The sequence below is a fragment of the Silurus meridionalis genome, chromosome 9 (genome assembly GCF_014805685.1).
Source record: "Silurus meridionalis isolate SWU-2019-XX chromosome 9, ASM1480568v1, whole genome shotgun sequence".
Taxonomy (NCBI): Eukaryota; Metazoa; Chordata; class Actinopteri; order Siluriformes; family Siluridae; genus Silurus; species Silurus meridionalis.
In genome coordinates, this window is record NC_060892.1 from 24,035,076 (window position 1) to 24,096,023 (window position 60,948).

Below are 60,948 nucleotides of genomic sequence, written 5' to 3' on the forward strand. Positions count from 1 at the left end.
GAAAATTATGAAGATTATTAAAGATGGATGAAAATAAAGCAAGTGAGAATCACGTCCACTGAAAGCAAGAACAAAAAGAAAGAAATATGAGATAGAGATATGCTGGACAGAGGACATGAGTTCCTTTAAAAAGTGAACAAAAAAAGTGTACCAGTGGACAAGACAAACTACAATTAAAGGAAGAAAAGTAAAAGGATGCACTTTTCGGAAAAAAAGGGGGAAATTGGGAGAAGATCTCTTTCATTCATTACAAGAATATACATGAAGAATCAACGAAAGCAAAATCAAAGAATGATGACGAATATGAAAAAAAGGGTGGAAAGAAAGAGAGAAGTCTACCACAATAGGACATAAAGACCCAAACCCAATACAAAGATCCATACTTTCAGTCCCTACCCCAGTGACCTGATGTGTTCCCAGGAATGGTCGCTGGGGTGAAAATATGGATGAAACAGACGAATTAAGCCTCTTCTGAGACAATGTTCTGCGATCAACTATCAACAATCCCATTCATGGACATACCAGGCCTGTGAGGCCAACTCCTATGCACATGCGGAGGAACTCAGAAATGGATCACTATCTTGGAACTGGTTGACCCAGCACAAATCATTAGATTGGCTGTGCGGAATAAATATGACAACAGTCCCAGGCCATGGAAAAAGAGAATACCATGCCCAATCAAGGTGGATCCAGGAAGATGGTGAAGAAATACCCCAGTTCAGTGACCTGATGTGTTCCCAGGAATAGTAGGTGGGGTGAAAATATGGATGAAACAGACGAATTAAGCCTCTTCTGAGACAATGTTCTGCGATCAACTATCAACAATCCCATTCATGGACATAACAGGCCTGTGAGGCCAACTCCTATGCACATGCGGAGGAACTCAGAAATGGAGCACTATCTTGGAACTGGTTGACCCAGCACAAATCAGAAGATTGGCTGTGCGGACTACATACGACAACAGTCCCAGGTTATGGAAAAACAGAATACCATGCCCAATCAAAGTGGATCCAGACGCCACGTCGATGTCAGCAATCTTGAGGACAACAAGCCCCAGCAAATTGAAAAATGTTGAGAGAAAAGGAAAAAAAAGTTAATAGCAAGAAAGAGAACAACAAAGCGACATAAATGTGACCCATCCCATCGAAGTTCGAAGCAGAGGCAGTACCTAGTGATGGAAGTGAGCAATGGGAGGAGCGAGAAAGAAAGAAAACAGAGAAATACATGAAGGACTTCAAAAAACAGCACATCCACAGCATTTCTCCCAAAAAAACTGAGAGGAAGTTGAAGTACAAGAAGGAAGGAAGAAGGCATAGGCCGAGCAAAGACACAGAGAGACATACAGTGGAACTAAAAAGACCAAAGTGAACATGATGAAGAAAATTATAAAGATTATTGAAGATGGATGAAAAGAAATCAAGTGAGAATCATGTCCACTGAAAGTAAAAACAAAAAGAAAGAAATAAGAGATAGAGATATGCTGGACAGAGGACATGAGTTCCTTTAAAAGTGAACAAACAAAGTGTACCAGTGGACAAGACAAACTACAATTAAAGAAAGAAAAGTAAAAGGATGCACTTTTCGGGAAAAAAAAGGGGGAAATTGGGAGAAGATCTCTTTCATTCATTTATGAGAAGAATAAACATGAAGAATCAACGAAAGCAAAATCAAAGAATGATGACGAATATGAAAAAAAGGGTGGAAAGAAAGAGAAGTCTACCACAATAGGACATAAAGACCCAAACCCAATACAACGATCCATACTTTCAGTCCCTACCCCAGTGACCTGATGTGTTCCCAGGAATGGTCGCTGGGGTGAAAATATGGATGAAACAGACGAATTAAGCCTCTTCTGAGACAATGTTCTGCGATCAACTATCAACAACTCCATTCATGGACATACCAGGCCTGTGAGGCCAACTCCTATGCACATGCGGAGGAACTCAGAAATGGATCACTATCTTGGAACTGGTTGACCCAGCACAAATCATTAGATTGGCTGTGCGGAATAAATATGACAACAGTCCCAGGCCATGGAAAAAGAGAATACCATGCCCAATCAAGGTGGATCCAGGAAGATGGTGAAGAAATACCCCAGTTCAGTGACCTGATGTGTTCCCAGGAATAGTAGGTGGGGTGAAAATATGGATGAAACAGACGAATTAAGCCTCTTCTGAGACAATGTTCTGCGATCAACTATCAACAATCCCATTCATGGACATAACAGGCCTGTGAGGCCAACTCCTATGCACATGCGGAGGAACTCAGAAATGGAGCACTATCTTGGAACTGGTTGACCCAGCACAAATCAGAAGATTGGCTGTGCGGACTACATACGACAACAGTCCCAGGTTATGGAAAAACAGAATACCATGCCCAATCAAAGTGGATCCAGACACCACGTCGATGTCAGCAATCTTGAGGACAACAAGCCCCAGCAAATTGAAAAATGTTGAGAGAAAAGGAAAAAAAAGTTAATAGCAAGAAAGAGAACAACAAAGCGACATAAATGTGACCCATCCCATCAAGTTCAAGCAGAGGCAGTACCTAGTGATGGAAGTGAGCAATGTGAGGAGCGAGAAAGAAAGAAAACAGAGAAATACATGAAGGACTTCAAAAAACAGCACATCCACAGCATTTCTCCCAAAAAAACTGAGAGGAAGTTGAAGTACAAGAAGGAAGGAAGAAGGCATAGGCCGAGCAAAGACACAGAGAGACATACAGTGGAACTAAAAAGACCAAAGTGAACATGATGAAGAAAATTATAAAGATTATTGAAGATGGATGAAAAGAAATCAAGTGAGAATCACGTCCACTGAAAGTAAAAACAAAAAGAAAGAAATATGAGATAGAGATATGCTGGACAGAGGACATGAGTTCCTTTAAAAGTGAACAAAAAAAGTGTACCAGTGGACAAGACAAACTACAATTAAAGAAAGAAAAGTAAAAGGATGCACTTTTCGGGAAAAAAAAGGGGGAAATTGGGAGAAGATCTCTTTCATTCATTTATGAGAAGAATAAACATGAAGAATCAACGAAAGCAAAATCAAAGAATGATGACGAATATGAAAAAAAAAGGGTGGAAAGAAAGAGAGAAGTCTACCACAATAGGACATAAAGACCCAAACCCAATACAACGATCCATACTTTCAGTCCCTACCCCAGTGACCTGATGTGTTCCCAGGAATGGTCGCTGGGGTGAAAATATGGATGAAACAGACGAATTAAGCCTCTTCTGAGACAATGTTCTGCGATCAACTATCAACAACTCCATTCATGGACATACCAGGCCTGTGAGGCCAACTCCTATGCACATGCGGAGGAACTCAGAAATGGATCACTATCTTGGAACTGGTTGACCCAGCACAAATCATTAGATTGGCTGTGCGGAATAAATATGACAACAGTCCCAGGCCATGGAAAAAGAGAATACCATGCCCAATCAAGGTGGATCCAGGAAGATGGTGAAGAAATACCCCAGTTCAGTGACCTGATGTGTTCCCAGGAATAGTAGGTGGGGTGAAAATATGGATGAAACAGACGAATTAAGCCTCTTCTGAGACAATGTTCTGCGATCAACTATCAACAATCCCATTCATGGACATAACAGGCCTGTGAGGCCAACTCCTATGCACATGCGGAGGAACTCAGAAATGGAGCACTATCTTGGAACTGGTTGACCCAGCACAAATCAGAAGATTGGCTGTGCGGACTACATACGACAACAGTCCCAGGTTATGGAAAAACAGAATACCATGCCCAATCAAAGTGGATCCAGACACCACGTCGATGTCAGCAATCTTGAGGACAACAAGCCCCAGCAAATTGAAAATGTTGAGAGAAAAGGAAAAAAAAGTTAATAGCAAGAAAGAGAACAACAAAGCGACATAAATGTGACCCATCCCATCGAAGTTCGAAGCAGAGGCAGTACCTAGTGATGGAAGTGAGCAATGTGAGGAGCGAGAAAGAAAGAAAACAGAGAAATACATGAAGGACTTCAAAAAACAGCACATCCACAGCATTTCTCCCAAAAAAACTGAGAGGAAGTTGAAGTACAAGAAGGAAGGAAGAAGGCATAGGCCGAGCAAAGACACAGAGAGACATACAGTGGAACTAAAAAGACCAAAGTGAACATGATGAAGAAAATTATAAAGATTATTGAAGATGGATGAAAAGAAATCAAGTGAGAATCACGTCCACTGAAAGTAAAAACAAAAAGAAAGAAATATGAGATAGAGATATGCTGGACAGAGGACATGAGTTCCTTTAAAAGTGAACAAAAAAAGTGTACCAGTGGACAAGACAAACTACAATTAAAGAAAGAAAAGTAAAAGGATGCACTTTTCGGGAAAAAAAAGGGGGAAATTGGGAGAAGATCTCTTTCATTCATTTATGAGAAGAATAAACATGAAGAATCAACGAAAGCAAAATCAAAGAATGATGACGAATATGAAAAAAAAAGGGTGGAAAGAAAGAGAGAAGTCTACCACAATAGGACATAAAGACCCAAACCCAATACAACGATCCATACTTTCAGTCCCTACCCCAGTGACCTGATGTGTTCCCAGGAATGGTCGCTGGGGTGAAAATATGGATGAAACAGACGAATTAAGCCTCTTCTGAGACAATGTTCTGCGATCAACTATCAACAACTCCATTCATGGACATACCAGGCCTGTGAGGCCAACTCCTATGCACATGTGGAGGAACTCAGAAATGGATCACTATCTTGGAACTGGTTGACCCAGCACAAATCATTAGATTGGCTGTGCAGAATAAATATGACAACAGTCCCAGGCCATGGAAAAAGAGAATACCATGCCCAATCAAGGTGGATCCAGGAATATAATGAAGGAATACCCCAGTTCAGTGACCTGATGTGTTCCCAGGAATAGTAGGTGGGGTGAAAATATGGATGAAACAGATGAAATGAGCCTCTTCCGAGACAATGTTTTGCGATCGACTATCAACAATCCCATTCATGGACATAACAGGCCTGTGAGGCCAACTCCCATGCACATGTGGAGGAACTCAGAAATGGATCACTATCTTGGAACTGGTTGACCCAGCACAAATCAGAAGATTGGCTGTGCGGACTAAATATGACAACAGTCCCAGGTCATGGAAAAACAGAATACCATGCCGAATCAAGGTGGATCCAGGAAGATGGTGAAGGAATACCCCAGTTCATTCTAAATCTGCAAGATGCCTGGAGAAGAGGAGATGGAAGCTCCAGGGGATGAAAACAGCTGATAGCTGCATCTTTTTCTGATGGACCCAAAAGTCACAATCTCCAGCATTCTTCTGTAAAGCAATGAAAACAGTAAGCTTCTCTCAGCAAGAAAAACACAATCTTGGCTCAAAGGTTCACAGTGGGCCTACAAGATCATGAGTCACACTTCCAGAACTGTTAGAACATCATTGTGTAATGCTTGAATAAGAAGATGGACAGAACATATTAGACTGGCTGGATGGATACTGGCTGGAAATTAAGGAGAAAAGTGCGTCAGGATTGTGGGAAAACTCTTAATAGGAAACTCTGGTTAGAGCACATGTGCCCAGACTGTCGAGAAACAAGTGATCCCTGGCATTTTGCTATAAAATATGATGAAGGCGGAAGAAATGAAGAGTATGAAACGCTCTTGGAAGAACATCTAAATGGACATTGAAAAGATAGCAAAACATTGGACATAATATTGCAACAACAAGAAAATACTGTAGAGCTGCCTGACAAATACAAGAACTGTATCAACGGGAAAAAGGCTGTTCCATATGTTACCCTAATGATTGAGCGTAATTTTAAATCATAAGGTTTAGGGCTAATGGTCAGTAAAGTAGATCAGGGAAGTAAATGAAGGCCTACAAATAAGCCGTACACTCACTTGTCACTCGAATAGGAAGCTTTTAGGAAAGCAATTGAATATAATGATTAGTAAGCACACATACAGGTTATAGTATAGTTAGATTGAAGGATCAGTTGATCAAGAACCAGAGAGACTTTTAAAAGTAGTAACAGAACAATTAAAGATAAATCACCCAACATCTAGTAGACTAGTGAAAGCAGCAGGATTAGTAAAAGTTCTATATAAATATAAATTCTCCCTATAAATAGTGATGGAAGGAAAATCCCGTATCTACGCTTCTTTTCTAATATGAAAATACCAAGTTTTCTAAAAACCTAAAAAAAAAATAATATGAAAAGGTATAGAATAATAAGAATATCAGCAATAACAGCCGGAAACAATCAGTAATGATTTCTGTTTGCATTTACATTTTCATTTACATATCATGGACAATACACCTACTCTAGATTCTAGATTATTACAAAGATATTTTAAAAGCCTATCATTATTCAAGCAAGTACTGGAGCGGGACTTTTTACAAATTTTAATAATTGCTAATGTATATTGACATTCAACTAATTTATTTTGTGTTAGAAACAATAAAACAGAATGAGCATAATGTGGGTAAAAAGAAGCTACAATGCTGTAAACTAAAAGTAGAATACCTAGGAAGAGGCACAAAGCCATAAAATATTGTTAGCCCTTGTGGATACTATTCAGAAAGCATCAAAACCATAAGCTTTAAAACAAATGCTGTCATTCCTTGGCATAGCAGGTCAGTAGACCATGGATATGTGACTTTGCATAAAAAGCACATGATAAAACCACAATTCAAGTGTTACACTGACTAATTTTATATAGTAATTACAGATAGTATAGAGAAATAAGATTATCCACTGAACACCAAACGCTGAACGCAATTTCCAAGCTGGATGCACTGCTTCGCCAAAACCCACCATTAGTGGTGGCACTGAACTTTTCGTACACTTTCTTACCTTTTATTACCTATGTTAGAACTTTTCTTTGTAAACTATATGTTTTTGGTTTGTTTTATGTTTTTTGATACTGTTAACTCTCCATTGTTTTAATATCTATGGAAAATCTTAAGGTGACCTGGTGTTCACGATCACTGTCGCGCACAAAGCGGGCAGAGTGGAAATTTTCCTCACAATTGGTCAAAGAGGTTTTCCGCCCACTCCTGGTACACCTATTTTTTGAGAACGAGACATGCTTTGCAGTCAAAGTTAGATCAAACGAAATATGATGGGAGGGGGAGTATGTTGAGATTCTAGAAAGCAGTTTGATTTGATAAAAGTAATTGGGGGAAAAAGAAAAAGGCAGGTTATATTTTAAGGGGGGAGTATGTTGAGAAATGTAGCTAGTTCAGTTTATAATATAAAATAATAATAACAGCAATAATAGTAGAACAAAGTCAGGTTCAATAGGGTTGTTAAATGCAGGTGCACCATGCAATGTGCAAAATTCTCTCAGAAGTCATGTATGGAGCTGCCTATGTGGATAAACACCTCGGCTATGTGGGGAAAACAAAGAGACCGCATAACATCTTGACTCATCTTGCTTGCATAATAGGGTGGATAAAGTTCACCCATGTAATTTAGCTTAGGTCAGCTTCAGCTATCAGTAGTAAAATCTAGAATATATAATATTCTGAAGCAATATGCTTCAGATAACATAGAACATCGCTTATATTAGTTTAATTTTGTGGAGTTAAAATATTAATAATAAAATAAACACAGTACTTTGAGGTGGGGTTTCATGGGGTAAAAGTGTATATCTGGTCTAGAGGGTTTCTGGTGGGTTAATAATTACAATAGTCTGCTATAACTATAAAATGTTAGCATCTTCAATAGTGGGTGATGTTTGTCGACATATTCCTAAATGTAAACAAAAACAATTTTATGCAACACCTTAATATTATGTAGGTAATATTGTGGCCTTATAACCCCATAAACTGCACTGATTGGCATAATACTGTACTAATGGAGCTAGAGACATTACATTTATTTGGTGGTAAATATATATTTTGTAATTTTACAGTTCACTTGTTGGCTTTCATTAAACAGTGAAATAAATGGTCTCATAATTTCATACACATTTATTTATTTTTAAAAAATCAGATTATAAAGAAATTTAAAATAGCACATTTTTAAAGAGTAAATTAAACTAAGAAAAAATAAATATATACACTATGAACAGATTAACAACAATAAAAATATCAGGCTGCGTTTTGTAAAGATGAGCCCGGTTCCTCGCGTGTATTTATATGTTGCTCTGACTCCTGTATTGAGGAGCAGAAGGTTGCTGTACAATGTTGGGTGGACGTCTTCTGAGAGGTCCAAGAACAGCATGGTGTACAGCTGCTTGGCCAGCGCTTTATATAAAGACCTGGGCAAAGGATAAAAAAGATTTTTGGACCGTTAGAAATGATACGAGACACGATCATCGAGAGTTGGCAATGGGGGTGTACGATGTATATTGTCTACGAAAATATCGTAATTGTTTAGGTGCATTTAGAATGATCACAAAATTCAAGATATGGGGGTGGAAAATGTGTACATGTCACACGAAATGTGCTCCAAAGATCAGCATGATTACAAAGATGACGTTGATTTTATTTAACAATTTAAAAAACAGGAAGTCAATATTAAAAGCCTTATGTTTTAGACACCGCATTGCCCGTTTTTTGCTTGATTTCGCCTCCTCAAACAAATCCAGACCTGGAATTCACAAATCAAATTCCATACTTTTCCAAAATGCGTAGGAACCCTTTTTATCATTATCGATAAAATCCCCCCAAAAATATTGAGATGTCATTTGCGTATTTGCCAATAACCGATCAACCAATTTTATCCAGTATCTTTTTTTTTTTTTTTTTATGGATACTGGATAAAAAACAATACGAAAAAAAAAAACCTCTATTTAAAAATGTTCTGAACTTAAAAAAAAAAAAAACAGTACTCAATCATGAAAGTGTTAAATGAAATAAATATGAACATATTAACTATATTAATAAATATTAAAGAAAATCAAAGGCATGCATTCAAACTGAAACAAAAATTAACACTCCAAATAAATTAAAAACAGGAAAAAAACAAACAAAAAAAATATTCAACTAACAGCATGTGTCATCAGTGATTCGCCTCTAAAGGTCGCTCTTGTAAATGTATAATGACACCTTCTTCAGCCACCAGGAAAAACTATCGGTATGGAGTTTTGCTGATAGCACAAAGTGCGTAGTACATTTTTCTTACACTTCAAATAGGAAACACAAACTTGTACCAACAAGACGATGCCCATGGGTACAAAGTCAGTACTAACACTCTTGTCTAGTAAATCTAGTAAAACATACAAATTTGTCCTAGAATTGTTTGTGTTTGGTAATTAATTAAAATGAGTCATTAGATACAGATATTTTCAATATTATGCACCCCTTAATAAAAAATAAAAAAAACGTTACATTTTTACCTTGATAACCATGTCGAGTTTGACCACAAACGTGTCTTCGAAGCGCCACTTCCTGGAAGCTACGTAGTCGTGGTGTTTAAAGTTGATAAGAACTTTACTCAGCGCATCATCTAGAGAGGCGGTTCTATAGCTGTTATCTTCATTTACAAACGTCTGGATTTCCGCCAGCTTTTGCTTCGAAAGTTTCACCTCGGCATCGTAGTGTATTTCGGCAGTCACGGCGTTGGGCTGGAAGGTCACACAAATAGAAAATGAGCAGCACGGAAATGTAAGCAGGAAGGCACACGTGGCTCATGATCACGTACCAAGGAAAGTTTCAAAATTTCCTTTAAAATATTAAAAGACTTATGTTTTAGACACCGCATTGCCTGTTTTTGCTTGATTTCGCCTCCTCAAAAAAATCCAGACATGGAATTCACAAATCAAATTCCATACGTTTTATCATTATCGATAAAATCCCCCAAAAATATCAAGATATCATTTTTGGTCAATATCGCACACCCCTAGTTGGGATTTGCTCAGTCCTGATCTCAGTACAACTGAAAATAAAAGGTTTTACAGCCATTTTCCACTGAAAACCCGAAACCATTCAAAATGACATGCCACGATGGCGAGCGCGAATACAAGAAGCACAGGAAAATGAAGTGTAACAGGCAGGGGTTTCAGTGAGGCTTTTAGAAACTTGCTAATGCCTTCTCCCAAGTGCTTCAGAGGGTCCGTAATTAAGATGGACATGGTCATATTGACAACCTGTAAAGACACGAAACAAGTCAGGCAGGCTGAGGTACAATTTTTTCATTAGATGAAAAGCATAGCAGTGAACAAGTAGGAACCTTGGTTGGAGGCACGAGTAGGATCGGATTTACATACATGGTCTCATAGTATTGTTTACAGGGGTCGACCTGAACAGTCCAAGTTGTCCAAATCCACTCTGAAACCATAGAAATTAAATGTTTAGACACGGTTGCAAAAATCTTTATTTGTCCATAATCCCTGGTAAAGATCACTGTGGCAACAGGCTAAGAAGGTCTCCTACTCCAGCCACTAGGTGGTGTAATGGTAAACAAAATTCTCGCTCTGTATTTACCTCGGTGAAAGTCACGGTTCATTTCGGTCCAATGGTACAGTTAGAGGGAATAAATGCAAACCATAAAATTGTTTGTAAGTTTTTGTTAAAGTGTTTTTTTTTATTATTAACCTTAATAAATCATTTAATTATTAACATTTGTGAAAAAAATTAAAAATTTTTTTATAAAATGCCTGCTTAGTTAAAAATGTTTTTGTATAATATAGAATGAATCGTTACACTTTTTTTATTATATTGATTACATTTATTAAATAAATAAAAAAAAAATTTAATAGTTTACATTTGTTAGCCCCTATTTGGGTAATACAGAAACGTGTACAAGTGTGTGTTTTATACATTTAATATTTAATTTTCCTTAGCCTTCTAAGAAAATAGAGACGCTGCTGGGCTTTCTTGGTGATCGAGCTGGTGTTGAGTGACCAGGTGAAGTTCTCCACCAGATGTACACCAAGAAATTTGGTGCTCTTGACGATCTCCACAGAGGATCTATCGATGATCAGTGGGGAATGGCCGCTTTGTGTTCTCCTGAAGTCAACAACGATCTCTTTGGTTTTGTCAACATTCAGAGATGGGTTGTTGGCTCCATGCTGTTCCTGATCAGGAATGAATGAGGCCTCCCAGTCAGGAAGTCCAGGTGCTGAGGGATGATTGTGTGGAATGCTGAACTGAAGTCTATTACCAGCATTCATCTGTAAGTGTCCTTATTGTCGAGGTGGATGAGAGCCTGATGGAGTGTCGTGAAGATGGCATCGTCTATGGAATGGTTAACGTCCGTGGAACATCATTTAAGAAATACACAAGATATTTATTTATTAATTCAGGAATTTATTCCTTCTCTCCATCCTTCATTTATTTATTCTTTTCACGGAATTGTCAGGATTTTTTCCTTTTAAAAAAAATTCTTGAAGCTGTACATAAAAGAATCCATATCGCTAGACTGTCGTTAAAAAACAGGTGTTTGCAGTGTAGACACTGTGATTTTAAATGTTAAAGAGCGAACTCCGTACGTAAAACAAGGGTTGCACTCCTACCAGGCACTGACAGCTCTTCTTCTACAGGATCCTTTCATGTTTTAAAGCCAAACATGAGATAATAATCTCTCCCACAGGTCCTGGGTTTGCCCCGTGGTGTCTCAATCCAATGCCTGTGCAGCTAAATACAGAGTCTATCAAAAAGCCAGTGTCTCCACTCAAATCCGACATACATGTATATGAATGGAAATTTCCAGGACCTCACCTTTGATATTGTCCATCCAGTCAAGTTTCTTCACTCCGGTGCATTTATTATTGAGGTTCTCCATCTTTGCAAGGTTGGCCTGCTGTTCAGCATAGGCAATCTAGAGAAGGTTGAATGTTTCAATCACACTTTGGATTCAATATTCAACTATTACACCATAATTATGCTATTTAGCCACTATGGAAATATTCAGGATATGGTTTTATAAGAGCAATACCATACCAAACAATTACAATGCATGTTATTTTGTGTAGTTTGCAATAAACTGTATTTCCTATCGACCTTTCAACCTTACCATGTAGAGATAATACCAGTTCCACAACAGACTGATGGAGAAGCATCTGACAAACAGTCGCTTAAACCGGAGAAACCAGGACACCACCGACCACATCTCAGTGCAAATTATTGCCACGATGATCAAGAAAACGCCCAAGACCTGTAATAAAAATCTAAATTGTGAGAATTATTATATATATTATTAAATATATATTATATTTCAAAGGTAAAAACAGACATTAAAATCCCATACATGCAGCAAATTTGAGGTCCAATCACGAGCCAAGATGTACGTGACCGTGATCTCCATTTAGAAAGACATTTTACTAAACAAGAGTGGCCTTTTGGGTGATACTCAAACGTTCTACTCTTATTATTTATATATAATATACTCGGGGTTAGCTTAGTGGTTATGGTTCAATGTTACTGGTCGGGGGTTTAAGCCCCGGCATCGCCACGCTGCTACGCAAAATGCGTAGAAACCCTTTTTATCATTATCGATAAAATCCACCAAAAAAATATCAAGATATCATTTTTGGTCAAAATCGCACACCCCTAGTTGGGATTTGCTCAGTCTTGATCTCAGTACAACTGAAAATAAAAGGTTTTACAGCCATTTTCCACTGAAAACCCGAAACCATTCAAAATGACATGCCACGATGGCGAGCGCGAATACAGGAAGCATAGGAAAATGAAGTGTAACAGGCAGGGGTTTCAGTGAGGCCTTTAGAAACTTGCTAATGCCTTCTCCCAAGTGCTTCAGAGGGTCCGTAATTAAGATGGACATGGTCATATTGACAACCTGTAAAGACACGAAACAAGTCAGGCAGGCTGAGGTACAATTTTTTCATTAGATGAAAAGCATAGCAGTAAACAAGTAGGAACCTTGGTTGGAGGCACGAGTAGGATCGGATTCACATACATGGTCTCATAGTATTGTTTACAGGGGTCGTCCTGAACAGTCCAAGTTGTCCAAATCCACTCTGAAACCATAGACGGTAAATGTTTAGACACGGTTGCAAAAATCTTTATTTGTCCATAATCCCTGGTAAAGATCACTATGGCAACAGGCTAAGAAGGTCTCTTGCTCCAGCCACTAGGGGGTGTAAAGGTAAACAAAAGTCACGGTTCATTTCAGTCCAATGGTACAGTTAGTGGGAATAAATGCAAACCATAAAATTGCTTGTAAGTTTTTGTTAAAGTCGTTTTTTTTATTATTAACCTCAATAAATCATTTAATTATTAACATTTGTGAACATTTTTTAAAACAACTCACATCTCAGTGCAAATAATTGCCACAATGATCAAGAAAACACCCAAGACCTGTAATAAAAATCAAAATTGTACTTTTACCAGGACCACATGCAGCTAGAAGCAAACTTTCCGGTTAAGTAGCATCTCTGGATGGTGTTTTTGTTTCAACGTGTACAGCTGTCATAGACCTTGGTGTTATTATTCACCCTAGTCTTTCCTTTGAGGCTCACATGAATAATATCACCAGGATCGCCTTCTTTCACCTTAGAAATATTGCTAAAATTAGAAATATGATGTCGTTACAGGATGCAGAAAAACTAGTTCATGCTTTTTTTACTTCTAGATTAAACTACTGTAACGCTTTACAGTCTGGGTGTGCGAGTAAGTGCATAAATAAGCTTCAGTTAGTTCAGAATGCAGCAGCAAGAGTCCGTACTAGATCTAGGAAATTTGAGCACATCACTCCTGTTTTAATCAGTCTACACTGGCTCCCAATTAAATCTCGCATTGATTATAAAATACTACTACTGACGTATAAAGCACTTAACGGTCTCGCACCGCAGTATCTGAGTGAACTTCTGTACCAGTATGATCCTCCACGCCTACTTAGATCAAAAGGTGCAGGCTATCTGTTGGTTCCTTAAATAATGAAGACTACAGCAGGGGGCAGATCTTTCTCTTATAAAGCCCCACAGTTATGGAACAGCCTTTCAATCAGTGTTCGGAACTCAGACACAGTCTCAGTGTTCAAGTCAAGGTTGAAAACATATTTATTTAGTCAAGCCTTTGATCAGTAGATTTTTTCTTCGGTAAAGGCACAGATATGTAGGGAACATGGATATAGAGTGTTTGGTGAACTGGGATATTTGTATGCTGTCGTCCCCTCACATTCACACGTTCACTCAGGTTTGTTGACGGTGGTGTGGTGGTTCGTCTCTTATCCCAGAGATCCCTCAAGTCTGTGTTACCTTCTGGTTCTCCTTTTTAGTTATGCTGCAATAGCGAGTCTTGCCGGAGTCCCAACTGCACAGTGATATTAACTTTCATACAACAATAAGGACACTTAATAATCCATATCCTTCTCTTCCTGTCACCCTCCTCTTTCTCTCTCTCTCTCTCTCTCTCTCGGTCGAGTTAAACATGCTCCTGAGGCTCCAGTGACCACTGTTCCAGCCCTTCTCCCCTGGATCTTCCCACTTCGTCCTGGTCTGCCTCTGGATGGTGTTCTCTTCGACTGGAGGCCACTCTGTGCAGCTTGGGGCGGTTTCTCATCAACGCCTTGGGTGGTTCCATGAAATTCCGGAGTAAGAACGGGAGCTTTGAGGATGAATTGGACTGTAGTTAATGTCAACAGTCTGCTACACTGACTCAGGACTACTTTTCGCTTCTGATCATCATCACTGTACCCTGCAACATCGTATATCTGCTATAAATGGACATTCGGTGCAACCCAGATGAGGATGGGTTCCCTCTTGAGTCTGGTTCCTTTCAAGGTTTCTTCCTTATCCATCTCGGGGAGTTTTTCCTTGCCACAGTCACCACCGGCTCGCTCATCAGGGACAAACTTACTTATAAAGAACATATTCACTTTTAATCACCACATTATCTGTGTAAAGCTGCTTTGAGACAATATTCATTGTTGAAAGCGCTATACAAATAAAAATGAATTGAATTTAATTGAATTAATGGTTTGCTGAAGACAACCTGCTCAAGAGCATTAATTACTGGAACCATGTCCTGTGGTCTGATGAGACAAATAAACTTGTTTGGCTCAGATGGTGTCCAGCATGTGTGGTCATGCCCTGGTGGGGAGAAACAAGAACATTATTTCTTGCCTACAGTCAAGCATGGTGGTGGTAGCATCATGGTCTGGGGCTGCATGAGGGCTGTTTGTACTGGGGAGATGCGGTTCATTGAGGGAAACATAAAGCAAATTTCTCAATGTAAATCTGATTAATTATAAGTCGAATGGGGAAAATTAATTTGCGATTCTTCCTTTCAAAAGCATTTTCTCAACCTAATTGGCTGGGTACAGTAATCTTCAACCCAGTCACCCATGGTATTTTAATTTGACTAAGATCTGGACTTTCAATTATCAACAACCAGCTTTTCTGCCAACTTACTGTTATCATGTTTGAATGTTCCATTCAAAATGGAAATGTATTTTTATATTTAAATTTAAATATTTTATCAACATACAGTATATGTGCAGTTTGGTGTAAAATAAAAATCTAAATTTAAATACATACACTATATTGACAAAAGTATTGGGTCACCTGATCTTTCCTGCTGTATGTGGTTCATTTCCAAACTGTTACCACAAAGCTGGAGGCACTCAAGTGTACAGAACATCTTGAGACTATAATAACATTTTGCATTCACTTGAACTTGAAAATCCAAACTTGTTCCAGCACGGCAATGCCCCTGTGCACAAAGTGAGCTCCTTGAAGGTCTGGTTTACATGCTTTGGAGAGAAAGATCTTGAGTGGACTGCTATAGAGCTCTGATCTAGTGGAACAGCTTTCCTAAAAAGTGGAGGAAATTATAAGAGAAAACTGGGACTAAATGTGGAATGCAGTATTCAAAAATCACATACCATACTTATGACCAGGTGACCCACTACTTTTGGTAATATAGTGTTTATTTGCCATTTTTAATAGTAGTTTAAATATGCAAATTACATTTCCGTGCAGAAACGGTTGCAAAATGATCATTTCAATGTTATTTGTCCACATCGACTTAACGTGACGTGGTATTAAAAGAAAATGCATTTTCCAAACGACTTAAATGTGTCAATGCTTTTGAAAGGACATAGAAATCACCATTTTGCCACAATTCCACGATTCCTTCGGCTCAGAATGCCATCCATGATGCTGCCTATATGGGTATTTTATGCGAAACATTCGGTGCAGGTGTAAAGCCTGACTACTTAGATTGCGTACTATATACAGGGACAATGAACAGATAAAGGACTGCTTAGTAAAATAGTCGTGAATGAACTCTATGTAGAAAGTGTAAGAGTGACTGTACTCAGGTGCACGTGTTCATGTGAAGGACAAAGATGACGGTTCTTTTAGTCCCAGTGAGCTTTATGTGAGTTGCACAATTTGCAAAGTCGCAGAAAATAAACTATCATAAAGTTCGACTGTACAAACGTTGTGGAACGATTTGCAACGCGAATGGTCATCTGCAGTGAGTGAACAATGGAGACAGTGAAGGCCGTGCGATTCTTCCGGAGAGGCCGAGGCTTTGTTCACATTGTCGGATGGATGATTCGCACAGTGCGTGTTCGTAGATGAACACCAGGGAAAAATCGAATCGATTGAACGGATAACCAAGTTTTTCCAAGTGTGTGCTTCGTTCACAATTTTCACTGTTCCATTGGATTTCGTGAGTACTAGCAACTGCACACACATTCACATGAGCTCCAACGTAGTGCGCCAACCAGAGACTTAAACCTCGACCTTCCAATCAGTAACACAAAGCCTTAACCACTAAGCTAACCCCGAGTATATTATATATAAATAAGAAGAGTACATTTTCAAGAGAACATTTAAGTATCACCCAAAAGGCGCTTGTAAAGATTTTTATAACCGAGTTTAAACATTTAACTTCTATGGTTTCAGAGTAGATTCGGACAACGTGGACTCTTTAGGAGGACCCTTGTAAGCAATACTATGAGACCCTGATTGTGAATCCGATCCTACGCGTGTCTCCAAAAAAGGTTCCTACTTCTTCAATGCTATGCTCTAATTTTTTTTTATTACCTTAGCCTGACTTGTTTCGTGTCTTTACAGGTTCTCGAAATGACCATGACCGCCTTAATTACAGACCCTCTGGAGCACTTAGCACAAGGCATTGACGCATTTCTCAGGGTTTTACTGGATCCCCTGCCTATTAGGCTTCATATTTCTGTGCTTCTTGTATTCGTGCTCTCCATCATGGTATGTCATTTTGAATGGTTTCGTTTTTTTGGTGGAAAATGGCTGTAAAACCTTTTATTTTCAGCTGTACTGAGATCAGGACTGATATCTCGATATTTTATCGATAATGATAAAAAGGGTTCCTACGCATTTTGGAAAAGTATGGAATTTGATTTGTGAATTCCAGGTCTGTATTTGTTTGAGGAGGCGAAATCAAGCAAAAACCAGGCAATGTCTAAAACATAAGTCTTTTAATATTAACTTCTTGTTTTTTAAATTGTTAAATAAAATCAACATCACCTTTGTAATCTTGCTGATCTTTGGAGCACTTTTTGTGTGACATGAATTAACTATATGAAATGTTAATGAACACATTTTCCACCCCCATATCTTGAATTTTGTGATCATTCTAAATACACTCTACTAGACTTAATCACGTAGCATACACATGCACTCTGTAGGTGTGTTTTGTTTGGGTTTTGCGCTATACTCTGTGATGTCAAATCTTTAAAACAACAATTACGATATTTTCGTAGACAATACACATCGTACACCCCCAGTGCCAACTCTCGATGATTGTGTCTCGTATAATTTCTAACGGTCCAAAAATCTTTTTGATCCTTTGCCCAGGTCTTTATGTACTGCGCTGGCCAAGCAGCTGTACACCATGCCTTTCTTGGACCTCTCCGAGGAGGTCGTTGAGATCCTCCACCTGGCATTGCACAGCAGCCTGCTGCTCCTTCAATACAGGGTTTAGAGGAACACAGAGAAGAATAACTGTGAGCAGGAGGCAACCAACAATGCCAATTAATGTAGTTCAAACATTAATTTTGTTCTTGATTGATTTTGTTAATTTGTTAAAAAAAAATGCCAATAAATTTTATACTTGATATGAATGACTTGATGATTTGCTATTTTATCTGTTTTTAAAAATAATCTGTTTTTAAAAATTATTAAATATTTGAATGAAATTATGAGACCATTTATTTCACTGTTTAATGAAAGACAACAAGTGAACTGTACAATTACAAAATATATATTTACCACCGAATAAATGTAATGTTTCTAGTGATCGACAAACATCACCCACTATCGATGATGCTAACATTTTATAGTTATAGCACAGACTATTGTAGTTATTAACCCACCAGAAACCTCCTAGACCAGATTTATATACACTTTTACCCCATGTTCCACCTTCATGTTGAGTTGGTTTAGTTGCCAGGTACATTTAATACTCGCATATCAAAAAGTAATAACCCTGGCTGGCAAAGAACCTGCGTATCTGGCAACCCAGATCTACGTAGTCAAGAAGAGGTGCAAGCGATGGCACAGCACATCTTGAACCTGTGTGTTAAGCACACAGTATAGTACACAGTTTAGTACCTGTTTAACTTTTACAATACAAGTTCTGACTTGTGACTACTGGTATATTGACGTGTATCTGTGATGAACCATGAAGGTATCAAACAAGTTGTAATTGTGGGGATACTTATTAAGTATTATGTTCTTTGTTAAGCGGGATGCTCACTCTGAAGGTGATAAAAAGTTGTTCCCTAGGACTCTTGCTGCAATTGTGTACCAGATATGAAGGAATGCACTAACAAAGTGAACATGTTGCAGCAGGTGTGTGTGTGTGTATGTATGTGTGTGTGTGTATATATATATATATATATATATATATATATATATATATATAATTTTTTTTTCTTTCTTTTTTTTTCTTAAGTTCCTATAGAGGGCAGTGTAGTGCGGTGGCTGAGCTCTAAATTGGAACCTGTTAGATGTGTTTCCAGGGTGAACAATATAATGGTGCACCTCTGAGAGCACATGGAGGTAGAAATATTTCTCCATGAATAAAAAAGGATTTTCACCCGTTGCCAGGTATATTTAATATAAAAAAATAATTACCCTGGCTGGCAGGGAACCTGCAGATCTAGCAACCCTGATCTACGTAGTTTGTAAGTAGTATGTTCTTTGTTAATGGGGATACTCACTGTGAAGATGATGAAAGCGAGAGAAAATGTTTGGAGGTAAAGACTCCATGTTAATAAAACAAATCGTCTACAGAAGATCCTTTCATTTTATTAGAATCTATTGTAAGAACATGTTCCCTAGGACTCTTGCTGCAATAGTGTTCCAGATATGAAGGAATGCACCGAGAAAGTGAAAGAAAGGATTCTCCTTCAGGAGAGGCAGACATACAGTTTACCAAGCATAACAAGTTACCTATGACATCACAGAGCCCCGTCCTCCATCAAGAGTATAAAAGACGATTCACCATCTGCCAAACCGCCATAAAACACCACCACAACAACAACAAGCACCCTACTGAACAGGAGCTAACAGAAGACTGCAAGAATCACCTCATATACAATCAATTCTATACCCAGGTAAAGTTGAGTGATCTCAATCCTGTACCGTGTTTTTACTGACACGCTGTGGCGAGTACAATCCCCTGATCAGCAAACACCAGATAGTAAAAATCCTTATATGGTCCTTCAAGCTAGATAGGAAACCTTCCTAAAATTTGGTCCTTCGAGCCGGATAGGAAAACCTCCTAACAGCTGTATTAAATAAATGCATGTCCTTTATTACAAAAGGTTATACACCTGCTTTTTCATGTAATAATCCAATCAGCCAATCATGTGACAGTGACACAATGCATTAAATGCTAATAGACTTTGAGCTTCACTTATCGTTCAAGCATCAGAATCGCGATCAATGATATCGAAATTGGCATGTTTAATTGCGTCCATCCTCAAATATATATATATATATATATATATATATATATATATATATATATATATATATATATATATGCAATATAAATTTGCGTATTTACTTTGCATTTCTTCGGATACATCAGAAAGTGTAATTAAATTATAGATGATGTATGTGAAACCCACAAGAGTGTGTTAGTAATCAGAAGTTCTCTTCTTAAACCATGAATATTCCCGAAGAACACAGATGAAGGACTGGATGAGTGTGTAAAGCTGTTATTAATGCTAAGGGGAAATTTTCTTTTCTGAGAAAATAAAGTCTGTATGTTTAAATATTGGTTGAAATCAAAGTAAACCTTCATTATGTTTGTTCCATAGAAACAAAAGGAACATAATTGCGTCTCTCAAAAGCCCATAAATGGATGTCTGGAGTTTTTAATGACTTATTTTTCACTTTATTATTTGTAATATATTTAAAATTTTTTCATACAGGTCTCGTGCTTCCTCTTGAACCTTGTGGCAATAATCTGCAATAATCGCTGATGTCTTGGTTTAAACTGTTGGTGCTATATGCTTTTTTCTGGGAGGTACGTACAACTCTGTGCCACGCTGATCTGTCTCCTGCACAGTTCTTTCTCCCCACTTTGTCTAGTTTAGTGAATGTTTTCAAAAAGATACGTTTTCATTGAATTGTTGTTGGAAGGCCAAAATCTTTGAGAAAATGATGGATTTTTAAACAAAAATGTATTAGTGTGGACATGTTCTCAGTTGTTTTCTAATCTTTATATGGATTTTACATTTTCTAGCTTGCATGTGTTGAACACCAGGCCAGCACTGTAAAGACTGAGATGGATAAATGCACCGGAGGGAAGGAAATTGGCTTGATGGATGCTTTCAAAGGTAAAGTGGAGGAACTTATACACACTACTTTCTGTCTATTGCCAGAAGAATGACCAATACAGAATATCTTTCTATAACTGTAGAGTTCTGGGTTAGCTAGAAAAGTGGACTGGGGAACTCCTGTTACAGTCCATAAGGAGAATAGTCATGACATTGTTTGGACATTAATAGTCACAAGGGATGTGCCACTAGATGGAGACACTGAGGCAGACCTGCTAGACAGATTTTACCTTGAAATTGTTTGAAAGAATTTCTGCTGATTTCCACAAAGAAGCTGCAGTTTTGTTTTTGCTATCATTATTGATATATTTCTTTCATCGTTTCAGAGTGGTTTCACATTATATTGACTTGTAAGGATGATCCTTGTAAAAAATACTACGAGGACCTGATTGTGACTCCAATCCTGCTCGCGCCTCCACATGAGGTATATACTGTTTTATTGTTATGCATATCAACTGCAAATTTGTCCTAGGCATGTCTGACCCATTTCTTATTTGTCTTTTCAGGCCTTGAAAATGACCATTACCATGCTGATTAACGACCCCCTGAAGCGCTTAGGAGAATGCATTAACAAGTTTCTAAGGGTAATATCTCGCCATCCTGCTATGACATTTTGAATGCAGTTTCTTTAAGTGTTTGCAGCAAATTTCTCAATGTAAAACTGATCAATTATAAGTCGAATGGGGAAAATGAATTTGCGATTCTTCCTTTCAAAAGCGTTTTCTCAATCTAATTGGCTGGGTACAGTAATCTTCAACCCAGTCACCAATGGTATTTTTATTTCGACTAAGATCTGAACTCTCAATTATCAACAACCAGCTTTTCTGCCAACTTACTGTTATCATGTTTCATATAATATCTCATTTTCCCAATTTATTTATAGGTTTTGTTTCTTGGCCAAACAGCTGAAAGTCATGATCATCCACCTGACCATGCTGCTTAATTCTATTGTGTAATTATTGTAATTAAACCTTTTATCAAATAAAGGCATAAAGTCTGTAAAAATCCTTTGATTATTTTTAAGGGAAATTATGAATTTCTGTAGTGCATCAAATCCTTTTCCCTCCCAGTTTAATAGAAGCCAGCAAGTGAATTGTACAATAGAAAAGTCCATTAGAACAGTTTTATCCCAGTCAGTGCAGTCTATGGGGATATAAGGCCATAAAATTAACTACATGATATTGTTGCATAAAATCATCTCTGTTTATAACATTTATGGATATTAGTCACGCAGTATGGAAGCATAGAGGTCCTGTCCTGTCCAAGAGCATGAATAATAAAACTGTCCTGTGGTCTGATGAGACTAAAATAAACTTGTTTGGCTCAGTATCCAGAATGTGTGGTTCCCTGGTGAGGAGAACCAAGAACATTATGGCTTGCCTACAGTTAAGCATGCTGGTGGTGGTATCATGGTCTGGGGCTGCAATTTTAAGACATTGAATTACGACAGCACACACACACCATTCATTTACATTTATGAAATTTTAGAAGACCCTCCCAAATCCAGAGCAACTTACAACTGAGCATGGAACGGTTAAGGGCCTTGCTCAAGGGTGGGATGGTGGGATTTGAACTTGTGACCATTTCAAACCAAAGTCCAGCACCTCAACCACTGTGCTACTATACCTTCTTTCTTTTCAAAATTATTCAAATAACTTTCTGATCACTTGCTTTTCGATTTAAAATAAAGCTCATCACAGTGACTGTATCTGTCAGCCAATGCTTATTTTCTTTCTTTTTTCCCCTTCCTTGGTACACCTGCATGTTGTCTTGGTTTAGTTGGCAAGTATATTTAATACTCACATATAATAAGTAGAATAAGTTGAAAGTACATATCAAACCCAGTTTGGCAGAAGCACTGCAAACCTGGCAACTCAGGACTTGTATTTAAGTAGAGGTGTAGCTGGATATTGACACTTCATTTCTTAGATGCATGTGATAACGCAACACATACAAACCTGTTTAGTTAACACTGAGTTGCACTTTTTACACTTTTTTTTGTAGCTTTGTATGTATTTTTAAGTGCATGTGAAATCATGAAGGTTCCAAAAATATTGTATTTTTGGGTGTTTTGTGGTCTCCTTTACTTTGTTAAAGGAGATACTTCCTCTGAAGATGATGAAAGCGAGAGAAAGCCGTCTGAGGTAAAGACTTGGTTACTGCATGTTAATTAAGCAAATGGTCTACAAAAGATACTTTTCTTTTGTTTGAATCTCTTGTGAAAACTTATCTATGCCTCTAGCTACAGTAGCGTACCAGATAAGAAGGCACCAATTCTGCAGTACATGTTCATACTTTTCAGTAGTCCAACATATCTGTGTTAAAAATCTTTTAAGTAATATTTCATTTTCTGAGATACTGAATTTTGGGATTTTATTAGCTGTAAGCCAGGGATGGGCAAACTTTTTGACTCATGGGTCACAATGGGTTCTAAAATTTGACAGGCTCTGTAAGAAGCATATCAAGGTTCTGGCATGGCCTAGCCCAGGGGTGGCCAACCCGCGGCTCTTTGGCTGGTTTCATGGCTCTTATGTTCATATCGATTTTTGTGTGTTTGATTTTTTATGTGCGTGTTCGCTTTGCTTAAGTTCAATACGGTATTTTTAAGACTTAAATGAGCTTGCCCCTACTGGAAAACTTTGCGGTATATCAGACCTTGGCATGAGGCCAATCATAAATTACAGGGATGCACCGAGAATTTTCGGAAATACCTAAATCACTGAAACAACACGGCAGTAACACAATTGTAATGACGCAATAAAAAGCGCAGCAGCACACGGTTATCTGGATAACAGCAACATGTCTGCGGTGTGCGTATAGCGATTTGCAAAACATGCAATGCTGAAATTTCAAGAGGGGGTGTATCTGCAAAGAGTTTCTCCAAGTCGGGTTTAATTTATCACCTGAAATCCAAACATCCCGATTGCCATTCTAAATATGAGAAGAACACGGCTCAGAAAAGTAAAGTCAATCCGAGCATGCGCACTCCGTCTGTAGACGACTTTTTGAAAAGGCAGGAAAGTTTTACAGTGATGGTGCCAAGGCAAAAGGCATAACACAAAAAAAAATAGAGATTTCATTGACTTTTGAATTGAATTTTCATTTCGGTGCATCCCTAAAATATTATCGTTGGTGTGGCCCTCTGACACAATTCAGGTTTCTCATGTGGGCCCTTGTAAAAATTAATTGCCCACCATATTCATCTCACGCACATGCGCATTTGAAGCGAAGTGAACACGCACATTCAGGGTTTTCTACCCTGAAACACGTGAAATCAAAGCATCGATCTGTTCTGACTGACACCCATGTAAAAGAATTGCTTTGAGTGGCAACAACGGAATACGAGGCAGATTTGAAGGGGATTGTTCAAGGCAAGGAATGCCAAAAGTCCCACTAAGTAACATGCATAGTAAAAGAAAAACTCTATTGTAAATTATTATATTTTTTTGTGGACTTGGTTAAACAGAGTTTGTGTGTGTGAGACAATGCACACAATGTTCATTGTTGAAAATGACTGGCCTGTGGTCTTAGAACTGTAGGAGTCCATTTCTGTCATTATTTTGGTGTGTGACATTTACAATAAATCTGGCTCAGCAGAGGTGTGTGTGTGTGTGTGTGTGTGTGTGTGTGTGTGTGTGTGTGTAAGAGGAAGGGATGGGTGATGTTCATGTGTGCCCATGTGTATGATGTGGCTCTTTGCGGTAACACAGTCAAAAATGTGGCTCTCGGTCTCAGACTGGTTGGCCACCCCTGGGGTACAGTATCAGATTAAGCTCTCTTAAGAAAAGAAGAGAGTATTGCACGCGAACAACGTCAATTGAGCTGAAGTGCGACATCTTTAGGGGAAACGTGGGCATTACAGGGGAAAGGTAAATTAAACAATGTTTACCCGTATATATTTTAATAGAATTTGGTCACGTTCGGCGCGCCGGATTAATAAACCCAATGGGCCGTGTGTGGCCCGCGGGCCGTAGTTTGCCCATGTCTGCTGTAAGCCATATTCATCAAAATAAAAATGAAGAAACACTTAGTCTGTGTGTAATGAATCTATATTAATTTTACATTTTGAATTGAATTACTGAAATAAATCAACTTTGCAATGATATTCTAATTAAGATGTATGTATGTATGTGTGTCCATGTATATATTTATACAGTGAGGAAAATAAGTATTTGAACACCCTGCTATTTTGCAAGTTCTCCCACTTAGAAATCATGGAGGGGTCTAAAATTGTCATCATAGGTGCATGTAAACTATGAGAGACATAATCTAAAAAAAAAATCCAGAAACCACAATTTATGATTTTTAAACTATGTATTTGTATGATACAGCTGCAAATAAGTATGTTAATATTTAGTACAGTAGCCTTTGTTTGCAATTACAGAGGTCAAACGTTTCCTGTAGTTTTTCACCAGGTTTGCACACACTGCAGGAGGGATTTTGGCCCAGTCCTCCACACAGATCTTCTCTAGATCAGTCAGGTTTCTGGCCTATCGCTGAGAAACACGGAGTTTGAGCTCCCTACAAAGATTCTCTATTGGGTTTAGGTCTGGAGACTGGCTAGGCCACGCCAGAACCTTGATATGCTTCTTACAGAGCCACTCCTTGGTTATCCTGGCTGTGTGCTTCAGGTCATTGTCATGTTGGAAGACCCAGCCTCGACCCATCTTCAATGCTCTAACTGAGGGAAGGAGGTCGTTCCCCAAAATCTCGCAATACATGGCCCCGGTCATCCTCTCCTTAATACAGTGCAGTCGCCCTGTCCCATGTGCAGAAAAACACCCCCAAAGCATGATGCTACCACCCCCATGCTTCACAGTAGGGATGGTGTTCTTGGATGGTACTCATCATTCTTTTTCCTCCAAACACGTTTAGTGGAATTATGACCCAAAAGTTCTATTTTGGTCTCATCTGACCACATGACATTCTCCCACGACTACTCTGGATCATCCAAATGGTCATTGGCAAACTTAAGACGTGCCTGGGCATGTGCTGGTTTAAGCAGGGGAACCTTCCGTGCCATGCATGATTTCAAACCATGACGTCTTATTGTATTAACAACAGTAACCTTGGAAACGGTGGTCCCAGCTCTTTTCAGGTCATTGACCAGCTTCTCCCGTGTAGTTCTGGGCTGATTTTTCACCTTCCTTAGGATCATTGAGACCCCACGGTGAGATCTTGCATGGAGCCCCAGTCCGAGGGAGATTGACAGTCATGTTTAGCTTCTTCCATTTTCTAATGATTGCTCCAACAGTGGACCTTTTTTCACGAAGCTGCTTGGCAATTTATCCGTAGCCCTCTCCAGCCTTGTGGAGGTATACAATTTTGTCTTTAGTGTCTTTGGACAGCTCTTTGGTCTTGGCCATGTTAGTAGTTGGATTCTTACTGATTGTATGGGGTGGACAGGTGTCTTTATGCAGCTAACGACCTCTAACAGGTGCATCTAATTTAGGATAATAAATGTAGTGGAGGTGGACATTTTAAAGGCAGACTAACAGGTCTTTGAGGGTCAGAATTCTAGCTGATAGACAGGTGTTCAAATACTTATTTGCAGCTGTATCATACAAATAAATAGTTTAAAAATCATATATTGTGATTTCTGGATTTTTTTTTTTTTTTTAGATTATGTCTCTCACAGTGGACATGCACCTACGATGACAGTTTCAGACCCCTACATGATTTCTGAGTGGGAGAACTTGCAAAATAGCAGAGTGTTCAAATACTTATTTTCCTCACTGTACACATATATATATATATATATATATATATATATATATATATATATATATATATATATATATATATATATATACAGTGGAACCTCGGTTACAATTTAATTCGTTCGGTACTTTATTCGTAACCTGAAAAGTTCGTATCCCGATACAAATTTCCCCATAATAATGAACAGAAACTTCGGTAATTCGTTCTGGACAACCAAAAATATTACTTAAATAAAAATAAAGCCAGTATTCACTAATATTATTTACTTTTAACATGTGATATTAAAATCATACCACATAAAAACATACAAAAGAGGAAAACATCTTTACCGGGTACTTTCCCTTTGAGAAGACTCGCTGCAGGAGACGACGTTCATAGAAGGGGGAGGAGGGAGAGTTATTGTTTGGAAGGAGAATCTTATTATATTATATTATTTATATATTATTATATATTATATTATAGAATATTAAAGACAGTGTTATTTACACGAACGCTGAGACAATTGTTGCATTAGAGGGAAAATGAGAGCTGTTTCTTTAAGGCTACTCTCAGTTGGTATTGAAGTCCAGAGTGAAATTCATTATGGGAATTGTACTTCGGAAAAGACTGTAACCCTGCTAATCTATCTTCATAAAAACAAGCAAAGTGGTTATGCATCGGCTAATATATATATATTATACACACACACACACACACAAGTTTTTTATATTAGTATAGTATTAAAATATATTAGTGTGGACGTGGCCTTAGATTTTTCTAATCGTTATGTGGATTTGACATTTTCTAAATTGCCTTTGTTGAACACCAGGCCAGCGAGGTTGACATGATGAAAGCTAAATGCACCAGAGGAAAGGAAATTGACTGGATGGATGCTTTCAAAGGTGAAGAGGAGGAACTTACACACTCCACTTTCTGTACATATCCAAAAAAAATGACCAATACAGAATAGCTCATCTGGAATGTAGAGTTCTGGGTAAGCTAGAAAAGTGGACTGGGGAACTCCTGTTACAGTCCATAAGGAAAACAGTCGTGACATTGCTTGGACAAGAGACAGTAATAGTCTCAAGGGATGTGCCACTAGATGGAGACACTGAGGCAGACCTGCTAGACAGATTATACCTCGAAATTGTGGTCACTGTGAATCTCCACAGGATGAGTAAAATATGCATAAATTAATTTAGTAAAGTTTGTTTTTGCTATCATTATTGATATATTTCTTTCATCGTTTCAGAGTGGTTTCACATTATATTGACTTGTAAGGATGATCCTTGTAAAAAATACTACGAGGACCTGTTCGTGAATCCAATCCTGCTCGCGCCTCCACATGAGGTATATACTGTTTTATTGTTATGCATATCAACTGCAAATTTGTCCTAGGCATGTCTGACCCATTTCTTATTTGTCTTTTCAGGCCTTGAAAATGACCATTACCATGCTGATTAACGACCCCCTGAAGCACTTAGGAGAATGCATTAACAAGTTTCTAAAGGTAATATCTCGCCATCCTGGTATGACATTTTGAATGCTGTTTCTTTAAGTGTTTGCAGCAAATTTCTCAATGTAAATCTGATCAATTATAAGTCGAATGGGGAAAATGAATTTGCGATTCTTCCTTTCAAAAGCGTTTTCTCAATCTAATTGGCTGGGTACAGTAATCTTCAACCCAGTCACCAATGGTATTTTTATTTCGACTAAGATCTGAACTCTCAATTATCAACAACCAGCTTTTCTGCCAACTTACTGATATCATGTTTCATATAATATCTAATTTTCCCAATTTTTTTTTACAGGTTTTGTTCCTTGGCCAAACAGCTGAATGTCATGATCATCCACCTGACCATGCTGCTTAATTCTATTGTGTAATTATTGAAATGAAACCTTTTATCAAATAAACAAATCTATTTTTTCTTATTTGTTTCATGTGCATAAAGTCTGTGAGAATCCTTTGATTATTTTTAAGGCAAATTATGAATTTCTGTAGTGCATCAAATCCTTTTCTCTCCCAGTTTAATAGAAGCCAGCAAGTGAATTGTACAATAAAAAAAGTCCATTAGAACAGTTCTATCCCAGTCAGTGCAGTCTATGGATGAAATTAGGCCATAAAATTAACTACATGATATTGTTGCATAAAATCATCTCATGGATATTAGTCACGCAGTATGGAAGCATAGAGGTAGAAGAATTCAGTTTAAAATGTAAAATGACTGACATCTTCAAAATGGAAATGTATTTCTATATTTAAATTAAATTTATCATCAGCATACAGTATATGTGCAGTTTGGTGTAAAATTAAAATGTAAATGTAAATATATACACTATATTGACAAAAGTATTGGGTCACCTGATCTTTCCTGCTGTATGTGGTTCTTTTCCAAACTGTTACCACAAAGCCGGAGGCACTCAAGTGTACAGAACATCTTTGGATGCGCTATAATAACATTTTGCATTCACTTGAACTTGAAAATCCAAACTTGTTCCAGCACGGCAATGCCCCTGTGCACAAAGTGAGCTCCTTGAAGATCTGGTTTACATGCTTTGGAGAGAAAGATCTTGAGTGGACTGCTATAGAGCTCTGATCTAGTGGAACAGCTTTCCTGAAGAGTGGAGGGAATTATAAGAGAAAACTGGGACTAAATGTGGAATGCAATATTCAAAAATCACATACCATACTTATGACCAGGTGACCCACTACTTTTGGCAATATAGTGTTTATTTTCCATTTTCATTAGTGGTTTAAATATGCAAATTACATTCCCGTGCAGAGACGGTTGCAAAATGATCATTTCAATGTTATTTGTCCACATCGACTTAACGTGACGTGGTATTAAAAGAAAATGCATTTTCCAAACGACTTAAATGTGTCAATGCTTTTGAAAGGACATAGAAATCACCATTTTGCCACGATTCCACGATTCCTTCAGCTCAGAATGCCATCCATGATGCTGCCTATATGGGTATTTTATGCGAAACATTCAGTTATGCGAGTCATTGATTTTTCTCCAAATATTACCACTTCAATCTTTTATTGCTATGAAATTATTCTCAAAATATTTCGACTTTATTCTCGTATCGCTCCGACTTTAATCTCGTAATTTTTGATCTTTTTATTTTGTTAACGTGACACTTTTTTGGTCAACCCAAGTCTATCACAAGGCCACATACTAGTGATATTTCTCTATGCATATTTGGTCTTAAACTGAATTTTCTGAGATTAATTATAATATTGTATTCATGACTCGATTCCTTATTGTTCAAAAAGGTTTTTATCAGTAAAATATTGGTCACATTAAGAGTTTTGGTGCAGGTAGAAAAGAACAGGGAAGATCTTTAATTCAGTACACTGAAGACTCCGCCTACTGGGTTTATGATTGTTCAGCATTTTTGTGCAATGGTTTAGAGACAGATGTTCAGTCATTGTGCTGTTTAATCAGCTGGATGAGCATGGGGTATGGAACTGCATGAAGTGTCAAATTCTGATCCTACAATTCAAGTCATTATGAGGTACTTTATTATTCTTGTAATTTATACAATACTGTATATGCACATTTACTGTACAAAAGCTGGTTATATTGAATTATGTAATTCTAAGTACAGCATTGTATAATTTACTTCTATTTAAAAATATTTTTTGTTAACATCTTTGTTAATATATATATATTGTACAGTACATTTATAATGAACCACAGCTTTGCATAAGTTTTCTTTTCAATCCATAGCCTTGGACTTTCACCATACAAACACTGGCAATGTCCTCAAAAAGAATCACCCAACCCCCTTCTTGCAGTTTAAACAATCAACACTTGTCATTTCGTCTTTTCCTGCATGACAGTTTTTTAAATCGCTGTATAGTCTAAGTTCATTTGTAGACATACAATATACAAGCAAAAGTTTGTGGACACATCAACATAAGTGCTTTTTGAACATCCAATTTCACATTTAGTCCTTGTTAGCCGTGGTAATAATCTTCTGGGAAGGTGTTCCACTAGATTTTGTGGAGATTGGTGCTCAAGGGTGTTAGTAAAGTCAGGTTACGATGTAAATCAGGTGAGGAGGTGCAGTCAGGGTTCCAATTCATCCCAGAGGTTGAGGTCAGCGCTCTATAGCAGGCAACTCAAGATTTTCCACATCATCTAACCCATGATGGAAGTTTGTGGACACCTGAACATAAGATTGGTATGTCCCTTTTGAACATCTTATTCCACATTTAGTCCCCATTTGTTGTCATATTAACCTCCACTCTTCTGGGAAGATGTTCTGCTAGATTTTGTGGTGATTCCTTCAGCGACAAGGGTGTAAGTAAAGTACTAATGTAAGAGAGGAGGCCTGGGTTGCAGTCAGAAATTCAGTTAATCCCAAAGTGGTTCTACAGGGTTGAAGTCAGAGCTCTATAGCAAGATCTTTCATATCTTTCAGCCTATGTAAACCATATCATCACAGAATTAGCTTTGTACAGGTTTGGGTCTCATATCCAAAGACATTTTATACAATTTTTTGCCTCCAACATTGTGATAACAGTTCAGGAAACGAACCACATATGGCTGGAAAAGTCAAGCGCCTCAATATACAGGTGCCCATATAATATACATGTAGCCATAGATTTAAAGTGTAAGTAAACATTTTTTCCCTCAAACACTACATGGATTCAAGTCCTAAAAGTTCTTGACCGTCCCTTTCAGTAACCCCATGTCCCTGAACCTCGACCAGACATGGGAAGAAAGCCTACGAGATGACCTGAGATATTACTTCATGAGTCCTTGTGAGAAATACAAAGTGCGACGGCAGCTACCATGGAAGCTGACAGTACAGATTTTAAAAATAATCATGATCACAACTCAGGTACACTGATCACCAGATGCTTCGCCACACATTCTGCAATATCAGTGGAAAAGGTGTGAGAAATTGTAGAAAATTCAAGATTCCAAGAACCAAAATATTCTATTTCTTGTCTTCTTAACCATTTTGAAGCTTATTCTCTTTGGACTGAACAACCAGCTCGTAGTGAGCTACAAAGAAGAGAACTTGATGGCCTTCAAAAATATATTCCTAAAGAGCTATGTTGGTGTGGAGGACGATGATTATACTGTCGCTGTCTATACTAAGCAGAGCGTCTCTGACCATCTGTACTATATTATAGATCAGGTTGGTATTTTTTCCTTACATTCATGTGTCTCATCTTTACTTTGTATTATGGTTTGATTTGCGTATAACCTGCTATCAATGGGCAGAGCTTCACTACACTGTGTTTACAAATTGTGGAACATTTTCAGAATGATTTTCGTCAACATAAAATTGCAAAACTGTTGAAAAGCTCTTTATTTACAGTACGTAATATTATCAAAAGTTTGGAGAAAACACACAAGGGCCAAAATCAATATCGAATGCTTGTGATCTTCAGGCCCTCAGGCATTTAAAACCGTCATGACTCTGTAATGGAAATCACTGCATGGCCTCCAAAAATCATTGACTGTTAACACAATTTGCCATGCCGCCCACAAGTGCTGATAAAATCTCTATCATGTAAAGAAGAAGGCATGCGTGAACATGATCCAGAAATGCTGCCATCAACTGTCGGCCCAAACTCATAAAAAATGTACTGAGGCGAAATGTGAAGAAGAGGATGGCTGTGTTTCTGTTTTGCAATTTTATATTCTGAAATTGTTCCAAAATTTGTAGACACAGTCTTACACAGATTGCTGAAGCCCTGCCCATGTTCTTCTGAGAGACTCTGACTCTTTAAGATACTCTATTCATACCAGATCATCTTAGTGACCTGTTGCCAATTAACCTTATTACTTGTTCCCTGGTGGTCTAGTGGTTAGGATGCAGCGCTCTCACCGCTGCGGCCGGGTTTGATCCCCGGTCAGGGAACCAACCCCAGCCATTAGGGTTGCACAAGCCTTAGTGCTGGTCCCAAGCCCGGATAAATGGGGAGGGTTGCGTTAGGAAGGGCATCCAGCGTAAAAACGTGCCAAATTAAGCATGCGGTTGATCCGCTGTGGCGCCCCTTAATGGGAGAAGCCGAAAGAAAGTTTACTTGCAAAATGTTTTATAAACTGTTTAATTTTAATGTCCACTCTGTGTCCCCATGTCTTCTTAATGTCTGCGCGTGTATCCTTTGGGTTCTCTGGTTTCCTCAAATTGGTACCATTGGTTGCCATCCAGGGTGTTTTAGTCTTATGTCCTCCTTTGTTTCTTGTAATAGGCCTCTGATTCACATGTTAATAACACATGTTATTCACAACAAGCATCACAGGTCTGGTTAAAAAGCTGTATTTGATTTGTTCTGCCTTGGAATTCTGTAAGTCATCTTCCTGATAAAAGTTGCTGTAAGAGGTAAAGTCCTTTGCTTTTTGTGACCCTGCAGTTGTAAGTAATGAATTGGCTACAGTTTAAGTCTTTTTGAGAGACACATGCATGTTCCTTTTGTGTCTATGCAAATAACTAGGTAATGCAATATTAGGAAACCGTACTTTTTGGCCAAACAAATATATATATATATATAAATATACCGACTTTGCACACTCTCAGCATCTGGACAGTTTGTTTCTCCATAATTCAGCTGTAATACTTTGGCATGCGTCTTATAAATCTTTATTAGTTGGAGATTTCTTTCTGACCTTGTGATCCAGTTCTTCCCAGAGCAGTTCAATAGGATTTAGTTGCAGTGACTGGTCAGGCCATTCCATTAAAGAAAACAAATAACACTTACAGAGCTTGGACATACGATTTGGGTCATTGTTGGAATTGCATGGTGTTAAAGTATGGAATGGTCGCCATGTTGGTTCAGTATTCCTTTCACTTGGAAACCTTCCTTGCTCTACGTTTGATTGTGGAGCTGGGGGTGAGGCAGTCTGCTAACATCTCTCCTGGTCTCCTTCTTACACAAGTTCTTCTGTTGAAGACAAGACTGTCAAATTTGGACTCCACAGAACTTTCTTTCATTTATTCTTGTGTGTTTTTGCCTTTTACCAAGTTTGTTGCATAGAAACAAATGAAATACGTCTCAAAAACAATAAAACTTTCCTCACCTTTTGACATGCAATGTATATCTGATGATCTCTTTTTTTTTCAATGAATGTACGTCCGTGCCATTTCAGATCCCTGGATATGGTGGTGCTAAGGAGTTTTTCAACAGTAGAAACCACATAACCATTATTTTCTTTTATTTTCTTTGTAAGAAATAAGTGCACTCAGGGTGTGTGTTCTCTGTGTTGCAGTACTCTCAGTTAGACCAGCTCTCTGTGGGCTCGGTCAGTTATGCCGAGAAGGACGGAAAGTTACTCCCTTTGGTCGTCTGTAAAGAATATTACAGACGGGGCAGCGGGAAGGCTTCAGAAGAAACCTATGATATAGATGCCCAAACTGATTCAGGTTATTACTGTGAAACTTTTTTTGGGGGGGTTGTAAAGTCTTTAAAAACTTTTTTTTTTTTAAGGAAAATGTCAGTAATAATGGAAAATAATAGTAATTTAAGGACAAAAATCATAATAGCCGAATATAATTTTATTCTTGCCTTCAATGATTTTGGTTTAAACATTGATGTCTATGACATACACAATAAGGACAAAAGTATTGGGACACCTGACTTTTCCAGGCCATATGTGGTCCATTTCCAAACTGTTAGTGCAAAGTTCGAAGAGCACAATTATATAGGATGTCTTTGGATCTAGTGGCGGAAAATTGCCCTTTTCCAGCCAGTTTGCACACAGCGAGCTCCATGAAGATATGGTTAAAATGGGGTGGAAGTTGTGAAAAGATCTTGCCTCAACCCTACTGGGATATTTTGGAACACTGACTACACCCTAGGCCCTCTCATTTCTCCTCATTATAGCTGAATAAACACAAATCTCCACAAGCACAGTCCAAAATCTAGAGCATCTTCTGAGAATTATGAAGGATATTCTAACAGGAATTAGGAACTTCATGTAGAATTCAAAATGCACATATGTATCTTAAGGTCAGGCGTCCACAAAAATGTTGTCTGAATACACAAGTGAACCGAAAACAGATAAATTATTTGTACATACATTGATATTTCAGCTTGCCTAACTTTGGATCCCAAATCCGCCGCAACATGGAGAACGACCAATGCCTCTTTTTTCGAGTTTGACTTTTACAGGTATGCACATCTTAATATCCTCCTCATCTTCACATCTTCACTGTCTTAACTTGCACCTATTTCTCATCCAATAGGCTTGTTGGTATCGAAATCTCTTTCCGGCTCAACGGAATTAACCTGCAAACTGTCCTTTCACACGAACTTCCCGATTGCTACATTTTTGCTGTTTCGGTAAGATTTATAAGACGGCTGGTAAACGTATGATGCTAAAATGAGTGATTATTTTATGTCAATAATCAAATTTTCCTTCTAGATTACATTTGACAATCGAGGCCATAGTGGAAAAGTGAAAATCACCCTTGATTTTGATGCTGTTAGCAGTGCATGCAAAAACTGGAAGATTTCAGGAACTGGTATGGGCATATATTTTAATATTTAAAATAACATATATAATACATAGTTGTTTAGTTATTAATGAACACACGTCTATTTGAAGAAATACTGTAACTTCACTCTATGGTTCTCTTTTCTAGCTCAGAAAAGCACTCATTATCTTCTCATCTTTGATGCTGCTGTTATCCTAGTGTGTCTGACCTCTGCTGTGCTTTGCGTTCGTTCCATTTATCTTGCAATTCGATTACTTCAGGTAAACCCCTGTCCATGTCTCATTTAGATTTTCACCCCCTTTCTTGATAAAACTAACAAAATGGATGTTGTATGACGTGTCAAATTGTGTAATTTTTAGGATACTTTCTCATTTTTGCAGCGATTTTCCAAGTTCTGTGTTTGGAAGTACAATCATAAGGTATGTGAGGAGGACCAGTGGGAATTTTTAAACGGCTGGTACATCCTGGTTATTATCAGTGATGTCTTGGCAATCATAGGGTCAGTACTGAAGATGGAAATCCAGGCGAAGGTAATCCTGAATAAATGTATAAATTAATCATTAATAAATATGTTTCAGTTATACAAGATAACCCTGATTAAGGAAAAAAAAAAAAAATAATAATAAAAAAAATAATAATAATAATAAACAAATAAAAAAATAAATTAAAACATTTACTAAAATTATATATATATTTACATAGACAAAATTGCTTGTAATTTTTTGTAGTATGTGTGTGTGTGTGTGTGTGTGTGTGTGTGTTACATTCAAATATTTAATTTTCTGAAGATATGATCTACTTAACTGTTGTACTTTTTCAGCATACATGAAAAAATTTTTCATTCTGTCCATCCTTCATTCATTCACTCCCTCGATATGTGGAATTGTCAGGATTTTCTCCTTTTGAGAAAAAATTCTTGTAGCTGGACATAAAGCGCTAAAGAATCAATAGTGCTAGCATTAGCCTCTAGCCACTTCCTGGATTCAAGATTCAATATGTTTAATTATCTTTTTTACTTTTTTATTTTACTGCTTTATTTGTATCCGGCATATAACTATGTTTGTGACATATAAAAAAAATCTTGAATCTTGAATCCATAGAGCTATCGAGAGCTGCTAACCTCTACCTGGTTAAAGGCTATCGCTAGTGCGATTGAGTCTTTTTTTAAAAAATACTCAAAGGGCGAAGCAGAGACTAAACAAACTTGCGGTCTGCCACTTTACACTTCCTGAGTTCCTACATATACACATATAGTGTGTATATGTATATGTATATGTGCAAATATTCTACATATACACACTATATGTGTGCAAATATTCTACATATACACATATAGTGTGTATATGTAGAATATTTGCACACAGCAACTTATGTTGTCCAGTCATACTTCATTACCATACAATTCGTACTTTACTTTTAATTTAAGATGAATAACTTCTAGATTAATAACTGCATTAGCAGATCTGTTAATAGATTTAAATTGAAACTCAAGCGCCAAGATTTTATAAATAAACTTTTGCCTCACTGCTAAATGAATCACTCAGTGTTATTCCTCTTCGTTTCTTCACAGAGCCTGACAAGCTATGACGTGTGCAGCATCTTTTTAGGAACGTCGACGCTCATGGTCTGGGTTGGCGTCATCAGATATTTAGGTTACTTCCGGAAATATAACGTGAGTAAGCACTTGTGAATCATTTTAAAACCCTGATTTATTCGCTGTAGCATTATAAGTGAAAGATCTCGAGTGGCCTGTTCTAGAGCTCTGACCTCAACCATAATGTACATCTCTGGGCTGACTGCACCCCAGGCCTCCTTACTTCTTCCATCTTATAATCTGGAGCTGACTTTACTAACAGCCTTAAGACTTCAAAATCTAATGAAACATCTTCCCAGAAGAGTGGAGTTTATTATCACAGCAAATGGGGACTAAATATACTGTATATATTTAATAAAAAAAAAACATACATTCTATCATTACTATATAGTTATATAATAAGCTGATCTTTGCTGGTGCAGGTGCTAATCCTTACTATGCAGGCAGCTCTACCCAATGTTCTCCGCTTTTGCTGCTGTGCCGGAATGATCTATCTGGGCTACACCTTCTGTGGGTGGATCGTTTTAGGGCCCTATCATGAAAAGGTAAACTGGTACACAGTCTACAGCTTCAAAATTGACCATACAGTCAATACATAAAAAAAAAAGATATAATGCATGTACTTGGGAAATATCCAGTGTTCTAGGTGTGACCATAAAATGGCAGCAAATAGCTTGCTACAGCAATAAATGGGTGAATAGATGCAGTTTGTACTGTACTGTATGTATGTGCTCCCGTGGCCCAGTTTGAAGGTCTAAGCCGAGTAGCCGAATGCCTCTTCTCCCTGGTGAACGGCGATGACATGTTCCCGACGTTCGCTGAGTTCCAGCAGAAGAACACGGTGGTGTGGCTGTTCAGCCGGGTCTACCTCTACTCGTTCATCTCGCTCTTCATCTACATGGTGCTCAGCCTTTTCATTGCGCTCATCACTGATGCTTACGAGAGCATCAAGGTAGATTTACAGCACATGGTACAAAGTGGTAGCGCTGATGGTAAACTTCTGATCAGAAGGTCATGAGGTCAAATCTCAGCGCCGCCACTGCCTCGAGCAAGGCCCTTAACCCATTAGCTGTATTGTATAAATGAGTGTTCTGCATAAATGTTGGTGGTGTAAATGTAAACGAGTGCATTTTTGAAAGGTGATCTCGAGACATGCTTCACGTTAACAATGCGTTTCCATCCCTCTCTGGGTTAGCGCTACCAGAAAAACGGGTTTCCCATTACAGAGCTGCAACTGTTCCTGAATGCAAAAAAGGAGTTCCCCCAAGGGGAGGATGTAGAGAACGGAGAGGGAAGCAGGACCAAAAACAACTTCTCCTTCACTAGGCTGTGCAACTGCAGAAGGTAACCAGTCTCCCTGCACTCTAAGATTAGAAATGAAATTGATGGTGTGACAGAGATCTCAGTGGAATCCCTGGAGAAGAAGGCCTAGTCGACTTGACTGATTACAGAGGCTAAACAAACAAAAAAAAAACAAGAGGAGATTTATTTTTGGCAGTGGGTTGCTTTTGTGACCAGGCTCCTGTTGTGATGAAGGTTTTTCTCTGATCAGATTTTTTTTTTTATAATTTAATTTAAATTTTTATTATTTATTTAATTTTTATATTTCATTCGAAACACTGAATTTCATTTCACAAAAACTTTAAGATTGTTTTACCTTAACTGTACCTGAGATACCCAGGTACAAGATCTGGGTTATAAACTGTGCACTGTCCATGCACTATAGTGAAGAAATGAGCTATTTTAGCCTACTTTGATAAGCATACATTTGGGTTTGGGAGAAAGAGCGCAATCGCATCGGCGCATCGGCGTAAAAGTTAATAAAAACTGTTCAAGTTGGCATTTGTATTGCAATACATCGGTTTTAAACATATTTGCATGGGTAAAAAGACTGATTTATATACAATTATTAATAAATGCGCAAAACCTTCATTCTTTAGAAATTGACCAATAATTCATGACCGATATTTGACATGTAGATCGATTTCTCCTCGCCAAAATTTTTTCTCAAACAAATTTTCTCAGCACACGTACGTAAACATGCCGTATCCCAACACTACGGAGGCTGAGGCCTGTACTGAGAGTTACATAGAATACAGATTAACATGGTAGAGGTAGAGCTGCGTCTTCCTGTGGACAGAACAGGAAACGACTGTCTGGTTTTATTTAATCTTTTTTTCTTTTTGTGTTGAATTGAATCGGAATCGTATCGCAACGGCAGCTGCTTCATATGTATCTTTATCGTATCGTTGGCTATGCATTGAGAGTTATGGAGATGCAAATCGATAGTGTTTATTGCTTCGGTTGGCAGACTTTTTCAGCTGGGAGCGTCGACAGAATCCTGACCATAAACTGATGCTTTATATTAACCGCAGCTAAAAGCCACTTATCCAATTAAGCCGTCGAAATCCTAAAAAGATTCGAGAGGAGACCGCAAAGTGCCTTTTACGCCAACAGACAGTTATCGGTTGGTTATTATATTATTACATGGGATGCTTTATGGCCATGGTTATCCCTGTGAGAGGTTGTTCAGGCAGTAAAAGGAGAGACAATAAAAGGGGGCATGCCCCTTTCCTCAATTAGCAATTGATTTTTATTTTTTTTGCTTTATTTGAGAAATTCAATCCATTTCCTGGTAGTCATTTACACCAGTTGGTCATTTAAATTATGACATTTATGTCTTTATTTTGCCCGGAAATATAATATCCTGTAGACTACAGGAAAGAAGTCATGTCGCAAGTGACATGTCGCAAAACGACCTAGTAGTTTTTGATTAATAGCTACAATTATATCAAATATAAAAAAAATAAAAACCTATTCGACCTGTTCATACCAGTTTCTGCCCATTACTGCTCATTTCAAGCTCATCCTTTTCTTCGCCAATTAGTAGATCATTTTGCTTAATTCTTAAAATGATTGAGCAAATTGTTCAGCCAATCAAAAGTAGTTGAAATGTGTGACCATGTTCCAGAAATGTGTTTAATATTTATGGAAGGCCAGTTTTTGCCACACACACACACAAATAAAGGTTTGCCTAATTACGACTTTTTTTTTTCTTACAAATTAGACTTTTTCCTCACGATTCTGACTTAAATTTTTGCAATTCTGACTTTATTTCTTACAATTCTGACTTTATTCCTCATGATTTCTTGCTATCCCGAAATTTTTCTCCCAATCCCGACTTTCTCATAATCCTGACTTTTTTTCTCTCCCTTTTCTTTCTGCAATTCCGATTTTTTTCCTCATGATTCCAACTTTATTGTGATTCAGATTTTTTTTCGCAAATCCGAATTTATTTCTCATAATTCTGACTTTATTTCTCATAATTCTTACTTTATTTCTCATAATCCTGACTTTTTTTCATGTAATTCTCCCTTTTCTCTTTGAAATTCTGATTTTTTTTTCCCCCCAACTTTATTGTGATTTAGATTTTTTTCTCGCAAACCTGTCTATATTTCTTACATTTTAGACTTTATTTCTGCCAATTCTGACTTTATTTCTCATGATTCTGCTTTTTTTCCACAGTTTTTACTTTATTTCTTCCAATTTCAACTTCATTTATTGCGATTATGCCTTTTTTTTTTTTGGCCAATTCTGATGTGATTTCTCACATTTGTACTTTATTTCTGCCAATTCTGACTTAATTTCTCAATATTCTCACAATTTTCCTGCCATTCTGACTTTATTTCTCACATTCTGACTTTTTTCTATCAATTCTAACTTTAGTTTTTGCAATTCCGACTTTCTCATGATTCTCCGTTTTTCTCCCACAATTCTGACTTTATTTCTCACATTCTGACTTCATTTATGCCAATTCAAATTTTTACTTCTGCCGATTCTGCCTTTTTTTCTGCCTTTTTGGTTTCACCCAATTGGGCAGCATTAGGCTACAATCAATAGATCAAACTTTGAAAAAATGGATAAAATCACAAAGGACTGTTTATGGCGTCATTTCACAAACCGTGAGATTGTTTGCTGGAAGAGTTGCATGGTATCAAACTAAGGCTCCGAATTGGCAGAAATAAAGTCAGAATTAAGAGATTTAAAGTCGGAATTGCAAAAAATGAAGTCGGAATTGCAAGAAAAGAGTCGGAATTGAAATGATCAAAGCCGGATTTATGAGAAAAATTGCGAATTTAATTTGGTGGAAAAGGGCTTCCATAAATATCTGACGTCTGTTTATTGTAATGTTGTAATAATAAAATACTACATACATTTAAATTGACAGGATATTTTTCTTTTTGTAGTGTAGAAATTTTACTTCTTGGAAATCCAAAGCTATTAGTACCATTAATTACCATTATTTAGATACCAAATTGCCAAAAGTATACAGACACCAGACTTTTTGAGTTTCTAGAAAATATTGGGTTTTTTTAAGCGACGTTAAGGTGCTGCCAGGAAATGATATTTACTTTGACATTCAGACTGAAAGCCTCCCTGATATTATCTTACTGAGCAGCCAAGCTGTCGTTTCTCGTTTTCAAGGCGATTCAGCCTGCAAAACGAATAGATTTTTATTTATGTTTTTGCTTCCACCGTTCTGTGTAAACTCTTGAGACTCTTCTATGTGAATTTTCTAGAAAAAATTGCACTGCCGTAGATCAAACACATTAAAATCCAAAGACCTGAGTCCATCTCCAGTACATCTCCAGTACATCATGTTCACAGAGTGTGGTACATATCCATTATTCCAGCCTGCATTTGTTATGAGGTAGAAATGTCCCTCGGGTTTTATACCTTAGGTGTTTGGAATGTTTACCATGTACAAAAGCAAAGTTTCTAAATGAATGGGAGATGAGACATCGGAGAAGCTACACTGTATCGACAAAAGTATTGGGACACCTGACTTTTCCAGACATATGTGCTTTTTCCCTAAACTGTTACCATAAATTTGGATTCACACAAATGCATAGGATGTATTTAGATGCTGGTTGCATGTAATTTTCCCGTTTGAACTCGAAAACCCAAATTTGTTCCACTTTGACACAATACATAAAGCTCCATGACGATATGGTTTATACGAGTTGGTGATGTGAAAAGATCTTGAGCGGCCTGTGCTCTAATCTTAACATTATAGGGGATGAATTGGAACAGCATCCAAGGCCTCCTCACTTCCTTCTACATCAGTAGCTGACATTACTAATGGCTTTGTGACTAAATTAGAACAAATCTCCAAAATCTAATTCTAATGGAATTGTAACTGCAAATTGGAACTATGTGGAAAAGGATGCATGCAAAGCACATTTGAATTTTATAATCAGGTGTCCACAATTTTCTTACCAATATAGTGTATAAAGGTATAGAAACAAACTTCATAATAAAACTATTACAATTTTAAATGTTTTCCGTCCATAGTGAACATTTATTTATATTAAGAGTTGCTACATTTGCAGATAATTGAGCCTATAAAAAGTATTTTCATTCTTATATCTGTCTCTGCAGAGGTTCTGAAGACTCTTGCACCATTTTCCTCAGCTGATAAACACCGTCAGGGTGAGAACATCTAAATGAGCTCTCCAATGGGAAAAAAAAATCCAAATCCAATGGACTCCATTTCATAATACTTCCATTATTCTATGCACATTGTGTACCATTAACCCTATTATTATTGTGTATTATCAATAAGAACATAACCCACATTAACCAAAGGAAGAAGACAGTCCATGAAGAGGAATACAATATCATAAGGGCTCTTGAGTCTTGCTGGAAAAGTGCAATCTATTACCAGGAAATGGCTCCAGTCAAACGCACACAAGATTACCGCAGACCTGTATTCAGCAAGTCTAATGACTAGAACTTGAAGATGTTCCTCAGCTCTGGGGTGGGGGTGGGGTGACAAGACTCTGCGACATAACCTACTTTCTTTTGTTGGTTTGTTTATGCAAAAGAAATATTTGATCTGCATCAAGTGTGACTTTACAGAAATAAATAGACCATGAATATTAATTTGAAATGTATATATATATATATATATATATATATATATATATATATATAGTTGGGTTTTTTTGAGCAATCTTTCACAATTCTGACTATTTCAAAATTTCTTGCAATTCCAAATTTGTTTCTCACAATTCAGATTTTTTTTCTTGTTTCCTTATAGTCCTGATATTATATCTTGCAATCCCGACTTTACTTCTCTCAATTATGAAATTTTTATCACAATCCTGACATTTTTCTTACAATCCCGACTTTATATTTTTGCAATTCATAATTTTTCCTCATAATCCTGACTTAATTTCTCATAAATCTGACATTTTTTTTCCAGCAATTCTAAAATGTTGTTCTTGCGATTCCGACTTCATTTCTCGCAATTTCAACTTTATTACTCGCGATTATGCCTTTAGTTCTCACAATTCCTACTTTATTTCTGCCAATTCCAACTTTATTTCTGCTTTTCAATTCCATTCAGTTTCAATTCAGTTTTCTTCGGGGATCCGAGATTTACTTTGATACCATGCAATTCTTCCAGTAACAACAAGTTCTCACAGTTTGTGAAATCGTGCCGTATATAGGCGTCTATGATTTTATGAATTTTATGAGTTTCACAGATCGATATATTGATTGTAACCTACTTTATTTTCAATGTGTACAGCTTTCTGGCACTACAGAGGAGTATTGCTGCTCGATTAGGAAAAAAAATCAGAATTGCAAGAAAAAAGTGTGAAAAATGAAGTTGGAATTGCGAGAAAGACGTGATTGGGCAAACCTTTTTTTTACGTGTTGAAAATGGGCTTCCACCCTATGTTTTTTGGTTTAAAATACATGTACATATGTTATGTTCCACTTCAAGTTTCTAGTTGTTTCGGAAGAAAATGCCAATTCCTTATAAATGTTTTGATGAATTGGTGAAAAGAATACTGACCCAACATGGCTACCATTCCAACAACATGCAATTCTGTCTGGACTTCAAATCCTTGAATTGAACTTTCACCATAAAACAAAACAATTACCTGAATTGTACGAGCTCTGTGTTATTTGTCCAGCAAACAAATGGCTGGTGTGTTATCTATGATAAACAGCCTACCCAGTCGCTGCACCTAAATCCTAATAAACTGCTCTGGGATGAACTGGATCACAATTAAGAAATCTTCAACTAGCAAAGAACATCTTTAGCAGGGTTTTTCCAAGAGGCGTGGCAAAGTATGAATGTTTAGAGAAACAACCTTTCCAGATGCTGAGAGTGTGTAAAGCTGGTATTCATGGGAGGATATTTGAATGAAAATAAAGTGGAAGATCTGGACAAGTAAATCTTCATACCTTCATATGACTTTGATTGTTGCATAGAAGCAAAATTAATCTCAAAGACCATGAAAGAGTAGTTAAACCAAGATGGTGGCACGTGCACAACACTCTCCAGATTTCACGATTTGGTAGTTGTATCTTTCTAGATCAGGGGTCAACACCAACAGGTTGCCCACAAGGACCACATGAGTCACCCATGGGCCTTTCTAAAAATAGCTCACCATAGCACCACTTACCAGTGAGCGGCATCTAATTATTTTTGTTGCCATTCTTTTTTAAATCACACTTGCATTGGTGTGAACTTGAAAATGACAAAATATAAATGACTAGATATAAATTAATATCATTATTAAGAATAACATATAATTAGAGGTAAATTGAGCAAATTTGTTATTTCAGAAGTGTGTATTAAACTGGTAGCTCTTCACATTAATCGGTACCCAAGAAGTAGCTCTCAGTTTCAAAAAGGTTGGTGACCCCTAAACTAGATGTTTTCAGTCTTTTGACATGCCCTGTGTAGGTTTTTTAATAGAATCTAAATGATCAAGTGAAGTCAAGTAGCTTTTATTGCCATTCTTATTGTCACTCGTGTTGCTCACAAGTATTCACACTTGTGTAATCCAGGAAGGAAACGCACTTGCAAACATGTTTTCGAATCACCGTTCAAAAAAAAAAAAAATGAACTCAATGTACTTCATAGCACTTTGATCTTATCATAAAAATAATAATAATAAAAAAAAAACTCCAGGCTTCCAAACTGCTCAGGATACTTTGGCAAAGATTTTCGCTTCATGATATAAAAAAAGAAAAAAAAAAGGTACTTTTGGAATGAAAGCTTTCACTTCCTGTTCAAACATTTACATTTCTTAGAAAGTTAAATATTGTTGATAATATAATATACAAGATAGCATTTATCTTGAGCTCCAGAATGATTGGCGCTCTGGTAAAGATGTAAAGATAAATTAGGTTTAAAAAAAAAAAACAGTTTCTTTTTTATGGTATTTGATTGAATGAATGAACGAACAATATGCCGTCGCATCCAAAGGTCCAGTAAGGCAACCTAAAAGAGCTCTAGGAGACAATTTGTTTGTATGTTGTGTGGTCATGAGGGCCATTCGAAACTTCAGTGCCCAAGAAACTACCTTACACAAGTGTGTTATGTACTGAGACAAGTAAAAGCAGAACCTGTGGTGCAAATGAGAACTGTCGAGGTGAAAGAAATGGAAGTAAGTGTCTCAGGAAATGATCAAACCCTGATAAACAGGATGTTCGTTCATGTTCAAGCTATTTAAGTATAATAACGAATTACATTTACTTCATTACTGTGTTCCACTGGTAATGGACTACAGTACCTTTTCTCTCTGTTTATGTATATAATATATTTGCTCCTACTGGGCCCTTGAGCAAGGCCCTTAACCCTCAATTGCTTGGTTCTATAAATCCCTGAATGCCATAAATGTAAATGTATAGTCGTTTACAATTGTGCCTGTGAAGCTCATAAGCCTCAGGGCTTGAAGTTTTACCTAATGGCATGGGAGTTCCCTAATGGCAAGGGAGTGGAAACTGCCACCCTGTGACAAGATGAGACACAATGGGGAGATCTCACCCGGTTGTGCAGTCTTTCTGGTTCACTATTTACCATGTGAAAAGTGAAAGGTGTGTAGTGTGAATTCTGGAGCTATCATATTACATTAAATTGCAAACATCTAGCCAGTCTAGCTTTCAACAAGAATTCACTTAGTCACTTAGTATTTCCTTGTTTTATTCATACTCATTCCAGTTTGAGGTCATCACTCACAAGTCTGGTTAACTTTCACGCAGCGTGTTAACTTTTACGTAGCGTGTTTCCCTCATCTATTCTTTAGTCCTCTAGGCACTGAAGGTGGTTTAAAAAAAAGGCACAGGACGGAACCGGATATTCAATGTAAAGCATGATGGAGGATAAGTTATGAAATGGGGATGTGTTCACCCAAACTTGTTAATCAAATACCAGGAGATTTTGAAAAGTTGAATCTAGCTTTTTGTCAGAACTCTACAACCGGTTTATGATAAGGCCAAATCCAAACAAAAATAATTCATGGACCACCTTTTTACACCCCTAGAATTTCTCAAAATCCAAATATAATGATACCTGTAGCTAACCCCCAGCCAGACAATGGTGAAGCGTACTGATGTTTCAAAAAGCCTTTATTTTGTGTTCAGCCGTCAGCCTTTCCTTGGGAAACACAAAATCTACCTTTCCTTGATGAGAAATCTTTTCTTAGTGAAACACCGTAAGAGCTTGTTCCCGTTCCAGCTAGGTGCTTAATTATCCCTTACTTTCCTGAAGAACCTTGTACGATTTCAGAGCATTTAAGCGACATGACTTTCCTTTACCATGGTGTGCGTCACACTAACTAGTGGGGGCAGAGTCAAAGGATTATACCGTATGGGGGCGGGGTTAAAAGACTATACCGTATGGGGGCGGAGTTAAAGGACTATACCATATAGGGCGGAAGAGACCAAACAAAATGGAGCTCAAAAGGATTACCTTACTAACTCTTTTCTAAGAGTTAGTTACAATACCTTGGTCCCTCACACCAGAAGGTACTAATATGTTTCCAACTGTAATCTTTGTTTGTACTATTTACTCCTCAAATTTGTTAACCAAAGTGTTTGATGTCACCAAATTTACAGATTGTCATTAAATGGTTTCAAAAGACTACCATGTACCATGTGGTGGTATCAAGAAGTTGATACCGAGACTAGCTTTGTTTTTCAAGACTCTGTTTATCTATGTTTACACGCTATCACCTTCAAAACAGTGCTCTTGAACAGCAATATGGCACTTCCACCGTTTGCAGGAGCCAAATCTGGCAAGTACGTGGGTGGGAAACCTATGTTTGAAGAGAGCTCGTTGACGGGGTGCGCATGTGGTCTGAATAGCAGATGTGGCAATGCATGTGGTCAGAATAGCACCAGTTGCATGGCTCCCGATGTACACAGGACGATGTTCAGTAGCACATTGACTTATGAAGGTCGGTGCTCCCTGTGACTGTGCGTGCAGTCATTTTTTGGCATGTTACAAAACTAGTCTCTTCCTTGTATGTACCTATATAAAGGGTATAGCAGGTGTCAGCTTTGCATTTCCCACCCAGGCTTTCAGTGATGTCCCAACCGAAACAATCCACCTCTTAATACCATTATTATGACTTCATTAGAACAGAGCGCTACATCACAGACAGGAATCTCATACAGTAAGAATGAATGGCATTATTAAATTAAGAAACCAAATTAACACAATTCACTGCAACCACTGCCACACCGCCCGCATACATCGTCTCTAGCAGATGCATCGATATAACCTCATAAAATGACCCCGGGTTTTCCGTGGAAAGGCAAATTGTGTAAATGCTACGAGAAAGAATACGCAAACCTATAAATGGTTCATGTCTGCATATCTGCTGTAAGCATATCTGCAACCACATCAATTGTTTGTGGAATGAAAAAACTGCGAAAAAAAATCTTACTCTCTAACCATTGGATCCAATGACGTTAGATAGTCAAATCACGGTTGTGTTTGATTAAAGAGACAGCTTTAGGAAACCTAGAGTTTTCTTTTTGAAAAAAGCTTTATTTATGATTGGCTCATTCAAAAGTTAAAGGTCAAATCTAAATCCACTCAGGCACAGGCATTATTTCAGTGGCAAAATCTGCCAATGGATCTTTTGCTCTATTGCAAATGCATCCCTTATAATGTGTACACTGCACGTCTACCCCATTATGCACGTTCGTTTCACGAACGAGAACAAAACTCTCATTAGCTGAACGAAGGAGACGGTCAGTAACATCCATGAAGAGAAATGCAATATCATAAAGGTTAATGAGGAAAAAGATTTGCTGGGTCAGATAGCAAAGAAATATGAAGAAAAATGGATAATTCATCTTAATTATTGCCAGTTAGAGGAAATGCATTAAGGATGAAGGCAACATGGCAAGTGTATGAGCTTGTGAGTGAGATGATCTTAGAGTAAAAACAGTCTGCATTAGTTCCATAATGACCCGTTTAAGCATCCCTGAAAAAAAAACAGCATTTTCACTTCATCATTTAGCAAAAGCCAGGTGCTTTTTCTGTGGAAGATTATACTTACATTTCTTTTTTCTTTTCTTGTTTTCTTTTAGCAATTTAGTCTATCCCAAATCTCTTATTTTCTATCTATCTATCTATCTATCTATCTATCTATCTATCTATCTATCTATCTATCTATCTATCTATCTATCTATCTATCTATCTATCTAGCTGTCTAGCTGTCTGTCTGTCTGTCTGTCTCTCTGTCTGTCTAGACAGGCTGTCTATCTATCCATTAAGACAAGCTATCTATCTATCTATCTATCTATCTATCTATCTATCTATCTATCTATCTATCTATCTATCATCTATCTATCTATCTATCTATCTATCTATATCTGTCTGTCTCTCTGTCTGTCTCTCTGTCTGTCTCTCTGTCTCTCTGTCCATTTAGACAATCTATCTATCTATCTATCTATCTATCTATCTATCTATCTATCTATCTATCTATCTGTCTGTCTGTCTGTCTGTCTGTCTGTCTGTCTGTCTGTCTGTCTATCCATTTAAACAAGCTATCTATCTATCTGTCTGTCTGTCTGTCTGTCTGTCTGTCTGTCTGTCAACCACACTATTTATATATTTTTTATATTTTACAAAGAACTGAACAATTTCAAAAGATACTTTTAAGCTTTAATTAAATAAGGATTAACTTTTTTATTCTAAAACAGCAGGTTCATTTTCGCATGTCCTGCAATAATGAAAATACCAAAAATGAGCATAATATAAAAGAAGAGAGGTCGTTTTCATTGTGCCGACAGGGAGAGTTTTCCTTCGAGCGTTCACATGAACCATGACCTGCCTCCCAACTCTGCACTTAAACACACTCTGTTTTATCTAAAGCGTGGCTTTATGATCGCATAGCTTTGTTTTGCTTATTCAGGTTTTTCAGCCTGAGTGTGGATTTTGCAGGTCAGTGTTGTTTGCAGAACGCAGGAATAAAAATGATTCAGATGAAACCAATATAATATATTTGGATCAGCATGAACATAAACAACTGTAGTTTGGACAATTTCATTTATGAGCTAAGAAACGCTCCAAAGCATCTGAGAAAAACCTTGTGGTCACTATGAAGTGAGTGATGTTACACAGTGTGGAGCTTTTAGCTAAGATTTTATTAGGTTTATCCCATGGAGGTTAGGCTTTATCTTGCATTTCTGTCTGTATGCAGAACTTTGTCCATGGAAATTTTTGCTTGATGGTAAGAAAGAAAGAGCGAACAATTATGAATGCTGCTTACAATGTTTCCCAAAACATCAAGTTCTCATTTTTTAAAATCTCAGTCATGTATATAAGGATAAAATTTTGCTTCTATTTGGCAGGAAATTCCTGTTTGTTTTGTCATTTAGGTTAAAAGCCTCCTGACTTGATTTTATCTACCCAAGCAGCCATGCTGACGTCCCTCGTTTACAAGGCGATTCAACCTGCGAAACGGAAGGATGTTTGTTGTTTTCTCATTCCCCCATTCTGTGTAAACTCTAGAGACTCTCATGTGGGAAAATCCTAGAACATGAGGATTTAAAAACATCTCTTCTGGAAACCAAAAGGCCATTGCACCATCTACGCTTAATTGATTGCAAAAGGAAATGCAAAGACGAATGGCATTCGGAATGCATTTCCAGATCGGACCAATGGTCTTATGTTTTGTATGTAGCGAGGCAAAGTTCGTAAATGAACAGACAAAATAAATTTTTTTGGAACTCATGACTTTTCAGCCATATGTTCTGGAAACACGATTGTGCAGGAGGCCTTTGAATGCGGTAAAATTTAACTTTCCTTTTTGAACAAGGAGACCCAAAACTGCAAGCGAATGCTATGTAGACAAACAAAAGTTTGTGGACACCTGACCATAAGATTTATATGGGCTTATTGTTCATCGCATTCCACATTTAGTTCCTCAGAAGAAGTCTGGTGCCTATTTTATCAAGTCTGGTGTACTATATGGACAGATCTATCTATCTATCTATCTATCTATCTATCTATCTATCTATCTATCTATCTATCTATCTATCTATCTATCTATCTATCTAGTATTTTTATCTCCTTTGATTCAACCCAGTGAATTATTTATTTATTTTATTTATATATTATTGGTTAATAAACAGATCAATAATTCTAAATGTTTTTTTCAAATGTTACATACTGCAGATTTTATCTAAGACTGAAACTCTTTCATCTGGAGATGAGGTGTGTGTGTGTGTGTGTGTGTGTGGTCAAAGAATGAGATGAAGTTATCTGAAAGAAGTTCAAGTTCCAGATGAGTGCTTTTAAAGGCAGAAGAGCGATAGACTAGGAGCGTCTTTCTCTTTCACACACACACACACACACACACACACACACACACACACACACACACACACACACACACACACACACACATACATACATACACAACGTCACCGCCCAACCCTACACTCAGCGCTTTCACCGGCCCTCTATTGAGTTCATTGCACACACACACACAGACAGAGAGAGAGAGAGAGACTGAGTGAGTGAATGCTGGACGGAAAACGGAAGGAGAAACTCGTGTGGACTGGATGAGTGAAGAGATTCACAACCTCATTGCGACAGATCAGTGTGTCTGGTCGGGGTTTCGCATGTAGTACAGGTAAGTATCGGGACCTGCATCGAAATTTGGATCGGACACGAACGCGCGCGCGCACTCGCACACCTTACACACACACACACACACACACACACACACACACACACACACACACACACACACACACAATTACATGGGCAGACCGACACAACTTATTTTTATTAACAATTTATTTTCAATTAGTCCCAGAAAATTCTGTGACAATTGGACAGGCAAAAAATAGTTTATTTCAACGAATTTAACTAACAAGCTTTCTTTCTTTCTTTCTTTCTTGCTTGCTTGGATTCTTTCTTTCTTGATTGCTTTTAATGGGTCTTTCTGTGGCTGTCTACTTTCTTTCTTTCTTTCTTTCTTTCTTTCTTTCTTTCTTTCTTTCTTTCTTTCTTTCTTTCTTTCTTTCTTTTATGTTTTGTATCTTTCCTTCTTTAAAGGTTTCTTCACTTTCTTGTAACGTTTCTTTCATTCAATGTTTCTTTCTTATTGTGAATTTCTTTCTTTCTTTCTTTCTTTCTTTCTTTCTTTCTTTCTATCTATCTATCTATCTATCTATCTATCTATCTATCTATCTATCTATCTATCTATCTATCTTTCTTTCTATCTTTCTTTCTTGTTTGCTTGCTTTTACTTGCTCTTTCTTTCTGTGGCTGTCCTTTATTTCTTGCTTGCTTTTAATGGGTCTTTCTTTCTTTCTTTCTTTCTTTCTTTCTTTCTTTCTTTCTTGTTTGCTTACTTTTAATGAGTCTTTCTTTCTTTCTTTCTTTCTTTCTTTCTTTCTTTCTTTCTTGTTTGCTTGCTTTTAATGGGTCTTTCTTTCTTTCTTTCTTTCTTTCTTTCTTTCTTTCTTTCTTTCTTTCTTTCTCAAAATCTGGATTATAATTTGCATATAGGCCACAGTATTTATTTTGTTGGTTCCGGTTAAATCATAAACAATCAAAAGGAAATGCCATGAAATGCACCAAATCAGTTGTCCGAGTTGTTGTGGCGTAACAAATGAAAACCTTTTTCTAAAGTCAAGCTTTCTGTTTGCATTTTTGAATCTCATTAACATCATCGATTGTTTACGTTTGGTCCAACTTTATTCGTATCGGTTAATACAATTCTCACCATGCCTGTTCCACTTCTTTGGTTGGACATGTCTTCATTTGTTGTCTTGTTTTCTTCCAGAGCATTCTTCCTCTGCCCAAGATGTCCAGTCAGAACCACTGCCACTATGATAAGCAGATGGGTTTCTTCTACAACATAAGCAACCAGAAAAGTGAAACCTGGGAGTTCGGACATCTCATTGCACTTCGGGTCGTAGGCTGCATCTTCTGCTTGTTCATCCTAGTGGCCAACGTTATGGTCATCACCGCTGTGATCACCAACAACCGCTTTCACTACCCGTTCTATTACCTGGTGGCCAACCTTGCTGCCTCGGATTTTCTGGCCGGGATTGCGTACGTGTACCTCATGTTCAATACGGGCTCCGTGTCCCACACCCTGACCCTCCAGCAGTACTTTCTCCGCCAGGGTTTGTTGGACACGAGTCTCTCGGCGTCCCTCGCCAACCTGCTGGTGATCGCTCTGGAGCGCTACATCTCCGTCATGAACTGGAAAGTGCACAGCAACCTTACGAAGCGCAGAGTGACCCTGTTGATCGCTCTGGTTTGGGGCATCTCGGTCTTCATGGGTGCAGTGCCAAACCTCGGATGGAACTGCATCTGTAGTATTGAACAGTGCTCGATGTTGGCGCCAATCTTCAGCAGGAGCTACCTGATCTTTTGGTCTGTGTTCAATCTGGTGGTTTTCCTCATAATGGTAGCCATATACATAAGGATATATGCATACGTGAGGAAGAAAACGACTCTCCTAAACAGCCACGCCACTGGATCTTTGAAGCGCAAGAAGACACCGATCAAGCTTATCAAAACGGTGATGACGGTCTTGGGTAGGTCTCGTTTCTTTGGTCTTTTTAGGTCACATGACCTGTATGAGGTGGATTTTAGCAGGTATTCTGCTTGGCTTAGTGGGATCTGGATAGTACTGCTATATTACGTTACGTCTACATGGCCAGTTCATCCTTAAAGCATTTGTTGTTGCATTGATCAAATTGTGAATGTTTTTGTACATTCATTTATTTGATTGGGTATAATTGATGTTTCCTACATTATCAGCATGCTAATCAAAATATATTGTACTTGTTTTACCTGAATAGTCTTAACCCCCAAAACATCTCAGGATCAGTTCATGGCATAAGTCATTGAATGCAAAATAGTTAAACCAGTTGTCAGAATCTGTCAACCTTAAATTTGTTTGTGAATGTGTCTTGAATTGATAAATTGTGCAGATGAATCTTGAATTTCACTAATGAAGATGAGTGAGAGGCATCAGATCAACCAATGATTAACTAGTTGTCTAAAACAGGTCAAAGGTGAATCTAGTGAACCTTCAAATGGCGACAGAGCAAAACATGGCAAATGTTTTGAGAACGCACGTACTGGTTTGCGAATATTAAGCATGATTTGAGAAATGCTCCAAAAGCAACTGAGAAGAACTGTAAAAAAATCCCCCCAACCTTTTATACAAGCGTGTTGCCCTTTTTTAGATTCAGTGAATTTACAATAACCATGTACGAGTCCCTCAGTTGTCCTAAGTGTCAAAAATTACACTTCAGAAGGTCAAAATCATAAGGACCGCCATTGAAATACCATGGAAATTGGTTTAATATGCAGGAAATAATCAAAAACAAAATAATAAGCAACTTCTGGGGAATTTCTCTGGTAAACATTTGGTAAAATGCTCAGGGGAAAATTCAGAACTGAGGCAGATGCGATTTGCACCTCGATGCATAGCCAACGAAACGATGCACTAAAGATACATATCGATCAGCTACAGTTGCGATACGATTCGATTCAACCCTATTACGATGCGACGCAATGTTGACATTCAAACTGTATGGAGTTGTAAGAATGAAAAAAATACAGACAAACACCAACTAATCAAAGGTCTGAAAAAGTTGATGAGGTGGTCCTACAGCTTAAGGGTAAACCCGAATACATCTTGTTTGTCCCGGGTCTTATCGAAAATCATCTGTACGGTCTGCTCAGCCATAAACCCGAGTCCTGGCACGTTCGTAAAAACATGCACGACCACATTTTGCCGCCGTTGCGTGACCACGTTTAAAAACACATTTAAAATCCAGCCACACCCCCGCAACTCCATGCGACCCGTAATGCAGTTTTTGTGTGGTTATGGATTTGAGAAGAGACAAAAAACTCATATCACATGTATGTAAGTATTCATAATCTTTACTCAGTACTTAGTTGAAGCACCTTTGGCAGCAATTACAGCCTTGAGTCTTTTTGTGTTTGAAGCAACAAGCTTTGCACACCTGGATTAAGGGGATTTTCTGCCATTCTTCATTGCAAATCCTCTCATGCTGGTGTTGGTTGGATGGAGAGCGTCGATTTGCAGACACTTTCAGGTCTCCCCAGAGATGTTCAGTAGGGTTCAAGTTAGGACTCTGGCTGGGCCACTATTAGACATTCCCTAAAGGGTTGTTCTGAATCCACTCCTGTGTTGTCTTGCCTGTGTGTAGGGTTTTTTAGGGATATCTCTGTACTCTGTACAAACCATGACCAAGTCCCTGCTGCTAAAAACATCCCCACAGCATGATGCTGCCACCATCATGCTTCACTTTTGGGATGGTTTTGGACAGCTGATGAGCCCGGTTTCCTCCAGACTAGAATTAAGGCCAAACAGTTTAGATTCAGTTTCATCAGACCAAAAAATCTTGTTCCACACAGTCTGAGAGTCTTTCAGGTGCCTGTTGGTAAACTCCAAGCAGGCTTCCATGGGTTGTGTATTCAGGAGAGGCTTCCGTCTTTCCACTCTGCCATTAACCCCAGACTGGTGGAGGGCTGCAGTGGCGGTTGTCCTTCTGGAACTTTGTCTTATCTCCACTCAGGATCACACAGGATTGCTTTCATAGAAGAACCATTTTGGGTTCCCCAAAGAACCGTTCAGTATTTTTTAAATTGATTTTAAAGCCATTATATGATTTATAGGGGAATTTCTATATGAAAATTGTGGACCTTTATTTTTTAGCGTGCGGATGGATTTCAACGCCGCTTATCCATCATTCATTATATTCATTGTTTACCATGTGCTGCCAAAGTATTTACATTGTACACACTATACTAATTTACTTGGAAACAGCTTGTTTGTATTTAAGGCTTAGGACAAAAGCCATTATTATGTGTGCACATCATTTAAACTCAGAGAAAGTTGTATCCTTCTCTATTTTATTTAAAAAATTTTAAAGCATTGCCTTACAGGCACTTGCGTCTGATTGGTGCGTTTTGTTTCTCCTGGGTGGGGTTAGTTCAAGCAGCCATGCAGGCTTCTTCAAACTGCATGCTTTCGTAGGTTTCAGAAATGACGTTTAATTTCTAGGTCAGGAGTAAGGGAGTAATGCTTCTCTGAATATTTGATTTCTCTGATACAAACGGACAAATTCCTAGACTATGACTCTTGTGTGTGTATCATTACTTTGCATCGAGACGGTGCTTAATGTGCCTGCTGTCTGGACATGACAATTAGACTAAATAGCATGTACCACAAAAACCGTCCTCAAACGGCTTACTTCAGTGCCGTGAGATCATAATGTTTTTTTTTTTCAGGTAGTTATTTCGTTGCTTGATCGTGCTCTGCTGTTTCAAGCAGGACGAGTTATGTAATGCATGAGATAAAACCAGTTGTCTCATTCGAGTATCCATTACTATTAAATTGTCGTTTATGGCACTAAAGGCACAAAGGTTAGAGGAATGTGTATTTTGAATAGCTTTGCTTTTTTTTAATAAGGTATAAAAACAGGTCAGGGCATGCCTTCAGAAGAAAAAAAAGAACGAACAATAAGACACTAATTTGTGTATTTTCCAGTATGAGTTTATTCGAGTATATCACAATATCCATGTGAATGAATTATTCAACAAATGACAAATGAATATAAATCTATCATCTGAACCTACACTTTATAGACACATGGACATTTGATCGCAAGGTTGTGAGTTCAAATCCCAGCACATTTGGGCCCTTAAGCAAGTCCCTTAAATGCTTGGTTGTATAAACAAGATAATTGAAAGTCGTTTTGGATATATACACTACAAAACAGGCCTGCTATTATTAGGCCTTCTACTGATCAGAAAGCCCTGAGTTTAAATCCCACCACCACTAAGCTGCAACTGCAGGGCCCAAGAGCAAGGCCCTTAACCCCTTAACTGCTCATTTGTATGAATAAAATGATTGGATAAGGTCATTTGCCACATTAACTAAGTGTATCTTCAGTTCAATTCAGAGGAAAATTTCATGTTACTACATCCATAGACATCTTATATAAATGTGTGCCTTTAACAGTTTGCGGAGGAACCACATATGACTGGAATCCCAGGTGTCCCAATACTTTAGTGTATATCATCTCTTTCTTTAACTTACTTTAATGTCTTGGATTAAGCCTGGGAGGGATTTATATTTATGTGGCCACCAAAAAATTGGGGTGTGTGTGTATATATAGCATATATTAGCATATATAATATCCTAAGTATTATGGAGACTATATTTTATGAAAAAGACTCGTCAGCACAGATCACAAGACACTTTGCGTAAAAGACAGACGAGACTTTATTTGTCTCCTCTATTATACAAGCACTTTAGCAGTTATGTAAGTAGGTTTAAAGGCCAAAGTGGAAGGCAAAGCAGGTTAAGTTTTTTATTAATTTGGAGTCTTCATTAAAAGTGAAAACAGAGACTTCATGGACTATACATGGATATATAACTACAAAGTTTTGGCAATTCACTGTGCGATATAAGAGGAATCAAATGCATTCATGCTGTTATAGAAAAGTTGTATTATGTGAAGCATTGTATTGCATCACAGCAGCACCACAGTTGATCATTAACCTTTAGAGGTGTTTTCCATCTCTGTGTGTTCCATTCCTTATAGCATTCCTTAGCACGCATAAGTAGGTTTGAGCATTCCTGAAATGCTCTGATGATAAACCTTGATAAACCGTGATAACCCTCTGGTAACGGAAGCTCTTTTTCAGATCATCCCTGGTGGCTATTTTGAAAGCAATTTGCATTAATATTTGAGCCGAAAGTATCACATTCTTGAAGCAATGGGAAAGTAATGTTAGTTTTTTTTTTTGGTCCATTCAGAAAACATTAGGCCTAAAAGCCTTCAACTAAACCACCACATGTGCACAGCGTATGCGTTCCCCGCCTTTTTCTACAGATATTTTATTATAAAATTACAGGGGATGCTAAATTCCATGTGGCGCGATGCTAACCACGGAGGATTCCCCTCTTGATGTGGGTACGCTTGTAAAGCTAACGGGCGAAACGTTCCAGTTTAGCGAGTGGTTGTGTATAGTGTGGTAATTGGGGCTAAAAAAGGCCAATTATTGCTCGTTAAACTTGGTAATAGTTCGAGGAGATCTGCTTTATATGTCTGAAAAAAAAAAGAAAAACCTGAATCGTCCTGCCTCTTTGTTTCGGCAGCATGCTGTTCCCGAGTACAAGCCTCTACACGCTAAACACCAAAGAGTTAGGTACATTCTCCTCAGTTGACCAAATTTCACATTCTTAAAGCTATACGAGATTGGCCTTCTGGCCAATCCGACTTTATTGTGATATAGCAACCGCGTGAAAAGCAAATTATTAGCATTACAGGTGGGTTAATATAAACAAAGACAAAACAAACAGGGAATAAAGTGCTAGTTTAAGTGTTTCAGGAAACAGTAGGTCTTCACCCGTTGCTTCAAGATAGGCAGTGACTCAGCAGTTTGGACATCTAGAGAATATTATTCCACTATCTCGATGTTGCATTTTCTCCACTGCCAATGACATCCATTGCTGTGTTCCATAGTGTGTCTAAGGTTATTTTGTACTCATATACAGTACACGATTTCTAAGCTTTTTGAAGGGCGTGAAAGTTAAATGAAACCAAAAAGATATGGAGACCTGGTGAATGTAAACACCTGGAACTGGTTAATCAGAATCTTTATTTGTGACTGGTGATTACTATTTTGGACGAGCTAGCAGTGCTTAATTAAACACACTCTCTCACACACGCATAAATACACACACACACCCTTTATAAAGAGACTCTGCTTTACAAACAAACTGTGATGTACTTGTTTAGTCGCTGTCTTTGTACACCCAACTTATAAAGCCTTATTGATTCAGTTCGCTATATTGTTTCTGACCTGTGTTTTTGTTCCAAGTTGCAGATGGCAGGCTGAGAGGAACTGGTTGCTTCTCAACAGTTTGCTTATATTTTTATATACAGTGGGGTGTATTTCTGATTTCTTATTTTTTTGTGCATGTTTGTCATACTTCAGTGTTTCAGATCATCAAACTAATTTAAATATTAGTAAAAGAGAACACAAGTGAACACAACATGCAGTTTTTAAATGAAGGTTTTTATTATTGAGTCAAAAACAAAATCCAAAACTACATGGCCCTGTGTGAAAGTAGACCTGCCTGACAAAGTGAAGTAGACCAAAAGATCCTCAAAAGCTAGATATCATGCCGAGATCCAAAGAAATTCAGAAACAAATGAGAAAGAAAGTAATTGAGATCTTTCAGTCTGGAAAAGGTTAAAAAGCCATTTCTAAAGCTTTGTGAACCACAGTGAGAGCCATTATTCACAAATGGCAAAAACATGGAACAGTGGAGAACCTTCCAGGAGTGGCCTGCCCCAAAATTACCCCAAGAGCACAGCGACAACTCACCCAAGAGGTCACAAAAGACCCCACAACAACATCCAAAGAACTGCAGGCCTCACTTCCCTCAGTTAAGATCAGTGGTCAATGGTCTGCATGGCTCCATGAGTTCCTTTATGAAAACCGCTGCTGGGCAAAAAGAACATTAAGGCTCGTCTCAGTTTTGCCAGAAAACATCTTGATGATACCCAAGACTTTTGGGAAAATACTCTGTGGACTAACGAGACAAAAGTTTAACTTTTTAGAAGGTGTGTGTCCCATTACTTCTGTCGTAAAAGTAACACCGCATTTCAGAAAAAGAACATCATACCAACAGTAAAATATGGTGGTGGTAGTGTGATGGTCTGGGGCTGTTCTGCTGCTTCTGTACCTGAAGGACTTGCTGTAATAAATGGAACCATGAATTCTGCTGTTTATCCAAATGTCTGGCCATCTGTTTGTGACCTCAAGCTGAAGCGAACCTGGGGTCTGCAGCAGGACAACGATCCAAAACACACCAGCAAGTCCACCTCTGAATGGCTGAAGAAAACCAAAATGAAGACTTTGGAGTGGCCTAGTCAAAGTCCTGACCTGAATCGTATTGAGATGCTGTGGCATGACTTTAAAAAGGCAGTTCATGCTCGAAAATCCTCTAATGTGGCTGAATTTCAACAATTCTGCATAGATGAGTGGAGCAAAATTCCTCCACAGCGCTGTAACAGACTCATTGCAAGTTATCGCAAAAGCTTGATTGCAGTTGTTGCTGCTAAGGGTGGCCCAACCAGTTATTAGGTTTCGGGGGCAAACACTTTTTCACACAGGGCCATGTAGTTTTGGATTTTGTTTTCCTTCATTTAAAAACTGCATGTTGTGTTCACTTGTGTTCTCTATTACTATGTTAAAATTAGTTTGATGATCTAAAACATTAAAGTGTGACAAACATGCAAAAAAATAAGAAATCAGGAAACGCTTTTCCACACCACTGTATATATATTTGTGATGGCACTAAATTTGTGTGAAACGATTGAAAAACCAGAGCTACTAAACCAGAGAGTTCTTCTTCATTTAAGAATTGTGATCATTATATATTAAAATGAGACTAAATATTAAAATCAACAGGGTTCCTATGCATTTTGGAAAAGTATGGGGAAATTATGGAATTTGGACACTGAGTATTGAGTGTTTCCATGCTATTGCTCTTTTAAAAAAATAAAATAAAAAATAAAGAATTTGTACGAATATTGTTGACTTGTTGAATAACTTGAATGTTCCTGATCTAATCTACATTTATTTGTATTTTTCTGCAGGGGTTTTTGTGATCTGTTGGACACCGGGTCTTGTTGTGCTGCTCCTGGATGGCCTAAAATGCGAGCGATGTAATTTGTTGACGTTCAAGCACTGGTTTCTCCTCCTGGCCATTCTGAACTCGGTCTTGAACCCAATCATATACTCTTACAAAGACGAGGAGATGTGGGCCACCATCAAGAATTTGCTGCGATGCGTCTGCACTGGCACCCGGCGCCAGCGGTCGTCAAAGGCCAACAAACGTTCCGACACCACCTTGAGCACAGAAATGAACACCAGTCTACGAGATAACGAACAACTAAAACCTAATCAGACCTTATAGCTCTGGTTTGTTACACAGCTCTTCATACCTAGGGCAACGAAATAGACAAAAACAATAGGACAAAGTGTGTAGACACCTAATTGTAAGATTCATATGTGTATTGTAAACAAACCAGTTCACATTGAGTACCAACTTCCTGTTATAGTAACATTCTTTCTTCTGGGAAGATGTTCTGCTTGATATTAGAGTAGAGATTTGTGCTCATTCAGGGACAAGACTCAGGTATTGATGTAGGGTGAGGAGGAAGCCAAGATCTAACACATCTTCTAAACCTTGTAAATCTTCATGGAGCCGGTGTCCGAATACTTTTGTCCAACAAACAACAACAAAATCATGTCCTAATACTTTTGTCCATAGAGTGTATACACTGTATATCTATGTATATCTGGTATTAGCAAGCAGCTAGCATTAGCGCATGTGGGAGCTTTATAGCATCAGGTCTGCTGTTTCACCTTAATTATATTTTCGTACTGTACCTCTGTTTTAGAGTGCCCAAGAAATTGTCAAATGTGTAAACCTTGAATCTGAGTTTATTTTTTATTGTTATTATTATTTTATAGTGTTTTTAGTCGTGTTGTTTTAAGTGTAAGGCTAGCACTTTGTATTATATTTGTTAAAAAAAAAAATTCCACCAGGATTCCTAACTACTGTGTATATATTATAATATATCATATTATATCATATTATATAATATTTTATTATATTATGTTATATTATTTTATATTGTTATATTAAATATATTCAGATTTTTCAAAAATTTGAAAGTAAAATGTGTTGATACAAATGTTAGTCTCAATTGTGTACATATGCAATTCTTTCTTTCCTTTTCTTATCTTCTTTTCTTACTTACTTATCCTACTGTAAGTTTTTGTTATTCATTTTGTTTCTTTTCTATTCCTTTCTTTTGTTCTTTCTTTCTTTTATACCTTTTTTCTTCTTTCTTTTGTCTTTTTCTCTTTCTTTTCCTTTCTTTCTTACTTTTTCTTTCTATTTATATGTCTGTCCATTTAGACATGCTATTTGTCTGTCTGTCTGTCTGTCTGTTTTAGTTATTGGTAAACTCTTTCTTTCTTTCTTTCTTTTCTTTCTTTTTCTTTCTTTCTTTTTCTTTCTTTCTTTTTATCCTACTGTAA

The 60,948-nt window shown here is 37.7% G+C and overlaps 3 protein-coding genes and 2 long non-coding RNA genes across 12 annotated transcripts; 4 read left to right on the forward strand and 1 right to left on the reverse strand.

The window, feature by feature from the left end:
• Positions 1-3,847: 3,847 nt before the first annotated feature.
• Positions 3,848-13,460, reverse strand: LOC124390882. 5 transcript variants are annotated; one of them, XR_006926871.1, is made up of 4 exons: positions 12,814-13,460; positions 11,653-12,730; positions 9,330-9,557; positions 3,848-8,249 (listed from the first exon to the last, which is right to left on the reverse strand). It is a non-coding gene; the product is annotated as an uncharacterized LOC124390882 (long non-coding RNA). The 5 variants fall into 5 exon arrangements; XR_006926870.1 differs by lacking the exons at positions 3,848-8,249; positions 9,330-9,557 and adding an exon at positions 10,766-11,568 and having other exon boundaries at positions 11,653-11,752; positions 11,948-12,730; XR_006926872.1 differs by lacking the exons at positions 3,848-8,249; positions 9,330-9,557 and adding exons at positions 10,766-11,169; positions 11,448-11,568.
• A 2,629-nt stretch (positions 13,461-16,089) lies between these two features.
• LOC124390883 lies at positions 16,090-17,872 on the forward strand. The gene is made up of 3 exons (XR_006926874.1): positions 16,090-16,906; positions 16,980-17,126; positions 17,736-17,872. It is a non-coding gene; the product is annotated as an uncharacterized LOC124390883 (long non-coding RNA).
• A 1,452-nt stretch (positions 17,873-19,324) lies between these two features.
• On the forward strand, positions 19,325-28,363 carry LOC124390881 (chloride channel CLIC-like protein 1). 3 transcript variants are annotated; one of them, XR_006926867.1, is made up of 10 exons: positions 19,345-19,498; positions 20,324-20,418; positions 20,638-20,731; positions 21,058-21,155; positions 21,238-21,315; positions 21,615-22,875; positions 27,261-27,333; positions 27,684-27,781; positions 27,864-27,941; positions 28,243-28,363. XR_006926867.1 is itself a non-coding variant. In XM_046856976.1 (4 exons), the coding sequence occupies exons 1-4, from the start codon at positions 27,276-27,278 to the stop codon at positions 28,300-28,302; spliced, it is 294 nt and encodes a 97-aa protein (XP_046712932.1). In that variant the 5' UTR covers positions 27,092-27,275; the 3' UTR covers positions 28,303-28,363. The 3 variants fall into 3 exon arrangements, 1 of the variants encoding a protein (XP_046712932.1); XR_006926868.1 differs by lacking the exon at positions 21,058-21,155 and having other exon boundaries at positions 19,325-19,498; XM_046856976.1 differs by lacking the exons at positions 19,345-19,498; positions 20,324-20,418; positions 20,638-20,731; ... (1 more) ...; positions 21,238-21,315; positions 21,615-22,875 and having other exon boundaries at positions 27,092-27,333.
• Positions 28,364-29,848: 1,485 nt separating this feature from the next.
• On the forward strand, positions 29,849-42,425 carry mcoln2 (mucolipin TRP cation channel 2). Of its 2 annotated transcripts, none has more exons than XM_046856931.1 (14): positions 29,849-29,953; positions 31,129-31,288; positions 31,418-31,591; positions 33,670-33,823; positions 34,493-34,571; positions 34,646-34,742; positions 34,825-34,924; positions 35,045-35,157; positions 35,257-35,427; positions 36,468-36,569; positions 36,914-37,036; positions 37,237-37,443; positions 37,687-37,835; positions 41,934-42,425. In XM_046856931.1, the coding sequence occupies exons 1-14, from the start codon at positions 29,901-29,903 to the stop codon at positions 41,968-41,970; spliced, it is 1,719 nt and encodes a 572-aa protein (XP_046712887.1). In that variant the 5' UTR covers positions 29,849-29,900; the 3' UTR covers positions 41,971-42,425. The 2 variants fall into 2 exon arrangements, with proteins under 2 accessions (XP_046712887.1, XP_046712888.1); XM_046856932.1 differs by having other exon boundaries at positions 35,278-35,427.
• A 7,828-nt stretch (positions 42,426-50,253) lies between these two features.
• Positions 50,254-60,452, forward strand: lpar3 (lysophosphatidic acid receptor 3). The gene is made up of 3 exons (XM_046856776.1): positions 50,254-50,449; positions 51,611-52,373; positions 59,496-60,452. Exons 2-3 carry the CDS (start codon positions 51,632-51,634, stop codon positions 59,813-59,815), a joined length of 1,062 nt encoding a protein of 353 aa, XP_046712732.1. The 5' UTR covers positions 50,254-50,449; positions 51,611-51,631; the 3' UTR covers positions 59,816-60,452.
• Positions 60,453-60,948: the final 496 nt, after the last annotated feature.

Coding starts and splice junctions, on each gene's coding strand:
- mcoln2 (XM_046856931.1), top strand. CDS start 29,901: ATGGAACTGCATGAAGTGTCAAATTCTGATCCTACAATTCAAGTCATT. Junction 34,572..34,645: donor TTCGAGTTTGACTTTTACAG/GTATGCACATCT, acceptor CTCATCCAATAG/GCTTGTTGGTATCGAAATCT. Junction 36,570..36,913: donor GTTACTTCCGGAAATATAAC/GTGAGTAAGCAC, acceptor TTGCTGGTGCAG/GTGCTAATCCTTACTATGCA.
- lpar3 (XM_046856776.1), top strand. CDS start 51,632: ATGTCCAGTCAGAACCACTGCCACTATGATAAGCAGATGGGTTTCTTC. Junction 52,374..59,495: donor AACGGTGATGACGGTCTTGG/GTAGGTCTCGTT, acceptor ATTTTTCTGCAG/GGGTTTTTGTGATCTGTTGG.
- LOC124390881 (XM_046856976.1), top strand. CDS start 27,276: ATGATGAAAGCTAAATGCACCAGAGGAAAGGAAATTGACTGGATGGAT. Junction 27,334..27,683: donor CTGGATGGATGCTTTCAAAG/GTGAAGAGGAGG, acceptor TCATCGTTTCAG/AGTGGTTTCACATTATATTG. Junction 27,782..27,863: donor TGCTCGCGCCTCCACATGAG/GTATATACTGTT, acceptor TTGTCTTTTCAG/GCCTTGAAAATGACCATTAC.